General features: G+C 39.6%; 5 protein-coding genes and 2 long non-coding RNA genes across 8 annotated transcripts; 5 read left to right on the top strand and 2 right to left on the bottom strand.

Moving 5' to 3' along the window:
* The first annotated feature begins 17,122 nt into the window (after nt 1–17,122).
* On the top strand, nt 17,123–18,309 carry LOC110878381 (prohibitin-3, mitochondrial). The gene has a single exon (XM_022126676.2). It carries the CDS (start codon nt 17,208–17,210, stop codon nt 18,048–18,050), a length of 843 nt encoding a protein of 280 aa, XP_021982368.1. The 5' UTR covers nt 17,123–17,207; the 3' UTR covers nt 18,051–18,309.
* A 2,023-nt stretch (nt 18,310–20,332) lies between these two features.
* Nucleotides 20,333–20,944, top strand: LOC110874594 (lipid transfer-like protein VAS). The gene has a single exon (XM_022123150.2). The coding sequence runs from the start codon at nt 20,381–20,383 to the stop codon at nt 20,828–20,830; it is 450 nt and encodes a 149-aa protein (XP_021978842.1). The 5' UTR covers nt 20,333–20,380; the 3' UTR covers nt 20,831–20,944.
* Nucleotides 20,945–22,519: 1,575 nt separating this feature from the next.
* LOC110874595 lies at nt 22,520–24,373 on the bottom strand. Its single transcript, XR_002556073.2, has 3 exons — nt 24,253–24,373; nt 23,676–23,742; nt 22,520–22,716 (listed from the first exon to the last, which is right to left on the bottom strand). It is a non-coding gene; the product is annotated as an uncharacterized LOC110874595 (long non-coding RNA).
* A 5,585-nt stretch (nt 24,374–29,958) lies between these two features.
* LOC110876213 lies at nt 29,959–32,865 on the top strand. Its single transcript, XM_022124390.1, has one exon. It carries the CDS (start codon nt 29,959–29,961, stop codon nt 32,863–32,865), a length of 2,907 nt encoding a protein of 968 aa, XP_021980082.1.
* A 5,754-nt stretch (nt 32,866–38,619) lies between these two features.
* On the top strand, nt 38,620–40,182 carry LOC110874596. The gene is made up of 3 exons (XR_002556074.1): nt 38,620–38,692; nt 38,789–39,011; nt 39,954–40,182. It is a non-coding gene; the product is annotated as an uncharacterized LOC110874596 (long non-coding RNA).
* A 19,080-nt stretch (nt 40,183–59,262) lies between these two features.
* Nucleotides 59,263–62,028, top strand: LOC110878382 (probable carboxylesterase 16). The gene is made up of 2 exons (XM_022126677.2): nt 59,263–60,345; nt 61,239–62,028. Exons 1-2 carry the CDS (start codon nt 59,519–59,521, stop codon nt 61,777–61,779), a joined length of 1,368 nt encoding a protein of 455 aa, XP_021982369.1. The 5' UTR covers nt 59,263–59,518; the 3' UTR covers nt 61,780–62,028.
* A 744-nt stretch (nt 62,029–62,772) lies between these two features.
* Nucleotides 62,773–64,606, bottom strand: LOC110878384 (E3 ubiquitin-protein ligase RNF168). 2 transcript variants are annotated; one of them, XM_022126678.2, is made up of 6 exons: nt 64,303–64,606; nt 64,135–64,214; nt 63,906–64,042; nt 63,771–63,820; nt 63,613–63,687; nt 62,773–63,514 (listed from the first exon to the last, which is right to left on the bottom strand). In XM_022126678.2, exons 1-6 carry the CDS (start codon nt 64,527–64,529, stop codon nt 62,986–62,988), a joined length of 1,098 nt encoding a protein of 365 aa, XP_021982370.1. In that variant the 5' UTR covers nt 64,530–64,606; the 3' UTR covers nt 62,773–62,985. The 2 variants fall into 2 exon arrangements, with proteins under 2 accessions (XP_021982370.1, XP_021982371.1); XM_022126679.2 differs by having other exon boundaries at nt 64,135–64,205.
* Between the last annotated feature and the right edge of the window lie 7,483 nt (nt 64,607–72,089).

Raw genomic sequence — 72,089 nt, 5'->3', positions numbered from 1 at the left:
TGATGATTTAACCCATGATTTATCATATCATTAATTTGGGCTTTGGAATCCTTTAAAGGATTCTTGTGTAAGAATGACGTGTGCGATTTTAACGAATCACATCTGTCATGAATGTTAGCATGGTTACCGAGGTTAACAGGGAATCTGAATCTTTTGATTAGGTCTTACCATCTTGGCCGGATCTTAAAAGACACCTGGCTAGGTTTCACTCTTAAGATTCTTTATTTAGGCAGATCAAATTAAAAGGAATGATTTTGATTTATTTCATATATATAGTAATAACAAAATGAAATTCATAACATAACATTCCAAAACTTCCATACGATTACACACTGCCCTAAACGGGTCTTTTAACAAGTACATACTTACATAGAGGTTAATAAAAAGACAAGTCCACGCAGGGACTAATACTAGATAGGTGTCCGCATAGGGACTGAAAGATAAGTCCACGTAGGGACTGAAATACGATAAATGTCCACGTAGGGACTAAAGTGTAAGTACAACAATCCATAAGGAGACTAAGGTCTCGTTTCTTTTTCTTGCCCTTCAGTAGGTTTGCCAAGCCCTTGAGGAATCCTCGGTGGCTCTTACGTTCTTCCTCGAAGTCTCTTTCCACACGGCTCAAACGGTGGAGTATTTCTTCTTGTTCAGGTGGGAAAAAACGTGGTTGTGGCGCCGGTTGCGGAACTGGAGGTCTAGGAGGTGCTGGATACCCATGAGCTGAGTAGTCCGGTATTCCCATGTTTCCATATGCTCCGTCTGGATAGCGGGCATTATACCTAGCCCCTACCACATATAGTTGTAATTGTAATGAGCTTGCGACGATGGTTCGAACGGGTTGTATGCCGTTGGGCCCATGTACGCAGGTATTGGGTGGTCATACCCAAACGGTGGCGAAGATGGTGCAACTGGTGCGGAGTTCGCCTCCTGTACTGGACTTGCAGGTCCTTCTTCTGGTACTGGCGGGTAGTGGCTACTACTAGAGTGTCGAGGGGTGCTGAAGTGGAAATCCCCTCCTCCTCGTGTGGACATACGGGCATTTGTCCTCCTACGCCTTGGCGGATCAGGCATTACTGGCTGTACCGGTGGCGGAGGTGGTGGTGTAACTGCCACGAAACGTGGATCCTCGGAGGGATCTCGCGGATGTTGCGGCTGTTGTGATGTCTGTGGCGTGTGGTACCACTCGTGTTGATTAAACAACGCCATGAAGCTATCTGGTCCCTGATAGGGTGTACCATGAAAGGATGACCAATCAGAGATTTCTATTGGATGCGTGGGCGTACCACGAGCAGGTTCTGTCGGATCAGTATCCTCGTCCATATGATCTTCGGAGAAGTGATCTTGTGGTCCTAACGGAACGAAGCCTGAAGGTTCCTGGATGTAGTCAGCTGGGTTAAACTGACCTATGACGTATGGAGTAGGGTCGTCAAAATTTCGGTGCGATACCGAACGCTGTAGAGGTATGTAGGAGGGTTGCGGGTTGTTGGGATCATTTTCGGAATTTGGCCCGAATGAGTGCCGGTATGATGGCGTCGAGCTATGCGAGGTGGAATGCCTCGCAGGTTCATAAAGGTCTCTTCGCCTTTGCGGTTCTTCACTCCTTGTGGTCGAAGGAGCTCGCGTATTTGAAGGTCCAGCTTCGTGATCGTTGTGAGTAACGATCTCTCCTCTGCCTCTTCTTCCCCTTCCTCTTCCTCGGAAAATTACAGGCGGCATATTTCCTGCTTTTTAAAACTTTAAATACCATAATAAAAGAAAAAGACAAACTTGGAATAACAATTCGAATTTGTCCTAAGTTCTTGTCTAGACTCAAGTATGTGCAATTGTGTCACTGAGATTAAACACATTAGGATAGTGTTTAATTCACTCAATGTTGGCTCTGATACCAACCTGTCACACCCCGATTTCCACGTGTATCACCGGTGGGCCCGGTGGGGGATTATCGTGACGTAGTTGGCAACAATATAGTCAAACCACAATATATAAATGCACAGCGGAAGCAAAAAGATAAATATTATCCAACCATTTATTGTAATATCGATTGTATCACATATAGTTGAATAGTATCCACAGGAGGGATCAAAATAAATAAAAATGTTGTTCAACAGATAAGACATCAAGCTTGCGAGACTTCTTAAGATGCTAAGGAGCTATTGCCAGCCGATTACGTGTAGTACCTGCACTTAATCTTTTTGGGGAAAATACGTCAGTTTACACTGGTAAATACATTCAACCGACACTTTTGTAAAATGTTTATTAAAATTGATTTGAATGCACGAGGCACAAATTCTTTTATAACTTGGGAGAATTATTTAAAATTATAATCTTGTGAACGAATTACATGTTCCTTCTTTGCGTTCAGTAGCCCGGATCTAGTCCGGGTTAAAGATCAATAGACACACCACATTGCGTAAAACCGAGGTGGGTAAACCATCGGCTACGTCTTTTAATAATATAGACATAATACCGGGTGTACGCCTACACCCGACTATCAAGGTCGTGGCCATTTCTTCGAATGATGCCAAGGATATCCGGGACATGGTCATTAACCCCCCAAAGGCTTTTAAGTAACAAGACTGTTTAAATGAGCCGATCAAATTATTCAATTAACCACCTAAGCGATGGAAGATTTGATGCTCAATCAAGCGGTATTTTATATACCGTAACCCAAGCCCGTATAAGGGAAAATAAGTTAAAAGTATTTACCTTTGCAAGTATTGTCCTTAATCGGTTAAATCACAGATATCTTTTACTGGGGCTCCTATTCTAGAACGAAGGTTTTAAAATAACCTATTAGAATCCTAACGGGTCTTTATATTAGCCGTAGCCTAGACCGGTCAGTTTCGAGGGATAGATACGGTTTAATCGCGTGAAAGGCGAAAACCGAGAATGGAATGTGATTCTGACCCAACAAGTTCGGAGACTTGTTTTATATGGGTTTAATATTCACACTCTGGATCTTGGGGTCAAAATAATATGGTTTGACCCGTATCGGCCAATTTATGTAAACTAGTTACATAAGCCGAACCGTGCGCGCAACAGGCGACGGGTAACCGTAGGAGTCCTACACTGTTTTCCTAAGTCAATATACTTTAAAGAGGTTGTGGTATTGGTAGGATACCTTCCATAATGCCCGTAACGAGTTTTAGTTCATTATATGCCCCGTAGGGGTTTTCCGGTCATTTTAAAGACTTTTAAAAGGGCTTTCTGAGTTCTACAGGAAACCTGAGTTTCCCGATCAGTTTAATAAGTGTAAAATACTTTATTTATTAATTAAAATCAGTAGCAACTAGAATCGGGTCAAAAGACCTTGTAGAACTCAAGTTTTGGCCGAAAAGGGCATATTCGGTATTTACCGAACCGTAGCCATAACCGCAGGTTATGAGCAGGTTAAAATTAATTAAAAAATCTTTAAAAATCCCAAAATATTATTTTACTATAGTGAGTAAAAGTTTTGGTGATGAAATCTTGATTTAGGTAGGCGTTATGCTAATTGCGCCGTTTATTACAAAAGTTTCTTATAAATGCGCTATTTAGCATAATTCGCATTCTAGACCTCGGATTGGCGTGAAACTTTAGGGACATGCTTAGAATTTAGTAAGCAAGGTTATGGTCCCTTCACGTGTCCGAAATACTCGTTTTATTTTAAAAAGGGCGTTACGGTCAACTTTTAAGTAATTAACGGAAATGCGTAAAAGACTCGGACAAACAATGAACCGGTCACAGAGGGTGATACCATCACGTGACTGGTCCTAAGAGAGTCCTAAGGCATATCTACATGCACTAAAACGGGTCAGAACTGAAGTCAAAGCAAAAGTCAAACTTTTGCGACATTCGGCTCCGAACCGGGTCAATATGGCAAATGGCCGAATCAAACGAGTTTAGACAAGTTTATATACTTAATATCATGTTTTATGAGTGTTCAAACAGGTTTCATATCATCTATATTACAGATTATGCAAGAATCGCAAAAATGACTTTCTGTTGACTTTTTAAGTATACGTTTGACTCGACATTTGAACTAGTTAGAGTGGTGATCAGGGGGAACCCTTTTAGAGGTTTATTACCCACATAAATACCAACACATAACTACTTTTGATTCGAGAATTCACTGGACCATTCGTGAGTTATTGCAAAGTCAATCGTTAGTTACGACGGATTGACTTTTAGGCTAAACTAAGCAAAAACAAAGCCATATAAGGTTTGGCATACTTACAGAGACTTGATGTAAGACTTAGAACTAGAGAAGAACACTTGGGAGCTTCAGAAATGATCAGAGAATGTGTTTTGAGGTGTGTTTCAATTGTGAACCACGTATGCCTATTTATAGTGCAAGAATTGCTTTAAGATCCTTACAACTCAGCCTACAAGTGAGTATGGATGATGGGCAGGTGGCCTAGAGTGCTATGGGTCGAGTAGGGGGCACCCATGCTTCATTGATTGTTCACAATTTCGTTTTGAAGCCAAATCATTGAATCTGCCCATACATTCTGCATCCGTGTGTCCCACGCGGCCCGCGTTAAGGTTTCATGTATCTTGGTCGCGGGTCGCCTGAGTTCTAATATCAGGACGCGTATAAACAGATGGCTTGCGGCCCGCGTTAACTTAACCATATCTCTTACGCGGCCCGCGTTAGGTTAAATTTTCAAGATTTCTAAATCTTTTATAATCATTGCGAAATCTTTGCAATTAATAACGAAATCTTTGGTAATTAATAACCTGACCTTTCGGGTTTGAAGGGGTAACTTTGCGATTTGGCCCTTGATTATTTACAACTAAGGGCCTCGTGTTATTTACCCGCATTGTTAAGTCCCCGGTTATCTTGTTAATTATTCGGAAAGCCTTGACTTTCATTGTTGACGCTTTTAACCCTTCTCGTACGAATTTGATCATATCTTTCTCGTTTTAAAACGGAATTTCGCGGAATTTATATAGTACATTCTAGTGAGCGTATTTTACTGTTACAAAGCCTCGGGTACGTCAAAGGGTCACTCAGAGGTATAATTAAACATGTTGACACAGTTAACCCCCGTAGCTTGAAATCTCTCACTTTCTTCCGCGTTTCGCTTCCGTACGATCCATGATTTATTCGTTTGAAGGTACAAGCATCGTTTAGGGTTACTAAACAGTATACTTACCCTTGTTTGACATTTATAACCCTCGCATTTACATACTTTCAAGGTTTGTCAATTTTAGTCCTTTATTTAATATTAAATGCCACGTGTCAACTCAAGACACGTGTCAATACATTATTGGACACAAAATTTCGAGGTGTTACAGTTATAATCTAATCAAATATTGGAGGCATGGTGGGTGATTTGGTGGGTCCATGAGGGACCGAAATCGGTTCTAGGGGGGTTGGGTGTAACTTTTGTAACTAAAATGTAAAAGATAGTTAAAATCCAAGTAACTTGATGATATATGTTAGTTTGATGATTTTTAGTGGGTGTTATGATAAACGGGGATCATGACTAGCCAAAAATAGTAAAACAGTGTAAATGACAAAAATTTAATGTCTCGGGTAATGTCCGGTTATACGGTTAGATACTGTCCCGTTAAAGTGCTTAATTAGTCCAAATAATGTCTTTTATATATATTTTGTAACACAAATTATTCCCGGCACTTAGGAAAGTATACAGGACCATTCTGCCATATTTTTGCACTCTACTAGCATTTTACAATACTGAATTTTAATAATAAATGCAGAATTCTGCATTTATAGTGTGTCTTAGGCACTTCCCGGTACTATAATTATCACCTAGTGACGCAGTTTTATGGTCCTCACTTCCCTACGCTCCATACTAGTGTAGTACCCTGTCCCTGGCTCATACTGGCCATAATAACATTGTCTGCCTATGTGCTGGCATTGTCAGCATTATTTCTGAATCAGCCGTTCAGTGTGCTAACTGTGTTGTGTGCATCAAGTATGTCACTGATGTTTGTGTGAAATAAATGGAGTGACTGTATGAAATATGATGCACATGTATGTATGATACAAAAATCATAAAGCAGTTTAAAGTGTCAGTTGTAATCAAGCACAGTCATTAAGCCCATAATTAAAATTAATTAATTGTACAGTACCTGTAATTGTGAGGGTTGTCACATTCTCCCCCCGTTAAGAAAATTTTGTCCCGAAATTTTAAGTTCTGCTTCTAGTTGCAAGGGTCTTGGGGAATAAATGCGGGTACTTGGCCTTCATACGATCCTCACGTTCCCACGTGAATTCTGGGCCATGTCGCGCATTCCATCGAACCTTGACGAGCTTGACACTACTCTTGCGTGTTTTGTTAACTTTCGAAATCCATACCAATAAAGTGGAGAGTGTCGTCAACATGAACCTCGTCGGCAGGAATGACAACGGTATTAATTTGCTTGCTGTTAAAACACATTGTCAAGAAAACGGAGATGATACGAACAATATTTGAATGATGATGATGAACTCGGAGATGGTGGAGATGGAGAAGTGTTTAATTTAATCCGGTGCTCTCCATCCTTTCTAAAGTTATCTTCTTCCATGATTGTAGTTATTTTTGGTAGGGATTGGGGTTTTGAAGATGGGTTTGGAGAGAGAGAGAGGGGGAAAATCGCGTGAAATTAGGGACTCGGTTTGACTGACGGTTATCTAATTGATTTAAAACACGATATATTGACAAAATTGCCCCTACTCTTTTAAAACAATAAATTAAATAAACTAAAAAATTACAAGATTGTCATTGACTTCATGTTAACCATTAAACACACCCATTGGATGGCCCAGATCGCTTCCTAGACTTTCTAGGAAAAACACACTTTCCGCAGGATCCCTACTCTTAAATAATATATAACCAATAACCATAATAATAAAAGACCGTATGTCCTCGGAACTAAAGTGTTTCCTAAGCACATAGATGCACAAATAAAATAGAGACGTCATGGTTTAATCACACCGTCTCAAAATGTGCCAAGTAATTGATCGTAACAAACAAATCAAATTAGATTATACATTTTTACGATTTTACTACAAAATATATTAAATTAATTGTAGTTATTTTTAAACAGTTTTTCTCGATTATGCTACATATCTTGATATATTAATTTAACTAATTTTCAGATATTATATTCGTGTGTTTTCAAGATTGCTATGGATTTCAATAGATACTTATTATATCATTTGTTTCATTATTTAATTTATATTTTAAAGAGTTTTTATATATTCATAATATTAGTCAGATATTTATCTAGTATTATTTAGTAATATTATTAATAAATAAAAAAGGGAGCAGATGTTTTCTGACTTTTTTAATTTATATTTATAAATAAAAAATAAAAAAATAAATAGATTTTATGTTAATTAAGAGATATAATAAAAAGATGAAAATAAAAAAAAATTGATTTTGTAAAATTGATTTAAACTTAAATAAAATTAGGTGTTAGTACCCAAAGGTGTTACATTGATAAAATTAAAAAGAATGGAAGGGTATTTTAGTCATTTTATTGATAATTTTGGTGTTAGTACCCAAAGGTGTTACAAAATTGAAACCATAAAACCTAAACTTGTTAAAAAAAAATCAGTACCCAAAGGTGAAACTAGCTATAAACTACAGGGTCCATTTATGTAATTAACTCGATTTATATTAATATAATATTTATATTAACATTCTTAAACTACTGTCCATCCACACTTTATATTTATATTAATATGTATAATATGTATAATTCTTTTAAAAGCCGATGTTATAGTTACAAAGTTTGTCATAATTCAATATCTAACTTTTACAAATCTAGTGTGTGAACGCTTGTCTTAATGACTCGTCCTTATCTCTAGACTTTGCTAAGTGTGAACATTATCTTTTTTTCATTTTTGAATCAATCAGTAACTGTAACAAATTGTTGTTAAAAAAAACAAATGAAATATGATATAATGTCGTAGTTACATGTGTTCAAAAATCAATTTTGGTTTACGGAGCTTTAGCTAGATAATTTAGAAATTGGGTCGTAAACTTATTTAGTTACGGGTCTTTGCGAAACCTTCATCAAGATTGTATAGACTGTAAACGTTTTGTCATTGGAGAGCTCTGTACTTTGTGGGGTTTTCATTTTGACGAAAATGGATATTTAATTTATATATTTTCTAATTTTAGATAAAATCAAAGGTTCTGATTCATATGTTTTTAGATTTATTATTTGTGCTTTTCTGGTTGTTATTATCTCTCTGTTTTTAAGTTGTTTATAAGATTTGACCTGTAAAATAATATTAAATAAACCCATAACTATGGTAGAAGTCATATCAAAGTTACTATAAATAGTTTTAGACTTGGGGGCAGTTTGAGTGCTGAATGGTTAATTGCTAAACTACTAAGAGGTCTGAACTATTAAGTGCTAAACTAGTAAGACGTTTAAACCATTAAAAGACAGTATAATACTTAACCATTCAGACTCAGTATAATGCTTAACAATTCAGAGGCAAATGTATGAACCATTCAGACATTTGTTCACAAAACAAACAGTCTGAACCATAAATAAGTGCTGAACCAGTAAAAGGTCTGAACCATTTAGAACCTCATTAAGAGGTAAACAAACAACCCCTTATTTTAAGAAAACAAGTCATAAACAAAACAAAGAGTAAAAAATAACTATTCTTTAAAGGTCAATAAATAAAAAAGTAGTTTATGAAATACTCTTGAGGTCACTTCCTATGAGACTATACGATGTGGGGTAGCGTCCTGTGCCATGTGTGTATGATGGCGTCTCCAGCACCAACACGGCAACACCGTTCCGCCTCAACCAAATGGAGCGCCATTGATGACCTCACCCAAAGCAATGACGAACATGAAAGGAAGGAGAGGATGGGTCCCGCATGGTTTAGCCAAACAAAATCCTTTTTATATTATGATTTCTTTTTTTTTTTTTAATAGTTAAAGTGACGTTATCCCACACCATGTAAGTTAACGATAAAGCCTTTTGCTTACGTGACATATACGTGACGCGATAAAGCACTAGGGGCTTTTTCCCATTCCATATAGGCTAAAATAATTTGAAAGTTATAGAATTGTGTACATCTGAATTGAACTTAATTTTTTTTAATAGTTTAAAGGACATCATCTCATCAGGGGCGGATTTAGAGCCTTTTTACGGGTTCCCAGGAACCCAGTCGATTTGGAAAAAAACGTTTTTTTTTGTAGTGTAAACCTTGTATGATTTGGAGAAAAACGTTTTTTTGTAGTGTAAACTTGTATGATTTGGAAAAAGGAACCCAGTGAAAAAACTGGCTGGATCCGCCATTGCATCTCATGTCGTGCAAATTAACGATAAAACTCATAGGAGTTGTATCCCACACCATATAGCCTAATATAATTTGAAATAAAGTTATAGATCTATGTGTATCTGAATTGAACTTAAATATAAAATTCAGATTGAAAATCAGATCTAGAAATTATATGTTTTTTTTCATCGGTAAACACACATCTTTTAAAATTTACTTCTAAAATTTACGTATCGGAAACACTTCATGCTACTAAGGGGGTGTTTGGGGTTGAGTTTTGAAAATAGATTATGCGTTTTGAATAATCATAATCAGATAATTAGCTTTAGCTGTAACAAAACGTGCTGCAGAAAGATAGTGTTTGGATTTGATTATGTTGTTTAATATCACAATAATCAGATAATCAACATTGTTTGGATTTGATTATGTTGTTTGATATCACAATAATCAGATAATCAACTATTTGAGTGTTTGGCAAGTATATATATTTTAAAAAAATAAATAAGTGAAAACGTAAAAGATCAGTTTTTGGATTATCACGTTTTCCTGCAGCAAGGGGTGACCTACTTATGGATTATCACGTTTTGAACTCCACAAAACGTAAAAAATCACTTTTTATTAATTTTTTACCAAACACTCAAAATAGATTTTTTTGCGATTTCAAAACACAATAATTAAATAATCAGGTTGAAAACGCAATCCCAAACACCCCTAAGTTAAGAAGCCACTAACTAGAAATTATTTGATTATAAATGTAAATATGTAAGTCATTAAAATGTTTCAAGTAGTAAGTAAGATCATTCCATCATCCCATGTGTGTTGGTTTAGGTGAGAGGGGGCATATGTATGTGGTTGACACTATCTAGACCTCATTGATGTCTATATTTTTGCCTAATGGCCCCATCTTTAACAATCATTTTTACCGAACCAACTTTATGACTATATACCATCTTTGTAGTTCATACTAATCATGTTGAAGATTCTAGCATTATCTTTTAGTATTAATTTATTTTCTTCAAGTATCTTAATTAAACCCATTTAATTATAAAAGCTACTTATATTTTAATATTATTGTAGCATTATGAAATTCTTCACATTTGTCTAAACCTGAATGACTAAATTAAATTGTTGTGAATAGTGACGGATCCAGAAAATTTAATCAAAAGTGGCAAAAATGCATCATGTTAATATGTTATAAATTGTTGGGTTAAATAGAATGAAGACCGCAACTGTCTAATTTCATGTTAAGCGCCTTAGTAATCAAATGATTGTACGAATGTCCTAAATCCTATTGATTCAAAGAGTGGTTCATATTTTGAAAACCTATAAACTAAATTAAAATATATGTTTTTATTCTAACCCCAAACTCCCAAGAATAATCTATCTAACATCTTTTCTTAAACCAAAATTGGAGATTAGGCTTAGAAATTTAGAATCTAAGACAAACTTAGAAAAAAAGCTAAAGAAAATTAACTAAAGTTGAAGTTCCAAATTATGAACTATGAAGTATGAAAGATTAATATGGGCCATAAAACTAAATTTATTTGAAAATATGTAGTGGGCCAGAAGAATTCATTAGGGGGGCCATAAACTAATTTTTTAGAAATTGGATCCGTCGGTGTTATGAAAATTATATAATATTTAAAGATTATTTTTACCAATTTGTTATTAAATTAAACTAGTTGGTTTTCCCCCGCGCTATGCGGCGGGAACTCATTTAGTATCAGTTTGGTTAAGTTCGTTTCGATACCGATACTCGCTATAGTAATTGAAAGAGAAAACTAAAGAAATAAAGTCGTGATATTATCGCATCTTTTACATCAATCAAAAACCTTAAAACGAATACCGGTTTTTGACATTGTCGATATCGCCATATCGGTACCGTAATCGATTAGATTCGTTACATATCGAGACTCGTATAGTTTACAATGTTAGTTGGTCGAAATCGATTAGATTCGTCACATATCGAGACACATATAGTTTACAATAAAAAATACATTTTTTTAATATTGTTATCGACACTCGTATAATATACAATACAAAAAGATACGTTGTTTTGAATAAAATATGTAAATACTATACATCGTTGGTTCCGGTTCTATTTGGTATGATAGCGGCACAATATCCATTTTCATGAAAATTTATATCACAATGTTTAAAAAGTATAGTTACAGAGTTAGATTAAAAAAAACCAACATGAGCAAGTTACTGAAAAATAAACTAAAGGATAAATAATCTTTTATTAAAAAACTTATAAACAATATTTAAAAAATTAAAAACACTATTCATCGCGAATTCAAATTAATATATATATATATATATATATATATATATAATATAATAATGTATTATTAAAATTAAAGTCAATAATTATTAAATTCAACTAAATAATAAATAGTAAATTCAAATAAATAATAAATAATAAATATTAAATATTACGTGAGATGTTGCGCGACCCGGCTTGATACGTATTATTTAAAAATGAAATGAATAAAATGAATTTAAAATTAAAATATTAGATTCAACTAGTTAATATATATTTTTTATTATTATGTGATCCAAGCCAGTTTAGCTGAAGAGGCTCCACTGTATATAGATGCCTTAGACCGCCCGTAGTGGGGCGTTTTTTTTAAAAAATTGCCCGAAAACGCCCGAAAACGCCCAACCCCCCATTACAGGGGGCGTTTACCGGCGTTATTTTTTGAAAATTTGGACGAGGGCGTTTAAATTAAAACGCTGAGAGAGATGGGGGATCATGCTTGTGTCCAATGAGATATTTGCATGTGGACATGGGACTGACATGGGACTCTTTGCTTTTTTGACCAACCACTCATCATCCACTTGTTTTTTTTTTTTTTTTTTTTTTTTTTTTTTTTTTTGTTAATGATTGAATGGGGCATTATGGGGCATTACACCCACTACACCACTTTTGCTATAATGCCACTTTGCTGACTAGGACGCCACGTGTCGTATAATGCCCCATGGTGGGGGCATTATAACCTTCTACCACTACGCATGGTCTTAGACATCTCAGGTAACAGACTACCCTTCTCTCACTCACACTTACACTCATCACACTCTCTCAATTCTGATTACTCATGAGAATATTTAACTTATTCTCTTGTCAGAGTTCAAATGCCGGAGACCTCCTCATGCGTTAAAACTAACAGTTTGTTGTTTTGCAAAACCCTTTAAGCCTTGGAGCCTAGGAGACGTCTATACCATCCCCGTCGGTTATTTGTCGTTTCAAAGTTACCTTATTAAAGGTGCCTACATTTAAGCAAAACATTTTTCCCATATTTGAACCAACATCTTTCACACTAAGTGAGACTTCCATGTCATCTTTTGGTGATCTTGACAGATGACTCCATTGACACTTTTGTATCAGGAGAAAGATATCAAATACAACAAATGAAGAAAAGCTTGATTGTGCCTGCTATAATATTCTTTCAAACATTCACGTTGTAAGTTCATGTGAGTGATAATCCGTACAAGGATTAGGGAGAAACTAATGGTAATTTCTACCCATTAGAGAAAAGTTGTTAAAAGGATATCTGTGTTAAATAGAGAGAAGATGGATGGTCCTAATCGAAGTTAGGAAAAAAAAAATGGAAAGGTGATATCTAACAGGGCCGTCTTCAAGAATCCTTAAAACATTCTGGACTCGCAGCAAATAAAAAAAACAGGGCCCTGTAATATAAACTAAATAATCATATAAAAAAACCATAACACAACAAAATAGTTATTATGAAATTTTAATGGGTTTTAATTATTGGACTTTTTTTATTTACTTGTTTAACAATTTAAATGGATTAGTTAACATTCACCCTTAGCATTATAAATTGTTGTTCTTATACGATGACACCTTTTTATCCTTAAACCTACTAAAAGTATACAAGTTTTCATAAGAAATATTTTGTTAACAAATCAGAAAGTTTTTTTAAGTGATCAAAAAATTAAATTAAGTTATTGGGCAAATAGCACAAAAAACCAACACACTTTCTGTTTTTTTTTCAAAAAAGTCCTTCCACTTTTTTTGTACTTAAAAAACCAATATACTTTCTTTTTTGTTTCATAAAAATCCATCCACTTTTTTTTTTCACATAAACCAACATACTTTATTTTTTGTCTCATAAAATTCCCTTAACTATTTTTTATACATAAAAAACAATATACTTTCTACTCTTGTATCATACAAGTCTGTTAAAATGTTAAACTTCAACAACAAAAAAAATCTCTTAATTATGATCGGATGAAATCAAGAAAACATTATTAGACAAATTATGTTATATTTTTTAATGATTTTAAATTTATACATACCATTTTATATATTTGTTTTTAATGTGCAAAAAAAATGTAAAGACTTTTATAAGAAAAAATAAAAAGTATGTTAGTTTTTTATAACATTTGCCCTTTAAGTTATTAACCTTATAGGTTCTTACAGCTTCTAACTTCTTAAAGCTAACATTTAAAGTAATCAACTTTGAAAGGAGGGTATAATGGTTTAACCGTTATGTCTAAATGTCCCAATCTTGGAAACCATGGTTCTCCCTAGGGATGAGCATGTTCATCCTTAGTTCTCCCACACAATCCATGTATTATGGTTATGGGTTCAAGATATCAGGCATGATGGGTTAACCGTTATGCTTAGCGGTATGGGGAACGTCCCCCTGGTTCGTCTCACCCGGCGCCGACCCAAAACCCATCCCCCCCCCCGGCGGTCCTCGTCGTCTCCGTCGAGTAGGAGACGAAGCACTAGAAGACAAAAATATTTGTCTTTCCCATGCTATTTTACCGTTTAAAAAAATAATAATAATAATTTCCAATTTCAAATACAAACGGCTATATTTATAAAATCTACCAAAATTTATATATATTCACCACTTTTACACCACTTTTCACTCACTACAACCTCATCTCTCTCTCTAATTTTTTAAACCTTCTTCCCTTTTTATAAAACATTATTCTACCATGGATCCCTTCAACCTGAACAACCCGAACGTCCCCAATAACCCGAACACCCCAACAACCTGAACCCCCCAAACAACCCGAATGTATTTTCGGTGCCGGGGTACTATCCCACGATGGAACCGAACCCATTCGGTCAATTTTCCGCAAACGCTTTTGCCGCTTTCCAAAACTCACCGAATGTTTTTGCGAACACGCAACAAAGTCAAGCCATACAACACTTGATGATGCGTAATCCTTTTAATATGCAACCCGTGCAACCCGTTCAACCCGAACAACCATCGCAACCCATTCGAACCGAACCCGACGAAGATGTTGTTGAAATTGTTCCCGAGACCCAACCGCAAACAAACAAAAGAAAAAAAAGGCAAGCACGTTGCGGGTGAGCAAAGCCAACCGTCCAAACCGAAGCCGAAACAATGGACGCAACTCGAGGAAGAAGTCTTAGCGAAGGCTTATATAGGCTCGTCCACACACCCCATTAAAGGTATGTAAATATAACTTGTATTTTTTTTAAGTATATACTTTGTAGTATTAATTTTTTAATTTTTTGTAACATATATTTTTGTCGAATATAGGTAATAATCAAACGGGTGAGGGGTTTTAGAAATCGGTTTTGGCGAAGTTTCTTGAGCTAATGGAACAAGGACCGTATCGAGATGTCGACTCGGTATCTTCTAAGTGACGAAAGATGAGCGGGTTCGTCAACAAGTTTTCGGAAGAATATAATAGAATATATTCAAATGGTCGTCGTAATGGGATGAGCGATGAAGATGTCTTCAAAAAGGCATTGGAAAATTACAAGTCGAACCATAATACCACGTTCGCTTACGTTCGGGCGTGGGAAGTTATGCGAACCGCCCCAAAGTGGACGGCGGTTCCGAACGAGGTGGAGATGGCAAAACGTCAAAGAACCTTGGAGACCGGTAGTTATAGCGCCGACGGCTCGGACGCGAGATGTCACATAAATTTAAACGACGACGCCGAGTTCGATGAAGAAGAGTACGCCGTAAGGGAAGTGGAACGTCCCCCGGGCCGGGACAAATCAAAGAAGGAGGCGGTCTCAAAGAAAGAAAAGCAAAAGGTCGATCCGAAGATGGAGGAGTTTATGACGCAATTTAAAACATACACCGAGGTCACGACCCAAAAGGCGAGGGCGAAGGAACGGGCGATCAAAGAAAAGTCACGCGTGGCGGGAGAAAAGTTATGATTGGCCGATGATAAGGTTCGGCTCAAAGAGTGGGATATATTGACGATGGATGTTGATAGTTATCCCGAACCAAAACGCTTGACTTTAAAAAAATTGCAAGAAGACATCATCAAGAAGCATCAAAGTGGATGATTTTTTTAAGTTTATGTTTTTTTTTTAAGTTATTAGGATTTTCTTTAAGTTTATGTATTTTTTTTAATATTAATGAAAGTATTTTCCTATTTTATTTGTTAAATATTAAAAAAATGGAAGATTTAAAAAAAAAAAATAAACTAGTGGGGTAGGATCATCCTCCCATTTCATTGTTTTTGTGGGATGGACCATCCTCAAGAGGATTATGATGTGACGCTTAGGTGGCGGATTATCCTCCAAGGGAGGATGGTCACCATATCATGTAGCCTTATGCCTAAATGTCACAATCTTGAGGCTAATATGTTTGAACCGTTCATTTAAGAAAAGGTTTGAGGAGAGACTTATTATTTTCTTGAGGCAAATGTGAAACTCAAATATCTGAGGTGGGGTTCATGTGTCCAAGACTCCAACTTTCAAACAATATGGTTTGAGGAGACTTGTTATTTTCATTTGATTGTTCTGCTCCATCCTCTCTCTTATTTGGTATGAGATAATAACGAAGGGTATTTCTTTATGATTTAACATTTAAAAGCACATAACTTATTGGTATTATCTTTTATCCAAATCCACTTATTAGGCTATGAACTCTCATCTTATTAGGTCTTTTGTTTTATCCAACTCATTTTTCATTTCGCAATGATTAACAAGAAAACAAGTAGAGATGTACAAAGATATCACTTTGGATATCCAAACCGGTTCCTAACTATTTGAATGTCTCAAAATTGTGCGTACATAATCTTTGATACAATTTTTTTTACCAGTACAATATTGATACTTTACTAAACGACACATATCAACTGTTCACATAATATTCCTAGTCTAATACTAACACAACCCGATATCACACTTGAAACCAGTTTGACCGAAACCAATCCCAACCCGACCCAAACCTCTCAGTTTATATATCGATTCCTACTTTCATTACTAAAAACGCTTTGGCCTGAACTGATTTGTAAAACCCGGTTCAACCCGACCCAAACCAATTTGTGTAATAGGGTTCAAATATTTTCCTCCATAACCAGTTTCGACTCAAACTGGTTTTCACCAAAGTTAACCAAACTGATTTGCTCTACAACCCAAACCAGTTTCACAAAAAAAACCCCGAAACATACACCTCTATAATAGAGGTGCACAAACCGGTTAATTTCAATAACCAGTTCGGTTAATCGGTTATACCAGTTAATGTGACTTTTTGACTTTATCATGTTTTTTTTTAACTGGTCCGGTTAATTACTTTAACTGATTCGGTTAATTAACCGGCTATTTCAGTTAATAACTGTTTTTTTTTTTTTGCTTTTTTTAAACTTTTCAGTTTTTATTTCGGTTAACCAGCCTACCAGTTAATAACCGATTCCTATACTAAATACTTATAACCGATTAGTAACTGGCGTTTAAAATTAAACATTAACCGGTTAATAACATGTTCCGGTTTCGATTAATAACTGGTTCTGGTTAACTAACCGGTTTTTTTGCCCACATGAGTCTAAAACAACAAACAAGTCTCACTATTTGGGCTCAATTGGGCCAAAGCAAACCATCAATCAAACATCCATGATTCAAACAAGGGTTTTACTTTTACCAATCTTGACTTGGACAACAAACCAAGTCCATGTCTAAAACCCTCCTTCCACAACCTTCTATCACTCTTAACCGACAATGGGTAGCAACCAACCAGCCATTTCCTTCTTAACCAACCTAGCACGCGCCGCCTTAGGCCTCGGCGCGTCCGCCACCTTCCTCAACTCCGCCCTCTACACCGTCGACGGCGGCCAACGCGCCGTCCTCTTCGACCGTTTCCGCGGCGTCATCGACGATACTATCGGTGAAGGTACTCACTTCCTCATCCCATGGCTCCAAAAACCCTACATATTCGACATCCGTACAAGACCACACACTTTCTCTTCAATCTCCGGCACTAAAGATCTTCAAATGGTTAACCTAACTCTTAGGGTTTTATCTCGCCCTGAAGTCAACAAATTGCCCTCCATTTTCAAAACCCTAGGGTTAGAATATGATGAGAAGGTGCTTCCGTCTATTGGAAATGAGGTTTTGAAAGCTGTTGTTGCTCAGTTTAATGCTGATCAATTGTTGACGGAGAGGCCGCATGTGTCTGCTTTGGTTAGGGATAGTTTGATTCGTAGAGCTAAGGATTTTAATATTGTGCTTGATGATGTGGCGATTACGCATTTGTCGTATGGGGCGGAGTTTTCAAAGGCGGTAGAGCAGAAGCAAGTGGCGCAGCAGGAGGCGGAGAGGTCGAAATTTGTTGTGGCGAAGGCGGAGCAGGAGCGGAGAGCCGCGATTATTAGGGCGGAAGGGGAGAGTGAGAGTGCGAAGCTGATTTCGGATGCGACTGCTGCGGCGGGTATGGGGTTGATTGAGCTTAGGAGGATTGAGGCGTCCAGGGAGATTTCGTCGACTTTGGCGAGGAGTGGGAATGTTATGTATTTGCCTGGGGGTGATAGTCAGATGCTTCTTGGGCTTAATCCGTCTCGCTGATTCGGTAACAGATTTGGTAATGTTGGTTCTGTTTTGCTTAATGGTTTATGAGTTGGAACAATTCGAGATATCGTTTTATAACTGTTTGATTAAGTTGTAATTGAACTGTTTTGTTGGCTTTTGATTACACTCTTTCATCATGCCTTGTCCAATGTTTGGGTTCTTTTACTTGATTTATTTGTAAAAGGATTTGAGCATGAGAAAAGGCGGTCACAATAAGGTGTTGTGTGTGAAATTGTTGATAGATTATCTCATTGAACATCACATTATTAGGTTAGTGTTTTGTTGGTGTGATGATAGTTTAGTAAGTGTTTAAAACATGCCTGTAATCTCATTTTTTGTTGTACTATGAGACCACCTTCACGAAGTAGTAGTTCGATGCAATGCCAGCGTTAGCCCCTAAACTTGTCGACTATGATTGATGATCCATTATGCATCTGTCGGTAGAAGCTACTTGATTAACCGAGAATAAAATTCCCAAATGTAAAATTCAGATCTGAAAGCGATGATAGTAAGAATGCTGATGATTTGTTATCCAGTTTCAAATGATGGCCTTGTACCAATGGAGGAGATTTTCAATGCATCGATCAAACAGAGAATCCATTAAAGAGCATCAATATCATTGAAACAATCGCGAATTCAGCAATTGGCAATGGATTACAGACCAACCATTCATTCATCATCAACAATGTTTTTTTAATAAACAGGAATGACTGAGTTTAAAACCACTTCTGGAACAAAAACGCGCAAAGTTGAATAATCTTATTCTAAACTTATTGGAATAGCGAAGCATGAGTCCATTCTGCTGTTGATGCATAATCTCTAACTTTGACATCATGAAGTAGTATCTAACTTATGCCATCAGCACCGCTACATAAAAAAAGTCAGCGAAATTTGGTGGTTTTTTGTTATAGTTTTACTAAGTTTGTTACCTTATGCAAATAGCCAGTTTCAGTTATATTTATGATCACCAGGTTCTGCACCAACCCCTTTCCCAAAGTAATGATCGATAGGTAGATATGTGACTTATTAAACCTTTATCCTATGTGTGCTCAATGCTTTAGATCATCATATGAATTCAGATGTTTCATCACCTAGTGACAGGGTCGGAAACGAACTATACGTTCAATTAACAATTCATGAACCATTAGGCGGGAAGTTTGTTTGTGTTCGTTCATTTTCATGAATCATTAGGCGGGAAGTTCGTTTGTGTTTGTTCAATAAATGAACGAACACGAATAAGAAATTTCGGTCATTTAGTTAAAGGAACGGACATGAACAAAGGCCGTGCTCGTTTGTGTTCAATAGTTCATTAGGGTTTTTAATTTTTATATTTTTTAAATACTTTAAAATTCCCACTAGTGTTCGTTTGTGTTCAATAGTTCGTTATGGTTTTTAATATTTATATTTTATTTAAATACTTCAAAATCCCCATTAATAAAATATTTAATTGTATTGTATGTTAAACACCTTTTAACAATTTAGGGCTCACAACCTTTGCAAATTTCTCGTCACCTACATTGGCGATGTCATCTTCTCGAGGACCACCAGCTTCGTCTTCTGGCCACTTATATGTTCGTTTGTGTTTATGAACGCTTGTTTGTGTTGTGTTCATGAGCGTTCGTTTGTGTTCATGAACGTTAGTTTGTATTCAGTTGTGTTTGTTTGTGTTCGTCACTTAAAATTAACGAGCTAACACAAATTAACACGAACACATTCATTTCCATTTCCTAACACGAACCTGGTCTCTAAATAATAATGAAAGCAATGAGAATTTCTTTCCACCTTAAACTCTGCTATTCTATCTCAAAAATAAAATAAAAACTCTCTGCTTATCTCAAAACCTATCCGCCTTAAAATAAACAACTTTCAACAAATACAGAACTCTCTCGTAATGTACCGGAGACCTCCAAGCAACCACCAGCAACCCTTGATAAAGACTAAAGTAAATTCCGAAAACCATTTTCTTTTTATCGTTTTAAATAATACTAATGGTAATTAATAGTGAAAGTAATGATGATAGTTCATAAACTTGTACTAAAATATAATTAATATCTTTTCATCTTTTGTCACTAAACTGATAAACTAAGATTTAGAATGATGTATTCGATTAATAGCAATACTTTTCCTTTAAGGGTTTTGGTAGTTCAACCTCTTCCAGCTTGACTATTTATCAAAAAGTCAACATGCTAGCTAGCTCTTAGTTTGATCAACTACACCCACCAACCAAAACCATGCATCAAAGACTACTTATATCCCCCCAGTATTACATGTAAATCATCCAAACCATTCAAAGAAACATCTAAGACAAAGGAAACACAAAGATCAAAATGAAGATGTTGAACTGCATGCATGCAATGATACTGATGATAACAATGTCAGGGGCATTTTGGGCAAATGCACAGGTACAAGGGAACAATGGTGGTGGATCAACATGTGTCAATCAGCTTGTTCCATGCCTTAGTTACCTAAACAACCAGCAACAGGGTCGGGATCCACCGGACAGCTGTTGTGATCCTCTAAAATCGGTGATTAAGTCTAACCCAGAGTGCTTATGCAGTATGATAAGTAATCAAGGTACTAAAAATGCTGAGAGGGCTGGTATCAATGTCACTCAGGCCCAAGAGTTACCAGCCAGATGTGGTCAACGGGTCAACCCTATCTCGTGTGTGACCACCACATCTAAGAATACTCCAGGTTCAAGTGACTCGCAACAAATGAGATGTTTTAATATCTACTTATTCATGCTGGTTGCAGCTCTATACTGTTGGTTCATGTGAGTTCATGAATCATCATCTTTTCTTGCAAGTTTTCTTCTTTGTTGTATCTTGATTTTTATTGTTATTATTAATATTAATATTAATTATTAATGAAACACCGTTTTGTGCTATCTATGTACCTTCTTTTTGTGTACATGTTTTGGTTTGGGTTGTTTGGTTGGGTCACATATATAATGATAACTTGTCGTTGTAAACAATAAGGTTTTTCAGGTAATTATGACTGGGAAAAGGTAATACATCATTCCAATCTTATGATCCTGTAAAAAAAAACATTATTCGTGAGAAGTGTGAAAAAGCATAAAAATTAATATGTAGACATTATGTTTTGGAATTGGGCATAATGTTTTGTGTTGTTTTGGCAAGAAAACATCAAACATAACAATTTAAGACACAATGAAGTGAATTCTAGGCTTAAAACTTAAAATACTATGTCAAGAACGTTAAGTAGTGTTTTTAAGTGTTAAGTAGTGTGTTTTAAATTTCACGCCCATAATACGTTGCATTGTGTTTTAAATTGTTATGTTTGGTGTTTTTCTTGCCAAAACAACCCAAAACATCATGCCTAAGTTCAAAACATGATGCCTACATATCAATTTCTATGCATTCTCACACTTCTTATAAGAAATGTCCTTTTTACAGGAACCTCAGCCGTTCCATGTATTAACAATGTATAGGAACGGCAATGGGCCGGTTTTGGGCCGGGTATTGGTAATCCTAGGCCCGTACCCCCGGTTGTAATTCTTTTTCCCATACCCGGCCCGTTACCCGTTGGATATTTGCCGGGTAATTACCCGTCGGGTATCAGGCATACCCGCGGGTATCAACCGTTAATTTCTTAAAAATACCCGTTGAGACAAATGTGCAATTTTACTTTGATGTTTATATAATTTACAATTTTAATAACTATAACAAATGAAGATATGATTAATAACTTAGATATTATATTCAGACCACATATACCAAACTAATTAAAACGATTATTTAATTAATTAATTGTATCAAGACCACCTAATTGCATAAACATCCACGTAATAAAGGGTGCTAGCTTTCATATCCAATATAAATGCTCAAAAATAAGTTATTTGTTTACTGAGCAACTTTCAAATACATATCCACGTACGAAGTACTTCTTAAGGATCTGGTGGTGGCCCACGGAGTGGTGGCCTGGAGAGAGCCATTCGTGAACAACAAGGTTAGAGTGGTGGCCGGGAAAGAGCCAACCATGACCAATGAGGACGTTGACCCTTAAGAAGGTTCGATTGTTATGGACTGAAGCCATTGCAAGATATGAGATTTGTCCCATATCGGTTGTATGAGCAACCAATGTTAGGTTTATATACCAAATGAGCTCTCTCACTCACTAGACTAGTCTTCTAGGTTGAGTTCTCTTGGGTGATATGTAACATACTACTAGAAAATACATTCCTTTTGACACGCGCATATTTTATGACATTCAAAAGCGTATGTCAAGAAAAAATGTCATGATTTACAAAATTTAATAAATCTATGACATTCTTTTTTGTGTGTCATGTTTTTAGCGTCATAAAAAAACAAAATTTATCTTGACACGGAAACAATGACACACGCCCATTTTATAACATTCGAAAGTGCCTGTCAAGAAAAAAATGCCATGACTTTTGTAAGACCCGTTTTAATTTAACACAAATATAACATTAAGATACACATTTTATATTAAAATGCGACTTTACAAAAACTTTGTCGTGCCAACATTCCTACGTTTTTAAAACATTAAAAATATAGTACCAAGTGTTTACATAGTTCACTTATAACAAAAACAAAATAAGATCAACGCGAAAGCTTTATTCGGACATGTGTTCGGTTCTTGTTCATTGCTTGATCTTCATCCAGAGGCTTACTATGTTCACCTATAATAAAAACCGACATAAAAGTTAGTTTTGATAGCTTAATAACAAGTTTAAACAAGTTCCATCATTAATTCAACAACAAATAAAAATTTTTGGCTGTTTTTATGTCTCTCGCGTGCTGCGAGAGACTCAACAGAATTTGTCGCGAGTCGCAACGTACCTCGCGTGGCGCGCCCGGACCATCATACTCCCTCGCGTGGCGTGAGGGTTATCTTTTTCCAGCAGGTCCGTTTATGGGACCTGCATTCTGCCCAGCTATGGTTTTAATCAAAAATCCCAACTTCAAAGTGGCATAACTTTTGATCTACTTATCCAAATTGCGTGATTCTTTTTCCTATGCGACCGTAATTAAATTACGAATCCGTATATCATCTTTGTTCGCATCGAAATCTGATTTATAAGCTAATGTCTTATAAATCCCTTCTACGATTATGCGACCCGTTTAGTTTTAAGTTACACTACATGTTTGTTATCAATGATTGTTTCTAAACATTTTTACCCAGTCCCGGGCTTATCAAACATTAGCATTTCGCTCCCATCACATGGTTTGCGCACGCAATAGCGTCATGCTTGTTGTAAATGATTAAAGCATGCACATTTAAGCAAAATCGACAAAATCATGTTTCTAAGTTTTTGACCCAAATCCAAGGGTACATTAAATCAAGTTTGGCGTGTCCGTTTCTCGGCATACGCACTCATTATATCAATTCATCGTGTGACATTCAAGTCACTTCAAACACTATCGCTTTAAACATCAATTGACCCATTTGGTTGTCGAGTGAAAGCCATCACTTCAATGACATACCATACATGTTCTAACCATTATTTTGACCCGTTTGGTTGTCGAGTGAGCTTCGTCACTTCAATGACGTACCAAACTCATATATTACACTACAACATCATTAACATAACTACGAACAATGTTTATGCATAATGTAACGAAACTACAAGTTACGTACCTTTAAAGCTTCTCCTTCAAGCGCGCGTCCGCTCCGACTTGTCTGCTTGAAGATTCAATCCCCTTGCCTATAGAGTTCAACCAACGACATGTTTAGAACTCATATCATTTTATATTTCGCATAATTCGCCATATTATTCAAATATGCGTTTTACTCGAAATTTTAACATATTAGCTTTCGTTTAGGCATTTTAACAAACACCTTGTGGGCATAATTTTCATACATCTACAATCAAGTTCATGACTAGTTATTTAGCCAAGATTAAACATCATTCACAAGTTCATATGTCTAGCATGCATAACAACACCTAGACTTACTTCATGGGAATAAAATAACACCAAATTAATGATCATAATTCTAGTGTTCTTCATCATCCTACAATACCCATTTAGCACCTAAGTGGGTGATTATCAATTTCATAATTATCATCACAAATTCATCAAACTATTGACTAGGGTTTGCTCCTAGACATGAATTCATCATGATTTCACTCAAACATTAATCATTCAAGCAAAATTTTCGATTTCAAGTTTTCATCAAGAATTCAAGATGCAATCAAAAGATAATTTCGACATACCTTGTGATCCCTTCACTTGGGTGATCACTAAATTCAGCTTGGTTTAAGTTAAATGTTTGATCTTTGCCTTGAAATTGACTGATTTGTGTGAATTAGGGCTAGCTTGAAGGAGCCCTTTTTGTCACACCCCAACCGATGGCGGAATCATCGGGCATGGCACTGAGCGAAACAGATTGTCCAGAAGTTTCCATATCAATTATTATCACTATTCAGTTTAAATAACATGTCCCATATCGTGTCCCAAATAACAAACAAATTATTACAGATAACAACTAGTCAAATATTCTGTTCCGACAACTCAGATTTAAATAAGACAAATAAATATTGTTCAAATGCTCCTAAAGACCCACCCTGACAAGATCTACAGACAACTAATAGTTGCTCTTTCCTGACAGACAACTATTTGTTGGGGGCCTCTAGAGCTTTATTCTAGTCTCGCTTTCCTAGCAAGCAAACATCTTAAACACCTGTCACATACATTAAGATAAAGTCAATACATATAATGTAAAGGTGAGCATACAAGTTTGATAATAGCATATAGAGTTCGAATAGTTTACGCATAACCAGCACGTACACAGAGGAAAACGAAGCATGTTAATTATCGACATGGATCTATCGATACCAATGATTGCGGGTTGACCGTCCGAGACGGTTCGCAATACATGATTACCACCGTAATCCATGCAAGTAATTGTCCTTAACAACCCCCGTGTGAACGGGTGCTGAGTCCAAACTATAGTACTACGTCGTTAAGGCAGGTAGACATCATTCCCCGTGTAAACACAATCAACAAGCATTCATTTAGTCACGTAATACATGCATATTGGTTAGCGTTCAAGTAATTGAGTAGTGTGTTCGATAGTGATTTTGATAAGTAACGTATGTAACACCCAAAAGTGCTAAAAGCAAAAAGGGATCGAGTATACTCACAGCGTTTGATTTGGTGGATTGAAGGGAGCGCTTGAGAGTGGGGTTAGCCTGAACAGTTCGATAGCACAACGATGAAGAACACGTAGAATGGAAACAAGTGTAAGTGGGTCGAACAGCCTGGTCGATCGAACAGTTGGTTCGATCGAGTGGGTTGTTCGTTCGGCTAGACAATCCGTTCGGACAGTGCGTTCGATCGACCGGTAGGCTCGATCGGCTGGACTATTCGAGTGGATTGTTTCTTCCTTTGAGTAAAATGTGTTTGTGTGTGAGGATTTGAACTTTTGAAGTTTTCGTTGTAGTATTTGAGAACACTGAAATGTTCTTACCTTTCAGGTCGATCGATCGAACGGTCCGTTCGATCGGTTGTCATAACCGATCGGTTAGGAACTTCGGTAGTAGTTCTCATCAGGATGTCACTCAATCGAACAGCCTACTCGATCGAATAGCATGCTCGATCGGGTGGCATTCCTATACGACAACGAATTGAAAATCGACTAAGTGTTGAAGCATAGTATCTCATGATCCGAGGAGTAATGTTGACGAACAGCTGTTCGATCGAACAGTACCTCGTTCAATACTATACTTCATGAAATTGTTAAGTGTGGGGCCATATGCTAGCCGATCGGCTGGCCTGGTCGATCGGCTGGCATGTCCGATCGGTTGGGCTGTTTGTTCGAACAGCCTAACCGTTCCGCCAGCATTCTGACCTGGTCGGCCTGTTCGTCTAACACTTGGCTGTTCTGATTATCTGGCGTTATATTGAGGTAGTTTGACAATGAGTTGAACCAGGGGACCTTCGTCGTTACTTGTCTCTCCTGCTCGGACAGGAATCACCCAGTCCGGCCGGTGAACGATTCGGGATGGCAGTTTGACGTTTAACCCGTAGTCAGTGAACCTCGTAGATAGAACCCGAATCTTGAACCACTCATCCACTAGAATGTTTTGGTGAGTTGACTCAAGCTCCGTTTCTACCGGTTTGAATGCATTGAGTGTAGAAGAGTTGAAAGAAAGTTGGAATTCCTTCTTTCAATCCTTCACATCATGTAAATGTTTAGATCTTTGATAGATCTTAGCTTGTTTATGTGGAAATCGGTTAGATCCGAGCTATTCATGGTGGATTGAAGCCAAAACATGATGTTCTTGAAGAACACCATGATGACATCATCCAAGAATGCTTAGATCTTGGTGATTTCACGGTTAGAAATCAAGATTCAAAAGATAGAAAGGTGTAGGAGCATGTTTTGATCAAGAAAGTACAAGATTTAGGACGAAAACTTACCAGAATCGGAAGAAATCTGAGAAAGGAAGAGGAGCACGAGCTGGTCGGTCAGAGCTTTCCAAAAGTGGTAAAGAGTGACAATGACAGCCCTATTTATAGGCTCCAAAAGAGGAAAGGGCTGGCCGATCGGCCAGGCTTCCCCGATCGGACAGCCTGCTCGATCGAACAGTCTGTTCGATCAGCGGGGCTGTTCGATCGGCTGACAGCCTGATTGATTAACAGCCTGGTTCGAGGGTTCGGTGCGACGATTTTCGATATTTCGATTTCGATTGAAGATGATACGAGTACGATAGAGTTTTCTATTCACATTACTTTCAGTCCCAACTACTATATCTAACATACAATCATCTATATTTCATCCTATCCTTACGTTACCTTTCGTCATAATTCGATTTTGGTTGCATTCGATTTGAGCTTCGAGTTTCGATTGATCACCACACAAAACATAAAGTAAACACGCACATGTAACACATAAGGCACACACACACGTATAGCAACAACCAAAGTTCGTGTAATTCGAGATTCGAGTTCGATGATAGTTAGATCGGTTTGATTACTGATTAGTTAACTTTATCGCATTGTTACTTCCTACTATTCACAGTCGTAAGCCGGTTCGCGTCGATTACACATTCGATTACTTCGATTCTTCCTTGATTACAACACTTACTCCACATAATACAAATAAAACATAAAATAGACTAGTTATAGTCAAAGAAAGTCAAAGTTGACTTGGACTTTGACTTTGACTTTGACATTCGAAAACACGGGGTGTTACACTTTTTGCTCCTTTGATTCTCACGACCAGAACACACACTAGAGTTTCTGTTTTGGTGTTTTGTTTAAATAAAGTAAAAACCATTATTGCTTTTGTTATTATACATATATCTAGGGCAAATTAGTAATTTGATAGTAAAATTTTTAAACAATTAAAAGCATGACACGCGTAAATGAATCTCATACGTATATGTCATAAATGTTTGTCATGAATGTGTGTCATTAAAAAGTGTCATAAAATGAGTGTCATGAATGTGTGTCATAAAATGAGTGTCATGAATGCGTGTGATAAATGCTTGTCATGAACGTATGTCATTAAATGTGTGTCATAAAAACATGACACACAAATGCATGTCATGTTAATTTTATGACTTCTCAATCAACAACACACTTTTGCGTGTCATAATTACTGTTTTATGACGCACAATGTGTGTTAAGAAATGTGTATTTTCTAGTAGGATTAACCCTTTTGACTTTACACGGATTCACTCATGTTGGTGTTGCAAGTATTTTCACAAGCACAATGTTCTAGCGTACACGACATGCGCGATACTTATGCAGAAACAGAGAGCAACTTCGTGCAAAACTCCAATCTACAACGAAGGCCGATCCAAACCCGTTTGGGCGCACGTAACATGAATACGGAATGGGAGGAAGAAGAAGACGACCCAACTTACAAGGAGGAATCCACAGTGTTCAGCAGACTCCATCCGGAGCACGAAGCATACAAACCAACCAAGCGCGCGGGGTACAACCCCAAAGCAGAGCATGATTACACCTTGAGCTATCGTCCTGAGGACATGGCAGAAAATTCAAAATTTATCCGAGAAATTGCATGCGCGGCCATCGACAAAACGAAATTACCACACAACGTGGGTAAATACAACGGGTTGACAGACCCAGATGATCACCTCCAGGTGTTTAAGGGCGCAGGGGCAACAGACGGATGGAACTTACCAACATGGTGCCACCTGTTTGCTCAGACATTCGTCGGCGCGGCGCGCATTTGGTTCGATAACTTACCAGCAGGCAAAATCAAATCATGGGTCGACTTCCGAGAGAAGTTCCTAGCACATTTCTCTCAGCAGAGAAGACAAGCCAGAGACCCGGTGACTGTTTAAACATATGGAGAAAAGACTACGAGAGCGTAGAGGATTTCATCACAAGATACAACAAAGAATGTTTAGAGATCGGCGACATACCAGAAAAGATGATGCGTGCACACTTCATGAGGGCGGTCAAGTGTGACGACTTGGTTAAAAGAATCAAAGGGCGAGACGGAGGACCCAAAGATTGGGAAACCTTCATAGAAGCAGCCAAAACCATTGCACAGACAGACAGGCAGTTGACCGGTGACGACCACCGTCAGCGCGCGCACAACCATAACGATCGACACAACAGAAGGGGCAGAAATCAACCCTGGAAGGCTTCTGGGCACAGAGAAAGAAGCCCCCCACGGGACGATGCACGCCATACGATCAACCAGATAGCCCATCGAAAGGAAGTGAAACGCGAAAACAGAGAAAAGCAGTGAACTCCACTGACCAAAACACCTTCTGAAGTCTTGGCCACAGAACCATCAGTTCAAACCACCCTTGCAAATGCGCAACAAGAGAGGCCAAGACCCAAATCTATTCTGTGAATTCCACAAAGATACGAGCCACTTAACCGACGACTGTTTCAGTCTAAAGCAAGAAATCGAGAGAGCCCTGCGAGATGGAAAGCTCACTCATTTGGTCAAAGGCGGAAAACGCGACTACCGCCAAATACAAAGAAGAGATGAGGGACCAGATAACAAAAAGCTCAGAAAGCTAGAAACCCACATGGTGCAGGGAGGTCCACGAAGACCAAGGAAAAACTACAACAAGCGCGCGCAAGATGATTCATGGCGCGAAAGGCAAGTTATTTTTCCAGTTGTTAGAGGGGGTCCAAGAGAAAAGCGACCAATAATCATTCCGGGTGTGGTTGGCCACTACCAGACAGATTACATCTTCATTGATCCCGGGAGCACCGCGGATATTATATATGAACAGTGCTTCAATCAATTTGATCAAGAGGACAAGGCGCGCCTAGAGCCAGTCGATTATCCACTAACTGGTTTCTGCAACGAAGCCGTCTTTCCCCTAGGACAAATATCATTCCCGGTGTTGCTTTCAGACAGGAGAAATTCAAGAACTGAAGAAGTCACATTCATGGTATTGCCGGCGCACTCAAGACATGACATCCTCCTGGGAAGAGAATCCCAAGGAGACTTCAGTATGATCTGCTCTGCACCACATTCCGCTGTTGGATTCCCCACCGAAACAGGCATTGCGCTGATATATGCAAGTAAGGAAGTTTTAGCAACAGACGAAATCAGACCAGCCAAAGCAAGCAAGCCAGCACCGCGCATAGAGGCAGAAAAATGGGTATTGAACAGCGCATACCCAGAACAAACAGTCACTCTGGGGCCCGCCATGTCCGACCTGACGCGCGCGGCGCTTAAAAAATTACTACACGAAAACATGGATGTGTTCGCCTGGACACCGGCTGATATGGTTGGTGTTCCACGGCACATAGCAGAACACCGTGTAAATGTCTCAGAGGATGCAAAGCCAGTGGTGCACGCCAAACGCCACCTGGGCGACATCAAACACGATGCCATGAAAGAATAAGTGCTAGAGTTGCTGAACGCAGGAATCATCAGAGAAGTCAGGTACCAAACATGGGTAGCAAGCCCAGTAATGGTAAAGAAATCAAATGGCAGCTGGAGAATGTGTGTCGACTATAAAGATCTGAACAAGGCATGTCCCCGTGACTGCTACGCTTTACCAGACATAGACGAGAAAATCGATTCTTTGGCAACATTCCGGTGGAAATGTTTTCTGGATTGCTACAAAGGGTACCATCAAGTTCAAATGGCCGTTCAAGACGAAGATAAAACCGCATTTCGCACTCCAACAGGGTTGTATTGCTACACCAAGATGCCGTTCGGCTTAAAAAATGCAGGCGCAACATACCAAAGGCTGATGAACGAAACATTCAGTGACGCCATCGGCAAGTACATAGAAGTGTACATGGATGATCTGGTAATCATGAGCAAAGAGGAGAGCGCGATGCTGGCAAATATCCAGAAGACATTCAACACGCTACGAAGCGTAAGTATCAAGCTGAACCCAGCGAAGTGCTCATTCGGAATGGAAAAGGGGAAGTTCTTGGGCTTCATAGTCACAAAAGATGGTTTTAAGGTAAATCCAGAGAAGGTCCAAGCCATAGAAAGGATGCCTTCACCAGCAAACATCAAAGACATGCAGAAACTAGCAGGACGATTAGCAGCACTCAATCGTTTTCTAGCCAACCACGCCGCAAAATCCTTCCCATTCATCAAAACCTTGCGCAACTGCATGAAGAAAAGCCAGTTTCAGTGGACTCCGGAAGCAGAAGGTGCGTTCCGCGAGATGAAAGATTGCCTCATAAAACTGCCAACATTAACCGCACCAAACAAGGGAGAACCTTTGGTACTTTACCTGTCAGCTTCAGACAAGGCAGTCGGGGCTGTACTACTCGTCGATCGTCAAGGTGTTCAAACACCAGTATACTATGTGTCGCGAACCTTGACCGATCCAGAGACCCGGTATGCAATCATGGAGAAGCTAGTCCTTGCACTGATCCACGCTTCAAGGCGCCTGCGCAGGTATTTTGCCAACCACGTTATCCACGTGCTAACAAACTACAACATTGGAAATATCCTTGCAAGGCCAGAAGTATCAGGAAGGTTAGCCAAGTGGGCAATAGAACTGGAAGGTCATAACGTGGTTTTCAGACCAAGACCATCAATCAAAGGCCAGGTCTTAGCAGATTTTATGACGGAAGTCCCAGATGACAAGGACAGAGAATGTAAGGCGATGGAGAAAGCCGAGAAAAAGCAAACAGAAGAGCCATGGCTGTTGTACACAGATGGTGCATCTAACGAAGACGGAGCAGGCGCAGGGCTAAGGTTAGTCAGCCCAGACAAACACGAGTTCACATACGCCATACACCTGGACTTCAAGAGCACAAACAACGAAGCTGAGTACGAAGCTTTCCTGGCTGGCCTGCGATTGGCGATCAAAATGGGGGTCCGACACATCGAAGCGCATGTGGACTCCATGTTAGTAGCAGGCCAAATCAACGGCCAATATGAAGCAAAGGGCGATATAATGGCACTCTATCTCAACCAAGCGAAAACATTGCTACAAACCTTCTATTCCTACAAGGTGCACCACATAAATCGAAGCGAAAACAAGCCGGCTGATGCTTTAAGCAAGCTGGCATCAACAAGTTTCCAGCACCTAGCAAAAGATGTGCGCATAGAGGTCTTGAGCAATCCATCCGTTCCACTGAGAGAAGTAAGCGTCATCCAGACAGGAACAACATCCTGGATGACGCCGATAATCATGTACTTGCAGTCAGGGATACTTCCAGAGAACAAAGCTGAAGCACGAAAGATTCAATACAAATCAGAACACTATCAAATGGCAGACGGGATACTATACCGAAAATCATATCTTGGCCCACTGCTTCGATGTGTTGACGCCGACGATGCGAACTATCTAATCCGGGAAGTGCATGAAGGAATCTGTGGTATCCATGCCGGGCCTCGAATGGTAGTGGCAAAAGTGATGAATGCCGGATACTACTGGCCCGGAATGCATCTCGATGCTGTGAAAGAATTGAGAAAGTGCAGTGGCTGTCAGAGGCACGCGCCAAAGACCATGCGTCCCAAGAATGAACTAGTGCCCGTAACAACCGCATGGCCTTTTCAACAATGGGGCATAGACATGGTAGGCCCTTTCCCAGAAGCTCCGGGGGCAGTCAAGTTCATAATAGTCGCGGTTGATTACTTCACCAAGTGGGTAGAAGCAAAGGCACTCGCATCAACCACATCGGCAGTCGTCAAACGATTCATATGGGAACAAATCATATGCCGGTTCGGCCTACCTCTCCGAATCATCACCGATAATGGAACTAACTTTGCAGCAGACGACCTCGAACGATGGTTCAATGAACTCCACATCGAGCATACCTTCTCTTCGGTTGCGCACCCGCAAGGGAATGGTCAAGTAGAAGCAGTCAACAAAAGCATCGTCGATGGCATAAAGGCAAGGCTCGTTGAGAAACGACGAGGGTGGGTCGACGAACTACCCAGCATACTATGGGCCCATAGAACAATGCCAAAAACAAGCAATGGTGAAACGCCTTTCAGCTTGGTCTATGGGTCTGAAGCAGTGATCCCAACAGAAATCGGGCTGCCATCTCCGAGAATGCTCTCCATGAATCTAATCAACAACGATGAAGAACGGAGGATCGACCTGGACCTCCTAGAAGAACGGAGGGAGATGGCAGCAATCAACGAAGCCAAGTACAAGTCGAAGCTGGAAAAGTATTACAACTCCAGAGTCCGAATCTGCAGCTTCAATCCGGGAGATTATGTCCTAAGAGACAACGAAGCGTCCAACGCAGAAAAGCCCGGAAAACTGGCTCCCAAATGGGAAGGCCCATACATAGTCGATGCAGTACTCGGCAAAGGAGCCTACAAACTACGCACCATCAATGACAAAGAGGTTCCACGAACCTGGAATGCCCAGCAACTCCGAAAGTGCTACATGTAACACAACCATGTAATCGTAAAGGGCGTACAACCAACACATTTACTTTAATACAAGAAGTGTTTGGCTACTTTTATTTCATGCAAATTTCTTGTCACAACTGCATTTATTACTTTGGGCGTACACGAAAACATCAATGGCTCGACCATAGGAAACGTTGTAGACCTCCAAGGCTCGTCACAACTAAGTGAACAGCCGGGTCAGAAACACAACCAAAGCCTACAAAACGCCAAAACATAACTTCGTGCCCACATAAACACGAAAACATCGATAGCAAGGTAACTAAACATTGTAATGCTCCCAAGGCTGATTACAGCTGAGCTCACACAATAACCTGCAACTCGATCACTTCGTATGTCACATACAAGCACACATACTTAAACGACAGAATAAAAACGTTGTAGTAACACAACATCACCTGTCAGCGCCATCATTCATTCGGGACACCTGATCAAAGTAATTAAACATGCACATATTATGACGATAACAAAATTCGCATAACCATAGAAAAAAGCGATAAAATATTCACAGGAATCCCAGGTACATACGCCCACAGGTAAACAAAATTTAAATTGTCTTAAAACAACCGCCATTACAAGCCTATTCACGGCTATACACGGCGCACAGGCCAGAATCCGTCAATCAAGTTTGACTAGGTCCAACACCTCCTGATGCATCCCCATCCTCTCCTAACGCTTTCTTCAACAATGCTACTCCATCCACTTTACGAGCCAACTTCTCAGCAGCTCGAACAACAGCAAACTCAAGCGTGGAAAATTCCCCCCGTTTGGCAGTAAAAGCACCTTCACAATCTTCCTTGTACAGCTCAAAATGATAATCCTTCTCTTTGTTTATGACTGCTGTTTTACCTTCAGCATAACCAAACTTTCGGCCACTATTGTAAGCTGCCCTACCCAACTCAAACATATAAGTGGCAAGCTCAGGAGAATGCAGGATGCGATCGGCAAGCTGCATAAAAAGGAAGCTCGAATACGAATAGAGGAAACAAATATAAAAAGGCAAAAGCAAAAAGAAAAGAGAAAATAAGGCAAACAAAGAACATTACCAAAGGCACACCACGAGAAAGCAACCACCTGCTGTCAGCAGAGGCCTCCTCAGCAAGAAGCTCGGAAGCTTGGCACTCAGCCGTCTTCTCAGCAAGCAGGCGCTGAGCAGTCTCACACTCAGTAGCTTTCTCCTGAGCAAGAACCTCCAGCTTGTCAATCCGAGCAACATATTCTTTTTCTTTTTTCTCAGCAGCAAGGCGCGCCTGATTCGCCTCCTCAGCAAGATTGGTCTTTTCACCCGACAAGCGAACAATCGCATCTCGCTGAGACTGCAACTCAACATTTGTACGCTCACATGCAGCTTCCCAATCCTTCTGCTTCTGAGCATTCAACTGTTTCTGCTCTTCAAGCTTTTGCTCAGCATCCGACACCCTCCACTGCAACCCCTTCTTCTCCGCATTGAATTTTTCCCTCTCCTCAACAAACGACTTCTTTGACTGCTCAAACTCAAGGGTCTCTTCCCCCATCGACCGCCATTCCCGAAGAATTTCTTGAGAAGTAGCAAGGAAATTAACCCCAGCACGAACATGATCGTCCAAAAGGTCAAAACGATTGCGGTTCTTCTGAAACATCCTCTCGGCAGGAGGAAGAGACAGAGCAAAAAACTCATGGCAATTGTCAACATCACTCATCCTCGAGCCCTGAGTAAGTCTGCAGCACGGGGCGTGAGGCAGGTCGTCACAAGCTGGGTTACCCCAAGAATCAGCAGGATTACGCTCAAAGTGCGGGCTGCGCACGACGCCGGAAGTAGCCCCACCTCCAGCAGGGGGACGCTTAGTGTAGATGGTTTGTTGCGGAGTGGTCTCACTAGACTCCATCTCCACTTCAATACCTTTGCCCCTATCAGCACCACCACCTCCGGCAGCATCACCTCCTCCGCCATCACCTCCTTCAACAACACCTTCAGTAAACCCTTCACCACCCCTCGCGCCAACATCATCATCATCACGGGGAGGGGTCAAACCAACTGTTCGCGATGGAGGAGAAGTAGGTGGAGTGATTTGATAAATATCCACCACCCGAGGCTTCTTACCAATCTTGACTGCTATCATGAAACATGAATCAAGAACAACTCCGAGGAAACAACAAAAAAAAAATGTAAATTACCAGGAGGAGCAGATGCAACAAATATCTCCTCCAAAAGGTTCCCACGACCCCCACTAAACACACCCAAATCAATCTCAGACTCCGAGGGTGCTGGGGGGGCCTCCTTTTGAAGCTTCGCCTTCTTGGCAGCAAAAACAGCAGCAGCTTGCTCATCAAGTCGACGTTTGTGATCATCAAGAGCTTTTTTCTTCATGTGCTCAGATAAGGTAGCACTGTCATCAGGATCCGACTGTTGACTCTTTTCACCAACCCCTAAGCCAGACAACGTATCAGAAACCACCACATAACCTAGACAAGGATGAGTAGAGGGTCGCTTACGAGAAGAACCAACAACTTTACTCTCAGGCTTCCCCTCTCTCCTCCCAGACCTATCAGTTCTCGCTTTTTTCCTCGACTCCAACTGAGTAGAAGGATCAACCGGCACCTCTACATCATCGTCGTCACCAACAACCTCGTGCACAGGTTCAGCAACATCGCCCTGCGCGGTACCTGCACGCGCGCAACGAGAGGTTAGATCTTCAAAGTTTTGATCAGAACTTTCACTTGAAAGAACAATGACTTCTTCGCGACCCGGCTCGACAGGGTCATTCAAAACATCTTCACCTAGAACTTCGGCGACATATCTATTCAAGCTCTCATCTGTTGGATGCAAAAAACGACCCCGAATCTGGTCTAACCACGTCGGGTTCCCATCCGCTTGAATAGCCTCAACCATGGTACCCGCTGTCTTCGGATCCAAGACGTTTATCAAGCTGTAACCAACTGCAAAGGAGCAACAAGATAAGGGAACACATCAAAATATACTAAACCTAAAGGAAAACAAATAAAAAATAAACTCAAGGAAGAAACATAAATTTACCCTGATGGCTGTACACAGGTTGACCCAGGGGATGTTTGGGCACCCACAACAAACTCATCCCAGCCCCAACTAAAGCCATCTCATCCAGCTGAGAAATGGCAGTCGCCTTAGAAGTTATCTTCTTATACCAGTCCTGAGCAGCATAGTCTTGCATAACATCCACCTTCGGAATCCCTTGACTCACATGCCTGTACGACATCTCTATTGGAATTACACCACGACGGATGTAAAAGAACTTCTGTTTCCAGTCATGAAGGCTCTTTAACGGCACAGAGCACACCGGAGCAACACCTGTTCTCGCTTGAAAAGAATAAAAACCGCTGGTGTATGTAACGCTGTAAAAAACGTTAAACATTTCAAAAGTAGGCTCAATACGATAAGCCCTACAAACATATTCAAAATGGGTAATGCGTGGAAGCCCAATCGCATTTATCTGAGAGATATGAAGTCCATAACCCCTTAGCACAACAGCAGTAAACTTCGTTATCGGTAACCGGAAACTACCCTCCCGGAAAAACGCTACATATAAGGTGATATAGCCTGGAGGAGCATCCAAAGCAGTAGATCCGGGAGCAGGGTACTGAGCCCCCCACTCAGGACGGAAGTTCATCCCCCTCACCAGATTCTGAAACTCCTCCTCCTTCCAACCAATAACAGCCTGGTCCGGACCAGGAGGGGCTTTACCTCTGTGTTTTCTTTTCTTTTGGGTGGGATTCTTCTCAGACATGGTAAGTATAAAGAAGTAGAAGATCCGAACTCAAGAAAATAGAGAAAAACGGAGAAGAAGAGGAGAAGATAGGAAGAAAATCAGACTTGAGATTTGAAAATGTAAAGGAGAAGGGTTAACCGCCTCCTATTTATACCCATCGCATTTAATGCGATGGGTAGTGGAACGGCAGGGCACAGAAAAAGCACCCAATAGATGATTGCCACGTCAGAAGAGAGAGAAGACGTCGTCTCTTTTTTCGGGAAGCATGGGCGACAAGGTCGGCTGACGTGACAGAAAGTCACTAAAAAAGCAACTGTTCACCTCCGATAAGACAGGGATGTCAGACGGTCACACCAAACACTTCCCCATAACCACCAAACTTCCACCAGAAGGAAACATCAAAAGCCAAAAACCCATGCGTCATGCGTCCATTTGGCTCACTTTTTTCAAAGGGCCAAAACCCATGCGCCATGCGTCCACTTGGCTCACTTCTTTCAAAGGGCCAAAACCCATGCGCCATGCGTCCATTTGGCTCACTTTTTTCAAAGGGCCAAAACCCATGCGCCATGCGTCCATTTGGCTCACTTTTTTCAAAGAGCCAAAACCCATGCGCCATGCGTCCATTTGGCTCACTTTTTTCAAAGGGGCAAAACCCATGCGCCATGCGTCCATTTGGCTCACTTTTTTCAAAGGGCCAAAACCCATGCGCCATGCGTCCATTTGGCTCACTTTTTTCAAAGGGCCAAAACCCATGCGCCATGCGTCCATTTGGCTCACTTTTTTCAAAGGGCCAAAACTCATGCGCCATGCGTTCATTTGGCTCACTTTTTTCAAAAGGCCAAAACCCACGCGCAGTGCGTCCATTTAGCCCACCAGATACAAAAGACAAAATACACATGCAATGCGCCCATTTCGGTTCATTTTACATGTACCAAACTCTACGCGATGCACAGAAACCACAACTCTCATAAGTCCAGAATCCCTCCTAGACGATCAACTCAACTAGAAGGCACACTGGACTGGTGGGACTTGAAGAGGTATGGTCCCATTCCCCTGCCTACATGGCAGGGACCACACCACTTTTGTACACACAAGGCATCCACGTCAACGAAACACTCCAGAAGCTTCTAGAAACTTCTGGATGATTCACAGTTGGCACCAAAGATGCTCTATCCGACATAAAGGACAACACGTGTCACCACTAGCAGAATGCCACATAGGCCTGCGACAATTCAGGGAGCAGCACCGACAATACCGGTACGAGGTATCCAGCGCAGGCGAATGCAAGGACGCCACGTGTACCACTACACCTGCCATAACAGAGCAGACAAAGAGGATATTCCCCTTAGTCGGACAGCTGGCACGCGCTCACAGCTGGCACAGCTCCTCCTTCCTTCTTCACCCTCCGGCTATAAATAGGACCCTTCATCATTCAGGTTCAGATCCTTTTACTCTCCTTACTCACTCTATACACACACTGTTTATTTCCTCTCAGAACAGTACTTATTCTCACGCCGGAGCCTGGTTAAGAGGGAAAACCCCCTTCCCCCCTCTTAACGAGACTAACGGTGTTTACTGTTTTGCAGATCTCGAGCCATCAATACGAGTAGAAGAAGAGGTTGAACCCATTAGACGAAACAACCTCACTGATTGCCCTTGTGTCAACCAGTGTTTCAACAAAAGTGGAGTTTGGAAATTGCATGTATATAAATGTACGTATATTTAAACATAGCCATTCAACTATTGTAAAACCAATAAATTCAGTATTTTCGAATTTAAAGTGTCATGAAGAAATTAACATTTGAAACTGTAAATATATATTTTCTTGATCTTGCACAGTAATTAGAAATTATATTCAATTAATAGCAACTATTGTAAAACCAATAAATTCAGTATTCTCTCATTAAAGTTTTTATTTCCAAAATCGTTAATAAAACATATCTAATCAATTTTACAGGTCTACACATATATGTATATAAAGAACTGAAAATTTCAGAACTGTTTCATAGAATCATGACAAGAGTAACCTTCTCATTATGCTTTATAGCTTTCTTTCTATGTTCCATTGTCTGCCCCAATTACGCACAGGTCAAATATTTATCAAACAACGAAAATAGATATACGTTACATGATGATTTTAACATGGTTTCCTGCTTTTTTTTTCTTGTTAAAATGTATGTATAGGAGAAAAACTGGTGTATAGCTCAAAGCCATCTTTCAGAGTCAAAGTTGCAAGAAGTTCTTGACTATATGTGCGGGATAGTCGACTGCAAGGAGATCCAACCCGGGGAGTCATGCTTTGAACCTGATACTCGGCAAAATCATGCGTCTTATGCTATCGATCTTAACTATCGTATAACCGGTGTTTGTGATTTTAGTTATGCTACTACTATTATAACAGATCCTTGTAAGTTGCTTTAGCTCACTAGCTTATTTCATATGTTGTTATTGGTTTGTGATCAAACATATATTGTAAAGCAATGCTGACCCAATATCTTTAAAAAAACCATTTTCTTTTAAAAAAAAAGTCTCTTTTGAGAAGAGTAAAATGCTAAAATGGTTCCTTGAGTCTAGGCCATTTTTATCACTTTGGTCTAAAAATGAAACATTTTGTATCTGGGTCCTTAAGGTTTTATTTTTGTTGCCATTTCATCAAATTGGCAAACTGGGTTAGAATTTTCTGTTAACTTCTCCTCATTTTGTCTTTTTCCTCTTTAAATGAAGGGTATAATCGTCATTTTATGACATAATATATTTTAATTAAATTAGAAAAAAAGACAAAAAGGGATAAGTTAATAGAAAATTCTAAACAGTTTGCGAATTGGATGAAAATAACAACAAAAATGAAACCTTAGAGACCTAGATACAAAACATTTCATTTTTGGACTGAAGTGGCAAAAATGTCATAAACTCAAGTACCATTTTGATCTTTTACTCTTTTATGTCATAAATAGTTTTTTCTTTTACCCAAATTTGTTACTTCACCGACGTTGGAAGGATGAACATTTTCTTTAACACAATTTTTATTTTCTTCCTCTTAATGTGAGATAGAATATATATTTTTTTAACTTTTTTGAAGTTCATCATTGTTTTCTTAATTTTTAAACTTTTTTGAAGTTCATCATTGTTTTCTTATTAACAAATGTAGGATAACAAGTTATAGATTTACTATAAGAAATTGATAACAAAATTTATCTATAATAAATTTCATTTATTTATTTTTGTTTAAAAATTAATTAAAAAATAAATGAGTTGACTCGTGCGTCATCAGTACATGTGTCTGTTCTTCGTTTGGAAATTAATTTTTAACCTTTGCATCAAACTGATTTCCTGTTCTTCGTTACTGCAGCGCGCAGGACATGTGTCTACCCATAAGCTTGCTCATCGGGGTCAAGTGTTGAAATGAATAAAATTGCTATCTGATTTTACAAGGGAAGAAAGATTGTAGGATGCAAACATAATTTTGTTTGGACTTATGTTTCATGTTTGATATGTTCGGTGTGTTCAAGTTGAGAATAATAAAAGATGTTCACAAAACATTTGCTCTTTAAGAATAAGATAAGATGTCAGTTGCACTTTCTTTAGAGAGCACATTGTAACACAGTTAGGTGCTGTTTGTTTTTTCTGTAGAAAAAGGTCTGCAGTCTGCGGACCACATCTGCAAGCATCTGCAGGAGAAGAGGTGGACCAAATGTCTGCAGTCTGCAAGGAGAAGAGGGTTTGTTTTTTTTTTTATATAAAACCTCTTCTAGGTTTAAAACACACACACAACACACAGTATCTCTCTCTACTCTCTCTCTACTCTCTCTCTACAATCTGCACCACCGCCATCATCACCACCGCCACCACTTCACCACCGCCACCACTTCACCACCGCCATCATCACCACCACCGTCACCACCTCCGCCTTCACACCTCCACTTCTCCAGCGACCACCACTTCACCACCGCCACCACTTCACCACCGTCACCACCGCCACCACTTCACCAACGCCACCACCTTCACCACTACACCACAGCCACCACCGTCACCACTACACCACAGATCGATGATGATGATGCAGATCGATGATGATGATGATGATGTAACAGATCGATGATGATGATGATGTAACAGATCGATGACGATTTGGGGGTTTTGTTTCTGATTGATTTGGGGTGTTTTGTTTGCCATCGATTTAGGGTTTCGGTTGTGGAGGTCGATGGGTGTCGGCGGAGGTGGGGGTTTCGGAGGTGGAGGTGGAGGTGGAGGTGGTGGCGGAGCAGGGGTGTCGGAGGTGGAGGTGGTGATGATGGCGTCGGAGCAGGGGTGTCGGAGGTGGAGGTGGTGGCGGAGCAGGGGTGTCGGAGGTGGAGGTGGTGGCGGAGTGGAGGTGGTGGCGGAGCAGTGGTGTCGGAGGTGCAGGTGGTGCCAAGAAGAGGTAAACGTCTGCGAGGAGAAGACTTGGGTCCATGTCTGCTCCAAGAAGAGGTCTCGCAAACCTTTTTTAATGAAAGGTCTGCGAGAAAACAAACAAGCTGCATACATCAAACGTCTGCGCGCGTCTGCGTCGCGCAGACATAAGTGGCCAGAAGTACTTCTGGCCAAAAAACAAACAGAACCTTAATGTCTAAGAGCTGAAATGATAAAAATATAAATAACAGAAACAAAAATATTAGGAATTAAAACCGAAATTTTGGTCAAAATAACACAGACAAAAGTAGTAATTTATTACTGTTTATATATTGGTTATTCACTAATATGCAGGATTACTAATAATTATTTTGATATGAAAGTTATAAAAGGGGATTGTGATTAATCTATTGGTTTTAAATCTCATAATCATATTTTATGAATTTAAAAAATGATATTATATTTGTATCTTTTGTTAATCACAATTACACAACCAATATACAATTTCAAAGATTTGATGTCTATCTTTAGACTAAGTGTTATGGTCTAACATCCCGTGTGAAGTAGCAGCATCGATGTAACTCAGGTGTGACACACCGTCCCAGGGGCATGGAAGGCGTGATTCCTTCATGCCAGTGAGATGAGAGAGATATATGGGACCCACTTCCTTTTTAAATATTATTTTACTAGCTTACAATCCCGTGTATTACACGGGTTAAATGATGAAAAAATGTAAATTATAAACTTGTATATAATCCTTATCAATGAAATGACTTATTTAGATAAAATAGTAAAACAAATGAATAGTCAATTTTCGCTATTCAAAATAATTTTCTAAGTTTTCACTTTTCTTTTGAGATACTACAATCCATTTTATTATGTCTTAAAAAGAAGTAACACTAAAAAATAAAAAAAATAATGATCATAAAATTGTAAGTATTTTAAAAATAGTTATAAGTTATGAGGTTATGGTAAATGAATTGTAATTAAATTCTACTATGTATATTAATGATATAATAAATACTTTGATATAAATACTATTTTTAGATATATGGATCATGAGACAAGATACGAATATCATCATTGTATAGAAAATATTACTTATTAAGAAAATCATACTAAAAATAAAGTATACGTTTAAAAAAATAAGACTAAAGTTTTTTAAACTATAAATTTGAGCGTCTACAACAACTTTCTAATTAGTAGTTGACATTTAAATATTCAAATTAAAATTTTTATAATATTATATAATGTCTTTATTTAGCATGATGATAATGTCTTTAGTTGCATAATATGATTGAAATTAAGTTTAATATATTTAAAACTCAATGTTATTAGGAAGTTGGGCCATTTTTTAAGATGAAAACATATTGATAGTAACATAAATTTAAAATTGGAAGAAAATATTGAACACGTGTATTATACGGCTTAAGTAAAACATAATGTTATATACTTAATATCAAAAAATAAATATGTCTTTTAAAAACCATTTAGTGTTCGCTTTAAAGATAATTTGGTACTTTATTTAGATAATCCGCTTGTAATTTTAGTTTTCTAAATTATATACTATAAGTACCTGTACATGTGATTTGATACTTTATTAGTAATTATTGTTTGTATCCAAATAATATATTTTATCTTAACAAATATATATGGTTAGGGTAAAATGAAAATTTCTACAAGTTGTGAGAACTTAGAGAACTTGGCTTTACAAAAGGTTTTTTGAATTTTTTACAGGGGGTGTGAATGAGCGGTTAGAGACTCATGACGTTAAACTTTTTGATTTTGGATTCAAGTAGTTAAAACCACTAAAACATAAGGACTCAAAAAGTAATTTACTATTAATTAAATTTTGAAATTATACATTTGATCTCTAACTATATTAAATAATATTATGCTTATTATATTATTTGATACATTTATATTTATTATAGATAATTGTTAATTAAATTTGAATTTATACGTTTATCTCTAACTATATTTTTTAATATTATATTATATTTTGTGTATAAAAATTAATATGTAATATTATTATTAAAAGGGATGAGGCATCAGAGAGTGATACGTGTACAAAAAGATTTTTGTTTATTAGTGTCACACCCTGGCTTTGCGGAAGCGTGGTTAATTTGGTGTGACTCTTAATACCATAGCTTAACCATAACAAGCTATATGAATTTAAAATCATGCAAAGTCATCCATTGAAAATAAAATTGTCAAACATTGTCTAAATGGGTAAACACCCAACAACCATTACTCGTCTTAACAGTACAACCACTACCATAGTGCAAACATAAATAAACATGGTTCAGGGGCTATGGCCTGTCCAGGAAAGAGCCATAAGCCTTGAACCCGGATGACTCTGAATCTAAATGCAGCGGGAAATCCTGCTAAACCGTGCCAGATCCTTAATTCCCTGAAATACATGTAAGTTGAAAAATCAACAATAATGTTGAGCGAGTTCATGCGAAAATGAGTAAATAAACCTTTATCTTTATCAAAAACCCTGGTATGTAGCAAATAAGGAAAAAGAGATCACCAATGGTTTGCAAGGCCATTGATATGTGTAAATGCAAGTAGGAAGGCTCAAACCTAGCAAATTTATGCGTCGGGAACAAAGTCATCCCAAGGTCCGTTCTGCTGGACCTGGGACTGGGCTCGCTACACCCAAATAGATCTACCGCTCCTGCCCCTCGGTCCTACCCTGAGGATTAATGACCTCAAGTTTCCGCCTACCCATTCACATGATCTAAGTAACCCTCCTTACGCTAACCATACCATGTATAACATATCCATAATCATTGTAACATGTATTTCACCCCCGCAGTTTATAAAACTGAAAACAGTTAAGAGAAAAGGGGGACATGAACTCACAGTGAACGCGTCACAAAATCAAGCAATCCAATATCCAGGTGCTGTGCAACGACCTACATGTGCTAATTCTATTAGACGGATGGCCGTGCTTTAGCTTCATAGTTTACATTTTTGGGAAACAGTTAGTCAACCGTTTCGTATATATATTTGATACGCATTCTCCTTCCCAAGGATGGGGGAATTAAATACATGTATACTTATATTATTTTATTAAGTCCCACTTAATATATTTTATTTCTTATTTCAAAATATATTTATTTTTCTCAAAAATAATATATTTCCTTTTTCTCATAATATTTTCCCAAAATAATATATTGACAACACACGCGCTTATGAATACTTCTGAATAAAGCGTAAGTTACGTTTTGGTGATTAAGTGGTAATGATAATTACCGTTGTAACTTATATTCTTGACGTATAAGCGTTTGTATTATTTCGGGCTTGACAAGGTTAGTAAATATTATTTTTACTCTAAAAATAATATTTATATATCTTCACAAAATAATCATAAACAGTGAGGTGACAAAATGTATTTACCGAATATATACTTATCACGTTTACTTTTGTGAAAATCCCACCTCCGATTATTTGTAAATAAGCTTGTGGCGCAATATATTTTGAAAACATGTCAAAGTAGTCTAACACTTGTAAATAATTCTAAGTGTTAGATTTTTAGAAAATTTCGCCAGAGTTTCCCCTGTAACTGGAGGTGGCCACGCTTTCAAGCGTATCATTTTCTTTTACAAAATCATCTCAACAATTTGTCAATTCAACCGAGTCATTTTCCACTCTTCAAATAGAAGACTAGTATGTAAAACCGCGTCGTTTCATGAACTTGTAGTTTTTACAAAAACTACGGTGTAGATTTCGTTATTTTTAGTGGATCTATTCATAACATAGCTTAGTCTTGCAAAAACCTCGTTTTTGGAACAAATCACTTCTTACAACTTCCCGACAATTTTTGTAAACATTGTTATTTTGTCGGATCTTTTATTCTACAAGTGTTTCTACACTTGTAGTTTATAGAAATCGTATTTGTTAACACTTTATCCACTTTTATAAAAACATGATTTTCTCGACACCCGGTCCTACGAATATACCACTTGTACATACGTAGATCGGCTTGTTTTAAATACTATTTTTCATGTTAAAACACTTTTATACAAGTTCATGTTTCTCGTGTGGTGGAGTTTCACCTTTTAACCCTTGAACCGCTGGCATCTAGTGTATGCCAAAATTCGAGATCTTAACAAAGTCGGGTTAAACGATGATAAGAGCCACCACATCATAGATCGGGCCATTTTAATCAACATGTTCAAATACTACGACATTTACACGCGTTTTGAGCTTTTATCCAACGATATACACGTTTTAGTAAACTTTAAAGTTCCATTAAGCGGGTTACCGACATTCAACCGACAAATATCCTTTTAACCACTTTAGACATGACCAAAAATGAGTTTTAAACGTTATACCTCTAGCTCGGGGCTAGGGAAGAAACTAGTCGAAAACTGCGTGGATAATAGCAAACGGTAGAGGTCCTTCGCGTTCCGTTTGTTCCGAGCTCCGTTGTACGTAACCACCAACACTTGAGTATACTTGGAACTTGCAAGACTTGAACCGACAATGGATGTGGGGGTGGGGTGGCTCACGGCCGAGAGGGGCAAGGGGAGAGGGAGAGAGAGTGAGGTGAAGTGTGTGTGTGTTTGTGTGTGAGAGGTGAGGGTTTTTATAGAAAAAAGTGCCTCGTTCTTCGCGTAATCTAATTTAATATTATAAAGGACGTACTCTCCCGGGGCCCACTAGTTGGCCGATCCCATTGGGATGTAATGGTACTCGGTTCGTTTCCAATCGTTCAGTTACGGTTCAGTTTGGTTAAGTGCGTTAAGTGCGAGGTCTAACCCCGTTAGTTGTTTAATGCATTATAAAGCGGTTGTTAGGGTAATCAGGGACCCTAACTGGCTCAGAAAAGTACTAATATTAATTTTGGCAATATTTTTATGTTCCGGGTATTGTCCGGTTGTTCGGTCGGATAGTAATCCGTTAAAGTGCTTAAGATATCCGTTAAGCGTCATAAATAATATTTTTAGCGACACAATTTATTCTGCAAAGTGTCGGGAATAATTCCTCATATTTTGGCACTTTATTAATTAGCTAGAAGCTAGTGTGTTGATAAAAGTGCTGTGTTCCGTGCTTAAAGTATGTTTTAGGCACATCCAAATCTCTATATCTTATTCCTAGAGACGTAATCATACAACCCTTGTATCCCTACACACACTATGGGTGTAGTAAAATAATTCTGGCTCATTCAGGCCTTTAGAGGCAGTGTTTGCCTGATGCTGGCTATATCAACATGTTCACTGTGTATCCGTTTAGTGCTACTGTGCTTTTGTGCATCATGTTTGTCACTAAGGTTCAGCAATTAAGTAGTGTAGTGACAGGAATATCAAAGTATGATGCAGATATGTACAAGTACCAAAAATCAAGTAGCAGTTTATCAGCAAACTCAGTAAAGCCCAGTAATTAGGCAATAATTAATAATTAATTAAGTCGTACGGATACCTGGTTTTGAGAGGGTTGTCACATTCTCCCCCCGTTAAATAAATTTCGTCCCGAAATTTAGGTTCTGCTTGAAGAAGCAGGGTTCTTAGGAAACAGGTGGGGGTATTTCTCTTTCATTCGGTCTTCACGCTCCCAGGTGAATTCAGGACCATGTCTAGCATTCCAGCGAACTTTGACGAGCTTGACACTGCTCCGGCGGGTCTTGTTAACTTTCCAATCAGTGACCTCAACAGGTTCTTCAACGAAGTGGAGCGTGTCATCAATATGAATCTCGTCGGTAGGAATGGCAACGTTAACTTGAGTTGGACTCCTCTTTAGATTGGATACATGAAATGTATCGTGAACGTTATTCAGCTCGGCAGGTAGATCCAACTTGTATGCTACTGTTCCAATTCTTTCCAAAACCTTGAAAGGACCAATGTAGCGCGGATTCAACTTCCCACGCTTCCCAAAGCGTGCTACACCCTTCCAGGGTGATACCTTCAACAAAACCATATCCCCAACCTCAAACTCTTGAGGTTTCCTTTTCAGATCTGCATAGGTCTTCTGGCGATCACGAGCCGCGCTAATGCGATCTCGGATTTGCGCGATCTTATCTGTAGTTTCCTGAACTACATCGGGACCTACCAATTGTCTATCACCTGCGTCAGACCAACAGAGCGGCGACCTGCACTTGCGCCCATATAAAGCTTCGAATGGCGCGGCACCAATACTGGTGTGGTAGCTGTTGTTGTATGAAAACTCAACCAGGGGTAAATGCTTATCCCAGCTACCGCCTAAATCCATCACACATGCTCTCAGCATGTCTTCCAATGTCTGAATCGTCCGCTCACTTTGGCCGTCGGTCTGCGGGTGAAACGCGGTGCTCATATTCAGCTTCGAGCCAAAAGCTTCCTGGAAGGATTGCCATATCCTCGATACGAACCTTCCATCTCTATCGGATATAATCGAGAGAGGTACTCCATGGCGAGTGACAATTTCTCTCATGTAAATTTCCGCCAATTTGCTTGTATGATCCTTTTCGCGGATAGGCAAGAAGTGTGCTGACTTCGTCAAGCGATCCACTATCACCCAGATAGTGTCATGGCCCTTAGGCGTTCTTGGCAACTTCGTAATGAAATCCATGGATATTTCTTCCCACTTCCATTGGGGAATTTTTGGTTGCTGCAGAAGTCCCGAAGGCTTCTGGTATTCTGCCTTAACCTTAGCGCAAGTCAAACATTGGCTCACGTAGATAGCAACATCGCCTTTCATCCTAGGCCACCAATAATAATCCTTAAGATCTTGGTACATCTTATCCGCTCCCGGGTGGATAGAGTACCGTGATTTGTGAGCTTCATCAAAAATAACCTCTCTTAAATCACCAAACAAAGGAACCCAAATCCTTTTCTCAAAACATAACGTTCCTTCCTTGTTTGGAACCAATATCTTCTCCATCCCACGGAGATATTCTTTCTCAAGGTTCTCCTCCTTGAGAGCTTCTTTTTGCGCTGCTCGAATGCGCGAGGAAAGATCGGTTTGGATAATCATTTCCATAGCCCTAACCCTTATGGGCTTGATTCTCTCCTTGCGACTTAGGGCATCGGCGACCACATTCGCCTTCCCCGGATGATACTTGATCTCGCAGTCGTAATCGTTCAGCAACTCAACCCATCGCCTTTGCCTCATATTCAACTCCTTCTGGTTGAATATATGCTGGAGGCTTTTGTGATCTGTAAAGATCGTACACTTCGTGCCGTAAAGGTAGTGTCTCCAAATCTTCAAAGCAAAAACCACTGCGCCTAGCTCCAAATCATGCGTGGTATAGTTCTTTTCGTGCACCTTCAGTTGGCGTGATGCGTAGGCGATAACCTTTTGACGTTGCATCAACACACAACCCAATCCTTGACGCGAAGCGTCGCAGTATACCACAAAATCGTCGGTACCTTCCGGTAGAGCTAAGATTGGCGCGTTACAAAGCTTATCCTTTAACAACTGAAATGCTTCATCCTGTTTGATTCCCCAATCAAACTTTTTATCCTTTTGCGTGAGGAGCGTCAATGGCTGAGCGATCTTTGAAAAATCCTCAATAAATCTTCGATAATAGCCAGCCAAACCCAAGAATTGCCGGATCTCGGTTGGCGTCTTTGGCGCTTCCCAATTCTTGATCGCCTCGATCTTGGTTGGATCCACATGAATTCCACTTTCATTTACCACGTGTCCAAGGAATTGCACGTCTCTCAGCCAAAACTCACACTTAGAAAATTTGGCATACAACTGCTCCTTCTTCAGTAGCTCTAAGATAGCTCTGAGGTGATGCTCGTGCTCTGCCTTCGACCTTGAGTAGATCAAGATGTCGTCGATGAACACAATCACGAACTTATCCAGGTACGGCTTACAAACTCGGTTCATCAAATCCATGAACACTGCAGGTGCGTTTGTTAAACCAAACGGCATGACAAGGAACTCGTAGTGCCCATAACGAGTTCTGAAGGCTGTCTTCGGGATACTTTCTTCCTGTATCCGGAGCTGGTGATATCCAGATCGAAGATCGATCTTTGAGTAGAAACTTGAACCTTGAAGTTGGTCGAACAGATCATCAATCCTTGGCAAAGGATACCTATTCTTGATCGTCAGCTTGTTCAATTCTCTGTAGTCAATGCACATACGGAAACTACCATCCTTCTTCTTGACAAACAAAACTGGAGCTCCCCAAGGCGAGAAGCTTGGTCGAATAAAACCCTTATCCAACAACTCTTGAAGTTGCGTTGATAGCTCTTGCATCTCAGACGGGGCAAGTCTATAAGGTGCCTTAGCCACAGGCGCGGCGCCTGGAACTAAGTCGATGCGAAATTCCACTTGCCTCTGAGGCGGCAAGCCAGGCAAGTCTTCTGGAAAGACTTCCGGATACTCCCTTACGACAGGGATGTCTTCGATCTTCGGCTCAGCAGCCTTTTTATCCACAATGTGTGCTAGAAAAGCAACACACCCTTTCTTTAAACACTTCCTTGCTTTCAGACAGCTAATAATCCGCAACGGCGTCTCACGCTTCTCTCCATGAACAACAATGGTCTCACCATCGTCGGTCGGAATACGGATAATCTTCTCGCGACAAACAATCTCTGCTTTGTTACTTGCTAACCAATCCATCCCTACTACCACGTCGAAGCTTCCCAACTGGACTGGTAGTAGATCGAGAGCAAACTCACGCTCTCCTAACTCGATTACGCAACCTCTAATCACTTCATTGGCTTCTACTAACTTCCCATTTGCTAGCTCGATCGAATAAGGAATATCTAACTTACTAGCGGCTAAACCAAGCATGTTCTTAAATTCTAGCGATACGAAGCTATAATCGGCACCAGTATCAAACAAAACAGACGCATAGCGTTGGTTTACAGGGAACGTACCAGTAACAACATTGGGATCCTGGCGCGCTTCCCTGGCCTCCATGTTGAAAACTCTTCCACGAGCTTGGTTTAATTCCGGGCAGTTCCTCTTGAAGTGCCCTTGATCTCCACAATTAAAACATCCGGGCCTCTGCCCGTTTCCACCATTGTTCCCAGCTTGGTGGTTTCCCTGGTTTCGGTTCACGGTGCCTGCTTGGTTAACACGGTTCCCATCTCCTCCCTGATTTCCTTGTGGGCGGTTCCCATTACCACCACGGGTATTTCTATTCCCATTTCCTCCCTGACCTCCCCGGCCAGCATTTGCCCAACAAGTCTCCTTCAGGTGGCCAACCTTTCCACATGCTTCACAAACTTTCAACCCACAACGACCGGAGTGATGTTTTTGACATGAGTTGCACTTGGGCTGTGCACCCATGTATCCCCTGCTCTTCTTTCTACCACCAACTGAATCTTGAGTTGGTGCATTCGATTCTCCCTTCTTAACCACCGTCCCGGTGCTTTGCTTGAAACTCGAAAACTTCCGCTTGCTACCACCAGAGGACTCCACATGAGTCTCCTTTCTCCTGGGTTCAATCTCATCGAACTTGTTTAACCGAATCGCTTCTTCAGTGAGAGCCACACTGAGATCAATGGCCTCTGTGATGGTTGCGGGTTTGGAAGAAGTCACCATACTGATTATCTGAGGAGCCAATCCCCAGATGAAGCGCTCAACCCTTTTAAACTCGGGCGTAACCATATAAGGTACCACGTGAGACAGATCGTGGAATCTCTGAACATATTCCGCTATCTTCGACCCTTCCATCTTTAAGTGCCAAAACTCGGTCTCAAGCTTTTGAATCTCCGCGCGAGAGCAGTACTTCTTCCGCATAAGCTCTTTCAATTCGGCCCAAGACAGGGCGTAGGCGGCAGCTTCGCCTAGAGTTTGCACTTGAAGGTTCCACCAAGATAGGGCTCCATCTAGAAACAGCCCTGAAATGTAAGTGACCTGCTGGTCGATCGCACATTTGCTCATACGGATGGTGGAATCAGTCTTCTCTGCCCAACGAACGAAGGCAACAGCACCACCCGTGCCGTCGAAGTTTGTGGGCTTACAATCCAGAAACTGCTTGAAGGTGCACCCTGCACATTCGTTTCAATATAGGAACTACATTAGCAATTGCTACAGGAATCCAATTAGACCATGGTACGTCTTAAAGACTTAGGGTTACCATGAGGGGGATTCTGGTTGCCATTGCCGTTGGAGCTACTCCGGCTGGGTCCTCCCTGCGATGCAGCATACTGAGCAATCGCGGCAGCAATGACTTCTTGCAGTTCTTCTTGAGTCGTGGGCATCGGCTGCGGTTGACGTCTTGGTGCCATTTTCTAAAGATGCGTACGTCGATTAGGCCATAGAAATCATACGTATATAGTAATAGTAATAGCATATAACATCTCATGTTATCAATATATCACACACAACATCCCATGTCCAACATCCCATGTCCAACATCCCATGTCCCAATACAAAAATAATCAATCAAGTGAATCAGATATGGTGAGAATACGGCGATTGCATATATATCAAGACCATAAGCATAGTAAGTGTGTTAGTACATTCATCAATCACATAGGGGTTACATCACCCCTGTACAAAATACATCATATCAGTGTCACATACAATCAATACATCACATGTATCAACAAAAATCTGTGCAGTCAAATGGTCTTCAAAAGCTGTGCATAACAATCGCGGCCGTCTCACCGGTGTCTACCCTGGTAACGTCGATGAGCTCTAGACGGGTGGTGGTGGTGGAGGAGGGGGAAAAAGAGGATAATGCAAGCGGCGAAAGAGAAGCCAGTCCTCCTCCAGGGCCTGCTGGGTGCGGATCACGGATGCAATCTGCTGCTCTAGGATCGAAAGTCGAGCAGCAATGTCAGGAAGAAAAGACCGAAATGGCTGAGCAGATGAGGATGACGGACCATGACATGAACAAGGAGGCATCTGAGCTCTCTCGAGCTCCTGCAAACGCTGAGAATGGGAATCATGCTGAAGAACAAATGACATCAATAGGTCCTCTAGGGTATGCCCCATATGAGGTGGATCAACGGGTGGCATAACGGGTAGCGAAGACCAGAAAGAAGGCTCGCTGACAGTGCCAAAAGGCATAACAGGAAAAGATGAAGTGGATGCTGAAGCAGGAGATATCTGAGGCATGACAGGTAATGGCATCGGTACATGGCCAAATGGATGGGCGGAAGAGCCCTCTCCAGGCCCCGCTGGAGGTGCGAAAGATGGAATCTGAAATGAGAACTCAGGATGGTGAGCATCAATGCGGTGAGGAGGAAGCGGCGGAACATCCTCGTCAGCCGGTATCCAACCGTGCTGAGCCTCCTCGTCAGGGGGATCCATGTGCTCTGCAAACAGAGCATGCTCGGGCTCAATAGGCAAGGGATCAACAGGAGCTAAAACAGGATCAACGTGGGCATCAACATGATCAACAAGATCGACATGAGGGTCAACTGGGACGTCAGCGATCGGAGGGTCAACAAGAGGATCAACAACATGGTCAGCATCTAACAAGGGAAAATCATCAGCAGGAAGATCGCCAAGTGGCTGACCCGCCAAAATAGGATCAACAGGAACATCAGCATGCGCCAAACCATGCTCATGTGCGGGATCGAAAGCAGCGGCCTGCTCTGGAGCTACTGCAGGCTCGGGATCGACAAACGCCATATCGAAGTCAAAGTCCGGATCGATAGGATCAAAAGGGTCGGCGGGGTCAACGGGGTCCTCTACAGGCTGGTCCATATGAACGAACTCAATATCACGGTCTGGATCAAATCCAGGAGGAAATACAGGGTCAGAATCCTCGAAATCGTCATGCTCAAAAACAAAGCTCGGCATAGGGGCGGCAGATGACGCCTGGTCAGGATCCGAGTCATGAACGAAAAACTGCGTGTTCGCCACATGCGATGGAACAGATGCCACAGACTCGAAGGAGTCTGGGGCTGGAGAATGAACAGGCGAGTCTCCGACAGGAGCACCGGCGATCATCAAAAGACCGCCAGCGGGCAAAAGAGCTGGGTCAGGAACCTCGTCCTCGTATAGCTCATCATCGAAAAGATCAATATCGCCACCAGCCTCGGCATCAAGCATAAGCTCATAAGCTGGGTAGGATGCAAGAGGAATCGGGGCGGGAATCACAGCGAGAGGAAGATCCGCAGCAGGACCACCAACGATGGGCTCATCAACGCCGTCAGGTAGTGCGAACGGCTGAAAGTCGTCGTCGTCTGTACTAGTATAATCCGAGGTATGCACCTCGTGCTCTGATGACATAATCTCGTCTGACTCCATGGGTCGGGGTCCAGTAGTGTCCGAGTCTCCAGTATCTGAGGTGTCCATGAGTCTGTAATACAATCACAAGTATGCACAAATATCAGCAAATCAGGTAATCACACAAGTTACCACATAATAATCACATATTCCTCCTAGTCCCACTAGCCTCCCAGCCTCCCAGACTGTTCTTCCTAGTCCCACTAGCCAACTTTTCCCAGCCTCCCAGACTGACTCCCCAGTCCCACTAGCAAACATTTCCCAGCCTCCCAGACTGACTCCCTAGTCCCACTAGACAACTACCTCGATCCGTTAGATCGAGCCTCGGCCTCCCAGACCGAGCCTCAGTCTCTCAGACCGAGCCTCAGCCTCCCAGACTGAGCCTAAAAATAATAAAATATGCTCAACATTTGTTTATAAAAAGTTTTGGATCTGGACTTAAGTGGTATGCAGAAAAACATTTTCGTGAGAGCCCTAGTGATCATAGTCTAGACTCAAAATGAACCCTAGTTCGCTATGATCAGAGCTCTGATACCAAGCTGTCACACCCTGGCTTTGCGGAAGCGTGGTTAATTTGGTGTGACTCTTAATACCATAGCTTAACCATAACAAGCTATATGAATTTAAAATCATGCAAAGTCATCCATTGAAAATAAAATTGTCAAACATTGTCTAAATGGGTAAACACCCAACAACCATTACTCGTCTTAACAGTACAACCACTACCATAGTGCAAACATAAATAAACATGGTTCAGGGGCTATGGCCTGTCCAGGAAAGAGCCATAAGCCTTGAACCCGGATGACTCTGAATCTAAATGCAGCGGGAAATCCTGCTAAACCGTGCCAGATCCTTAATTCCCTGAAATACATGTAAGTTGAAAAATCAACAATAATGTTGAGCGAGTTCATGCGAAAATGAGTAAATAAACCTTTATCTTTATCAAAAACCCTGGTATGTAGCAAATAAGGAAAAAGAGATCACCAATGGTTTGCAAGGCCATTGATATGTGTAAATGCAAGTAGGAAGGCTCAAACCTAGCAAATTTATGCGTCGGGAACAAAGTCATCCCAAGGTCCGTTCTGCTGGACCTGGGACTGGGCTCGCTACACCCAAATAGATCTACCGCTCCTGCCCCTCGGTCCTACCCTGAGGATTAATGACCTCAAGTTTCCGCCTACCCATTCACATGATCTAAGTAACCCTCCTTACGCTAACCATACCATGTATAACATATCCATAATCATTGTAACATGTATTTCACCCCCGCAGTTTATAAAACTGAAAACAGTTAAGAGAAAAGGGGGACATGAACTCACAGTGAACGCGTCACAAAATCAAGCAATCCAATATCCAGGTGCTGTGCAACGACCTACATGTGCTAATTCTATTAGACGGATGGCCGTGCTTTAGCTTCATAGTTTACATTTTTGGGAAACAGTTAGTCAACCGTTTCGTATATATATTTGATACGCATTCTCCTTCCCAAGGATGGGGGAATTAAATACATGTATACTTATATTATTTTATTAAGTCCCACTTAATATATTTTATTTCTTATTTCAAAATATATTTATTTTTCTCAAAAATAATATATTTCCTTTTTCTCATAATATTTTCCCAAAATAATATATTGACAACACACGCGCTTATGAATACTTCTGAATAAAGCGTAAGTTACGTTTTGGTGATTAAGTGGTAATGATAATTACCGTTGTAACTTATATTCTTGACGTATAAGCGTTTGTATTATTTCGGGCTTGACAAGGTTAGTAAATATTATTTTTACTCTAAAAATAATATTTATATATCTTCACAAAATAATCATAAACAGTGAGGTGACAAAATGTATTTACCGAATATATACTTATCACGTTTACTTTTGTGAAAATCCCACCTCCGATTATTTGTAAATAAGGTTGTGGCGCAATATATTTTGAAAACATGTCAAAGTAGTCTAACACTTGTAAATAATTCTAAGTGTTAGATTTTTAGAAAATTTCGCCAGAGTTTCCCCTGTAACTGGAGGTGGCCACGCTTTCAAGCGTATCATTTTCTTTTACAAAATCATCTCAACAATTTGTCAATTCAACCGAGTCATTTTCCACTCTTCAAATAGAAGACTAGTATGTAAAACCGCGTCGTTTCATGAACTTGTAGTTTTTACAAAAACTACGGTGTAGATTTCGTTATTTTTAGTGGATCTATTCATAACATAGCTTAGTCTTGCAAAAACCTCGTTTTTGGAACAAATCACTTCTTACAACTTCCCGACAATTTTTGTAAACATTGTTATTTTGTCGGATCTTTTATTCTACAAGTGTTTCTACACTTGTAGTTTATAGAAATCGTATTTGTTAACACTTTATCCACTTTTATAAAAACATGATTTTCTCGACACCCGGTCCTACGAATATACCACTTGTACATACGTAGATCGGCTTGTTTTAAATACTATTTTTCATGTTAAAACACTTTTATACAAGTTCATGTTTCTCGTGTGGTGGAGTTTCACCTTTTAACCCTTGAACCGCTGGCATCTAGTGTATGCCAAAATTCGAGATCTTAACAAAGTCGGGTTAAACGATGATAAGAGCCACCACATCATAGATCGGGCCATTTTAATCAACATGTTCAAATACTACGACATTTACACGCGTTTTGAGCTTTTATCCAACGATATACACGTTTTAGTAAACTTTAAAGTTCCATTAAGCGGGTTACCGACATTCAACCGACAAATATCCTTTTAACCACTTTAGACATGACCAAAAATGAGTTTTAAACGTTATACCTCTAGCTCGGGGCTAGGGAAGAAACTAGTCGAAAACTGCGTGGATAATAGCAAACGGTAGAGGTCCTTCGCGTTCCGTTTGTTCCGAGCTCCGTTGTACGTAACCACCAACACTTGAGTATACTTGGAACTTGCAAGACTTGAACCGACAATGGATGTGGGGGTGGGGTGGCTCACGGCCGAGAGGGGCAAGGGGAGAGGGAGAGAGAGTGAGGTGAAGTGTGTGTGTGTTTGTGTGTGAGAGGTGAGGGTTTTTATAGAAAAAAGTGCCTCGTTCTTCGCGTAATCTAATTTAATATTATAAAGGACGTACTCTCCCGGGGCCCACTAGTTGGCCGATCCCATTGGGATGTAATGGTACTCGGTTCGTTTCCAATCGTTCAGTTACGGTTCAGTTTGGTTAAGTGCGTTAAGTGCGAGGTCTAACCCCGTTAGTTGTTTAATGCATTATAAAGCGGTTGTTAGGGTAATCAGGGACCCTAACTGGCTCAGAAAAGTACTAATATTAATTTTGGCAATATTTTTATGTTCCGGGTATTGTCCGGTTGTTCGGTCGGATAGTAATCCGTTAAAGTGCTTAAGATATCCGTTAAGCGTCATAAATAATATTTTTAGCGACACAATTTATTCTGCAAAGTGTCGGGAATAATTCCTCATATTTTGGCACTTTATTAATTAGCTAGAAGCTAGTGTGTTGATAAAAGTGCTGTGTTCCGTGCTTAAAGTATGTTTTAGGCACATCCAAATCTCTATATCTTATTCCTAGAGACGTAATCATACAACCCTTGTATCCCTACACACACTATGGGTGTAGTAAAATAATTCTGGCTCATTCAGGCCTTTAGAGGCAGTGTTTGCCTGATGCTGGCTATATCAGCATGTTCACTGTGTATCCGTTTAGTGCTACTGTGCTTTTGTGCATCATGTTTGTCACTAAGGTTCAGCAATTAAGTAGTGTAGTGACAGGAATATCAAAGTATGATGCAGATATGTACAAGTACCAAAAATCAAGTAGCAGTTTATCAGCAAACTCAGTAAAGCCCAGTAATTAGGCAATAATTAATAATTAATTAAGTCGTACGGATACCTGGTTTTGAGAGGGTTGTCACAATTAGTATATAGGAAGATAGGAAGATTTGGTGAGGATAGTGAAATCATTACACGAACTAAAGAAAAAAAAAGTGAAAGTCCCTTGATGATATGTCAGTTACTTTTTGACGTAGCAGTGAAAAAATAGAAACATAACACATCCTTATGGATGTACCTAATATGGTTCCCGTTGAGGGAAGACCGTCACGGAGCACTAGATCAATCGGGCAGCGTATCTAATACGTAACCAGGGGTTATGATACTTACATCGAGACAGAGCTTCGTTATTTTAGTGGGTATAATACCCGGGTATAATTTTAGCTTTAGAGAATTTAGAGATTGAGAGAGAATTCGATATTTTTGAACGATTTCAAATGAGAGCCGAAGCTCTCTATTTATAGTGCTGATCGGACACTCTCTCGCGCCCCGCGAGAGAGTTAACTACGGCCTTCGCGGCCCACGAGCTAGACTAGGTAGGCTCTAGCCTTGACCAATCATCAGGTAGGTTCGACACGAGTGGGGACACGTGGCGGCTCAGGGGGCGGCCTGGTGGCTAGGTGCTCGCGCCCCGCGACGGACCTTTTGGTCTGTGTCGCGCCCCGCCAGAGACCATAAATTTTTGTTTTTATTTAATTAAAGGTATTTTGGGCCGTTTCTCGTATACGGGGTGTATTTTAGGACGTATAGGGACATTCTAAATATTTTAGAAGGGTTGTTATATTGACCGACCGATCCAGTCAAGACATGAAAGCATTACTCATATTATTATATGATAGTATATATTTTGATTGAGTATAAGATACGTAACTGATCCCTTTTGTGGTATGCGCATATAATGTATGTATGTGTGGGCCCTTGGAGGAAAAGTGAAAGTGCACTAATTTTAACGTTATTTTACTAATTTTGTGAAAATAACGTTGAAATGCAAATGAACGGTTATTCATGCATCATGTGGTGGTGTTGATGACCGAAAGACAGGGGGTACATGCACTAATCGACTTTTGTCCCAATTGTTAGGTGTTATGCACCTTATGTCCAAGGCTTAATGCAAAACTACCATCGAGCCAGGGGTCTCACCAGAAGTAGCCTCTCTATTTCTATGGGGGTAGAGATAAGGCTGTCTACATCTTACCCTCCTCAAACCATACCTTAGTTTTTCTATTAGTGAGATTTAGTGAGTATGATGATTACAATGTAACTGACAATCTCAGACAACCGAGGTACAGTTTCATGAAACATTGCAATTGGATTATTAAACTTGAAAAGATTGTTACTCCCTCTTTATTTTTTATGGTAAATATAGAAAATTCATAATCCAGACTACCATAAATTTAAATATTTCTAAATAAGTAAATAATTGTTTCATTTAAGTTTCATGAGAATCTCTCTTTCTAAACATTAATCAGTGTAGATGGTAAATGTTTGGGTTATCATCTCATAATTCATGGAAAGATTGGTGTACATTGGAATTCGTTTTTTAGTTTAGTTTGGGGTTTGTATCTTTTGGTCTACCTTCTTGCTAGATTTGTGTTAATGAAATCTTATCGTTCTAAAACAAAATGAAAATCTTATACGGCCCAAATCAGAAAGTTCATCGACTGAAAGATAAGTTTCCATCTCACAAGTTAACCCTTTTGAGTTACATTGTAAGTTTGTAACTCAAATCCCTTGATCCATTTTAACATCAAAGGATGATTTATGTTTCTGTTTTTGACTAACAAATACAAAATTAAATACTTATATTTTAATACTTATCGTTGATTGAAATTGAAAAAGGCTTGTACAAATTGTACAACACGTAAAGCGCGAACCATCATACCAAGCAAGACGTGCGACGTATTGTATCATTACCTTCCACTAGCAGCATCACATTATCCCATCTTAATTCAAATAAACAAAAATAAAAGTAATTCCTGAAAAAGTCTATAATAGTTATTCACTTGATTTTTCTCTCTGGTGGTGACTATGAAGTTTAAAACTAGGCTTCTCTAAAGGTTCGTCAGTTTAAAATCGAGCCGAATCGGGTTTTACCGAGGTGGGCCTTCGGACAGGTGGGTTTTCCCTAGAACTGGTGGCTTGAATTTGCATCCAACTCTGACCGTTATAGATGAGGGGATATATTTGCTCGATTGAGGGCATCCCAGATTTACAGGATACTTATCTTTATCTGGTGATTTGGTTAAAGTGATTTAGTTGGTCCTTAAAAAAATAATTAAAAAAAATAACAGTCCCCAAAAATGCCAAAACACAACACAGCGCAAATGTATGTGTGCTCACCTGGCACCATCATTTGCACCTTTCATCCTCTCTCTCTACCTACATTCTCTCTCTACATCCGCCATTGAAGAACCTCCATTATTTCTCACAACCTTCATCACTCAACAACCAGTAAATATCATCACTTCCACGTAATCAATCTCTCCACATTGTTTCATTTCTCATGAATTGATCTCAAAACACGTAACTGTAAACTCTGTGCAGTTAGGGTTTCTCCAAATAAGGAAATGCCTAGTGTTTCCGTCAAATTATACAGTCTATTCTTCAAATTAATATTAAAGCGACGGTTACAGAACCGAATCCAGAACCCTAATTTAACCGATGATATGACCACCTCATTCGGCGTCACGTCACGTCCCGAAGAAACCATTGCCGCCGCTAATCCGTCGTTCACCGACGGCGTTGCCACCAAAGACATTCACATAGATCCTGCTTCATGCCTCTCAATTCGAATATTCCTTCCTGACACGTGTCTCGCATCGCCAGATTCCGTTGCCGCTAGGGTTAGAACTGTTGGAACGAAGAGATCTGAACTTGGATCTAGATCGTTTCATAGGCGTAACAGTTACGGCTCACCGGAAACGTGTAATGTTGTTGGAAGTGAGAGTAATCGGAGGAGTAGTTATAGTAATGGTTTTAGTACGGGTGATTTGAGTGTGGAATTGGAGAATTGTGCGTATAGAGGTTATTCGCCGATTAGTAAGAGGTGTAGGAAGCTGCCTGTGATGGTGCAGTTTCATGGAGGAGGATTTGTGGCAGGGAGTTGTGACTCGGTGGCGAATGATTTGTTTTGTCGGAGGATTGTGAAAGTGTGTGATGTGATTGTGGTGGCGGTTGGGTACAGGCTGGCGCCTGAGAGTCGGTATCCGGCTGCGTTTGAGGATGGGGTGAAAGTGCTGCATTGGCTGGCGAAACAGGCGAATTTGGCGGAGTGTGGGAAGTCATTGGGGAGGAAGGTGGATTCGAGGAAGGCAGATGTGCAAGGGCATATTGCGGATGCGTTTGGGGCTTCGTTGGTTGAGCCTTGGCTGGCTGTGCATGGAGATCTGTCCAGGTAGCTTTTTGTTGGTTTCTTGTAGTTATATTTTGAATTTGAAGTTACTGATATTGCTTGATGTTGAAGAGTGACTTGAATGATAGCAGAAATTATTATAGGAACACAAATTATGCGTAGGACGTAGAGTTTTTTTTATTAGGGAGTGTAGATGGTGTGCAGCTAGTAAATCGAAAACGAATTGTTGGCGTAGCTTTTATTTCTGTTAATGTGGTGATAGTGAAAATGATGTTATCATGTTAAAAGTTCAATTATGGTAATAAACAGTGCTAATGAAGTGAATATAAACAATGATTCTAAATTTGCAATTTCAGTTATTAGAAATAACTTAAATCTGATATTATCAACCCACGTCCAAGTCCGGCGATTAAACGATGGTCAACTGAATCAACCACATCGGCGAGTCGAATGGTTATGAAACTATAATAACCGAATTGAAACACCTCACTCTTACTACATTGTCACCCATTGGTGATTATGCACTTTTAAATAGTCAAATACCAGTATTAGCTTTTCTTGTCTATTTTTCAAGCCTCGTTTTAGTCAAGGAATACAACCCTCACAAAGATAACCTTTGTAAAACGAAGGGGCGTTGGTGACCTTAAGATATGCACTTAGTATACGAAAAGCGGATTGTTGGTCTAGTTTTGCATATCTGTTACTGGATGTGGTGATACTGAAAATGTATTAATAGTTTCAGTTAATATTCTTCACAACAAGCAATGATAATGAAGTGATTGTAAGCCATAATTCTAAATTTGATCCTTCTTATATAAGAAATCATATGAAATGATACTACCAAGTTTGTTTTTTCTACGTGACCAATGAAGTTTTTAAATCAAGATCTTTCATTGCTGATTGTGATTTCAATTTTTGATGAACATTGTATGCAGATGCGTTCTTCTTGGGGTGAGTTGTGGTGCAAACATTGCTGACTATGTGGCTCGAAAAGCAGTTGAATCTGGTACCCTACTGAACCCACTTAAAGTGGTGGCTCAAGTGTTGATGTATCCATTCTTCATTGGAAATGCTCCCACACGCTCTGAGATAAAACTATCAAACTCGTATTTCTTTGACAAGTCAATGGGCATACTAGCATGGAGACTCTTCCTCCCAGAAGATGAGTTTAACCTGGACCATCCTGCAGCCAATCCCCTGATTCCCAACAGAGGTGGGCCCCCTTTGAAGCAAATGCCCCCTACATTGACCGTTGTGGCAGAACATGATTGGATGAGGGACCGTGCCATTGCGTACGCGCAGGAGCTAAAGAAGGTGAATGTAGATGCACCAGTTCTGGATTACAAGGACTGTGTTCATGAATTTGCTACTCTTGACATGCTTCTTAGGACACCGGAAGCTCAGGCGTGTGCAGAAGATATTGCCATATGGGTCAAGAAATACATCTCGCTTAGAGGTCATGAGTTCTCATATTAAGCAAACGAATTTTTTGAAGGAAGGATACAGAGGGATTGAGTATAAACTGAAAGACATCCTTCGGGTTTTGTTCTGCTTTTTGTACAATACACGGTTATGTTAGAATATAGTTGAGTTATGAGAGATATCCACCCCCATGTTGATTGATCCCCCTGTGGACATATTTGTTCTTTCCCTTGTAACAACAATATTGTAACATTTGTACTGATGGATTTATATTCAATGAATCTCTCAACTTGTATTGATGTATTTGTTTATCTTTTAAATGGTAACGCCATCGAGTTTTATACTTTTATGTTACCTTTCAGTATATGAATATTGATGGTGCACAAAATCATATAACATCTGACCCATTATACTAATAATGTCCGCTTAAAAGATTGCTTATGGTTTGTTTTTGACCCACTCTTTCTGAGATTGATTTCACCTAGGGGTGTAAACGAGCCGGGCCGAGCCCAAGCTCGACCAGGCTCGAGCTCGGCTCGTTAGGTTTTTATGAAGCTCGAGCTCGGCTCGGTTCGAGCCTAATTCTTTAAGCTCAAGCTCGGCTCGCGAGTAAAACCCAAAGCTCGAGCTCGGCTCGAACTATTTTGAGAACAACCTTAAACGAGCTAAAAGCTCGGCTCGAGCTCACTTCAACATCGCTTAAACGAGCCAAAGCTCGGCTCATCAATGTTATCATCATTATTAATATATTATATATATGGGCTCGTTTAGGCTCGCGAGCCTAAACAAGCTTTGTATCTCAGGCTTGAGCTCGGGCTCGATAGCAAAACGAGCTCTACTTCAGGCTTGAGCTCGGGCTCGGGCTCGTTAAGGCTCGGCTCGTTCGAGCTTTTAACCGAGCCGATCACGAGTAGCTCTCGAGCCTCGGGGCTTGTTTACACCCCTAATTTCACCCAAACACGTTTAACTATGAACTTCTCATTTCATCAGCGGCTAATGCACCTACAAACGCATCCACTGAGGGCGGTATGATATTCGATTTGCTTATGATGTGATAAATCTTAAATATTAATGGAATTTCAGCAAAAATAAGAACATAATAAGTCAACATACCAACCAAAAATCCTAAAGATGGTGATTCAATCATCAACAGTTTTTAGTATGCTTGACTCATTACGGTTAATATCATAAACTAACAGCATAAACTCCAAATGAAATTATCACAGAAATTGTGACCAAACCAACTAGTGAGTCTTAAGTTCAGCGGCCACGAAGATTACGAAGATTAATAGCTCGAGATGCCATTGCCCTCAGATTACTAGAGGCTGTTGCCACAGAGCCTCTTCTCTGTTGCTCTCGCGGTTGTTCTTCAGGCCCTCCAAACGCTCCCATAAATTCCTCTCGCTGCAATCTCAGAGCCAAAGTAACATCGTCATCTTGCACTTGTGGCGGCCTCCTCCTCCTCCTGCTCACGCTATTATCTCCGGCTTCTCTGCTGTTCAGTAACACAACAGAAGCCGGACGGAAACTTTGGTGTCTCAAATTGTGGTTGTGGTTGTTACTGGTCCTCCGCCTCCTTTCCAAGCTTAGCTGTTCTCCTTCAGGACTATTTAACGCTTGAATTACGCTCCGGTATTGGTTCCTCCGCCTTGATGGTGGGCTTAGGAGATCAACGGATTCCGAGGCGTTTGAACCTCCTGCCGACACCTTTCTTGCCTCTATCTCTTGTGGAAACAAAAGCTGTATCGTGTTCCATAGAACTGTATTGACGGTGCAAGATCTTCCATTGCTGAAACAATTCACCAAACCAAAGATTTACCATTAATTCGTTATGAACATTTTAAACGATTTAATCATCTACTGCATAAACAAGGTTTACAGTAGTACCTGATGAGCTGCCTGCATTTCGGGCAACGCTTACCACACTTATCAGCAGCAGATCTCAGACATTTCTTACAAAAACTACACAATTTCAAAGTCAAATTAAAACCCTAACATAAATCGGGTCAATTTTTTCAAGCCACAAAGCAGATTATGAACTGTACCTGTGCCCACAGGAAGTCGTACTCGGTTCAAAACAAATATCCAAACAAATCTGCAAAAACAACAAACACAAACCAGTTAAACCATATAGAAAACCAAATTGCTTCTTTTCATTAAAGAAACCGAATCGCACTTACCGCACAAGAGAGTTCTTCACGAAGCCGATCCATACAAGGAATCAAAGCGTTTCCAGAACTCGATTCATTCGATTTCTCAACCTTTTTACCACTAACAACCGCATCAATCTTCTCTTCTTTCTTCTCTTCTAAACTTTCTGTCACCACATTGCACCAAATTAGGGTTCAATTCTGTAAAAAAAATACCAAATAAATGCAAAAAATAATAATAATAATAATAATAACCTACCTTTTTTAGAACCTTCCTCTTCAAGATCAAGAACAGCCACGAAACTCGAAACCGGACTCTTCCTCTGATCTCTACGCTTCCTAAATTTTTATAAATTATATTAATTATTCAACACTTTAAAAACATATATAAGTTATAACAACTAATTGAGAAATTAGGGTTTGGTACCTTCTGGAATGAGTAGGTGGAGTTTTGAACATCGGATCGGTTCGTCTCTTCTGTTTGGAATCACGAACAGGTGTATCTTCGACGATAAGCGAAGCCATCAGCAGTGCTTCTTCGTCCCAACCGGCCATCGCTGCCGCAGATCTAAACCCGGGGCTGAATACACAACTCGCATTCCCTCCGGTTTCGGGTTGTTTCGGAGGGCTTCGTTTTGGTTCTTCTTCCACCATTTTCACAAACCCTTGAATTGTCTGTGAGAGAGAGGGGGGGGGGGGGGTTAGAGAGAGAAGAGGGGAATTGATGGCATAACGGCTGGATTTTTGAATTTGATTGTTGGCTCTTATTACACTGTTTTCAAGAGGGCTCAAACGGCTACTATTTAGGGTTTTGATTCTGTGTAGCACGTGTTGGAGGACTTATGGTGAACCTGCATCCACGACCGTTGACTTTATTGGGCTGCAATATGGGCTTGCCCAATGCGTAGAATTCAGGCTGTGAGGCTGATAGCGTTCGTAGACTAGGTTTCAGAAAAATTAAGCCTAACCATCATTTTCATCCATAAACAACTTTTTTTTTTTTTTTTTTTTTTTTTTTTTTTTATCATATAGTCGTTTATTTTTTGGATTTTTTGTCATTTTCATTTAAACGTCTGACTTTTTTTTGCCAAAATCGTCCCTAAGATTTGGGATTTTTTTGTCATTTTCATCCAAATGTTTGATAGAAAAAATAAAGCATATTAGATTTTTGGATGAAAATGACAAAAAATCCCAAAAGTGAAGTAATATATTATACAAAAAAATTGTTTTAGATGAAAACGACAAACATGTCCAAAACTCAGGGACGATTTTGACAATTTACTCTTAAACAAATTTTCTATATTTTTAAATTTTGAAAATAATAACTTATATTTCGAAGGAGTTTTATTATAACCTTTTTATAACAACATGTTACGTTTTTATGTGGAGAGTCGAGATGACTTCCCATTAAAACAACTTTGGCTCTGAGGAATGTTTAGTCGGTCCGTAGAGGTGTGTTTTGTGATTTAGAGGATGAGTCGACCGATCATCTATTTATATCTTGTGTTGGTGGCTTTGGTGGTGTGGCAAATAGGCAAAGGTTAGTTCTTGGTGTGGTATTCTGAATGTTTGTTCTTTTTTTGTTTAGAGACCTTTTGGAAATTCATAAATCCATTAGGATAGAGAAGATGTATAGAGATGTTATTCATGGGATTGATTATTATTGTTGCTTGTTGATGCATTTGGAAAACTAACAATGAGATGGTTTTTTCGAACAAAGTGGTGAAGATTAAGTGTTAGATCGTTTGTTTTTTTTTTTTTAATGGTTTAGGAGTTTATCTAAGTTTAAGTCCATTCAATAGGAAAAGTGATGTAATTTGATTTGATTTTATGTAGGTTGTTTTTGTTGCCTTGCTTGTTTAGGAGAGATGTTTGTTGAATGAAGTTAGTATTTAAAAAAAAACTTATTTCACCTTTACAAATTAAAATGATTGTTAATATTTATTTGACAAATATATTAGGTTTTGTTAAGTGAAATTTGTTTAAATTCATTCATAAACGTGAAAAGTTTGGTTAGTTGAATTAACCAAGCCTTTATTTTTCAAATAGCTGATTTAACCAAACCATTATCTTATTTGAAGTGCTTATAAACGAAACTCGTCGATTATTGAAATTTATAAACCAAAATGTTGTTTATAAACTCATCGATTATTAAAATTTATAAACCAAAATGTTGTTTATAAGTTGGGTTTTAATTCATAACTTAACCAAATCAAACAATGTCACTTAGTAGTAATTTTACAACGTAAGCATAATAGCAGTAGCTGTTCATATCACAACATTATAAGTTGAACACAGAGATAAACAAGTTTATTTTAACCGATGATATAGAGAAGACTATATATATTTAGTTTTACATAAACTGTGATATGACTATATTTAGTTATACATGACATGTGATAATTATAAAAATAAGTAGGAAATATAAGTTTTTTTTACCTTTCAAAAAAAGGAAATATAAATTTTACATGCTTTGCCTAATATTTTCGCTTAATGGTTTTTAAGCTTTACCTAATATTTAATTACAATATCTTATTTTCGCTTAATGGTTTTTAACTAGGAAAACAGCAAAATGAAATTCTTGATAATCTTTCTTACCAAAATCAACATTGATTAACTCTATAACATTTATGAAATTTAGTGAACAATAGTTCACTAAATTAAATTAAGATTTTGTCCCTGCTTTAAATTTACAATTTTGCTATCAGTTTAAAATTACGTTTTTACCTCGAGTTCAAAATAAAATTATGTTTTTGCCCCAGTTAAAAATTACAAGAGTAAATTACAAGTTTTGTCCTTTATGTTTACACCAAATCGCAGGCGCTGTCTTTTAGCGCAAAAGTTGACGAGTTTTGTACTTTATGTTTCAAAATCTTGTATGGTTTGTCCTTTGAGCCTAACTCAGTTAGATTTTTTGGTTAAGTATTGTCATGTGCCTTGCACATGAGGGCACACTTGTCATTTCACCTTCCCAGTGGTTATTTTGTAAACACTTATTATTGAGGGATTGTATCTATAAAATTGAAAAAAAAATCTAAACTCTTTCTTCCTCTTTCACTGTAATCTCAACCCACCACCATAACCCAATCTCTCTCTAATCAAATAGAGACCAATTTTGGCTAGAAAACCCCCTACCACCGCCCCCACCCAATCCGCAACCTGAAAACCCTAACTTGCGTAATGGTCTCCTTTTTCCCGCCAAATTTGTTGCCGGTGGTGCTACTAGACTTCTTTCGTCTATTTGGAACCCTAAAAGTTGGGGCACGCGTTCGTCTTCCTCAGAGATTGGTGATTCTAATTCAGGTTTTGTAATTTGTTTGAAATTGAAATTAGGGCTTTTTTGATGTAAATGTTTGTTTGTTATTGATTATTTGTGGTTTAATTGTTTGATTATTGTATTATTTTGGAATTTAATTGTGTTTGTTACAGAATTTGCAAAATTAGGGTACGAAATTTATAAAATTCTAACTTGTTAAGAGTTTTGGATATTGTTGATAATATGTGGTTTAATTGTTTAATTAGTGTGCTTTTTTGGATTTTCATTGTGTTTATCATGGAAGTTTGTAAATTTAGGGTTTATTACAGTGGTGGTGGTGGTGGTGGTGGTGGTGGTGGTGGTGGTGGTGGTGGTGGTGGTGGTGGTGGTGGTGGTGGTGGTGGTGGTGGTGGTGGTGGTGGTGAGAGAGATTAGAGAGAGATTGAGTTATGGTGGCTGGTTGAGATTACAGAGAAAGAGAAAGAAAGAGTTTAGATTTTTTTTTTCAATTTTTTAGATACAATCCCTCAATAATAAGTGTTTACAAAATAACCCTTGAGAAGGTGAAATAACAAGTATGTCCTCATGTACAAGGCACATGACCATACTTAACCAAAAAATCTGACTGAGTTAGGCTCAAAGGACAAACCATGCAAGATTTTGAAACATAAATTACAAAACTTGTCAACTTTTACGCTAAAGGACAGCGCCTGCAATTTGGTGTAAACATAAAGGACAAAACTTGTAATTTACTCAAATAACAATTTTGCCCTCGGTTCAAAATTACGATTTTGCCCTGTTTAAATTTACACTTTCGCCATTAGTTTTGTTTTGTTCCTCCCAGCTAACTTACGATTTTGCCCTCAATTTAAATTTACATTTTTGTCATCGTTTTTGTTTGCTTTCCCAGTAAAATTACGATTTTACCCCCCAGTGTATAACTACAGCCACAAGATGGGGGAATAGTGCCAGGAAGCTGCCTGGTACTCCCCCATTGATCCAACCAATTTACGATTTTATGCCCGCTTTAAAATTATGATTTTGCCTTCGGTTCAAAATTACGTTTTTACCCCAAGTTCAAAATAAAATTATGATTTTGCCCCCAACTAAAATTACCGTTTTGCCCTCGAATCAAAATTACGATTTTAACTCGTTTAAATTTACAGTTTTGCCATTTGTTTTGTATTTTCCCCACCCAGCCAAATTACAATTTTGCCCTCAATCTAAATTTACATTTTTGCCATCGTTTTCCTTTGCTTTTCTAGTCAAATTACGATTTTTCCCCCAGTGTAAAATTACAGTTATGCCATCGTTTTTGTCACACCCCCAAAAATACCACAAGCGGAAACCCCCGCGGGGCGTGCGAAGTACCAGGATCTAGCCAGCAATCACATTGAACTCATACATGATTTTAAATAAAACTTTCATTCATTAACATAAAGAGTTACAGGACAGTAATTGCAAAACATCTTATTCAGCGGAAGCATAAATCCTTAGTCATGTGTATCATAAACCATACGTATGATAACCATTAAATTCGTCTCGTTATTCCATGCATCTTGACCCATGACCACTCCAGCATCCCAGACAGCAAGTTCCACATACACACGTATCAATAACCTGCGAGCATGCACACACATGTATCAGACAACGCTGGTGAGTTCATAGTTTTATGAAAACGTTAGTTACCAAGTGTTTAGTTAATCCATTGAATTTAATTCGCAAGTAATGTTGATAATATCTCGATACTGAACAAGACGGCTCCTGATGTATGTTTTGCCCGTTCCCCAGTGCTCCTATCAAAACACTGGGCCCGACTGGGTCATTAGTTCACACCCGCCCTCTCTCAGGAACGGGGTGAGGGTGCCAAACCTAAGTAGCACTACCAACTAATACCCCGCTACCTCCCCGGTAACAAAAGATGGGACTTAAGAATGATAGAATGAGAAAATTATCCAATATATACCAGTTTTTACCCAAAAGACTTATCCCTCCCCAGGATACCCACCGACTGTCCCAAACCACCGGGACGCATGCTCAAAAGTAATGAACTCACCTTAAACTGCTCGGTATGTCACATCACTTTACCCATTCCAAGTTGGTCAACCAAACCCTACCGTGGTTACCAAAGACAATCAGTTAACATGCAAAACAATTACATATTCCGCATTCACATTGCACAAATAGCATACACACCTCATCATATGAGTTATATCAGCCGTTCATGAAATCCAACAGTAATATATGTCTTGCTATCACATAATAATCATATTACACATATCAAATTCTAGCAAGTCTTAGCAGTTAATTACCCCACATTCAGTAATTACCCCACATTCAGTTTACCAACACCTAACATGACTTTCTGTTCACAATGTACGGCCCAAGAATCCTAGATTTTCACTTAGGGAGGTGTGCTACTCATTTTCTGGGTACAGTCCATGATCAGCTTGTGGCCTAGTCACTCAGGCCCAATTAACAGTGTACATTAGATGGGTTGGTCCCCTAACTATGCTCGGCCCAAACGTAAAGCATGCATGTGTCTCAACTATTACCATATCTAGCTCATCCAAAGCCTGGCCGAGACATAACATGTGCGGCCCAACTTGTTGTGGCCCGAGTGAAACTGAATGGGCTTTCAGCTCGTGAACCCGGTTACTCAATATGGTCCAGTTAATGCAGTATGGACCATCTCGTTCACTAACTGATACACATGAGAGCCCGCATGGTTACTTAAGTTTATGCATAATTCATCAACGACCCAAACTCGGAGATTAGTCTTTTACGAGTCCCTATCCTTATAGCTTCGGTTCATTTAACCAACTCCCATTAACTCGACAAGACTAATGTACAATCGTGCTCATTCAATAAGTGTTAACCTATCCCATTAATCAACATGTGTAACTATAAATCAAGGCACTAATATGCAAATATTCATGAATAGATTCAAATCACACGTCTGTTATCAAGCAATCAAACATCATTCAGGCGTTACACATGATTATACATATTAATCATCGGATCTCTAATAATTGATGACAAGCGTTCAAGTTTGCATAACACCCTAATCATTCATCATGCAATTCCACATGTACACAAACTTCAAACAAAACATCATGGCATTAATAAGTACACCTATACTCTTGGTTGTCACGACAACATCATTAGAATACTCACTTGGCTTTTGATTAGATTTAAGCTCACATGGGCTGCCACTTTTAGTCTAGGTTATCAATTTTAATAGACCACTTTCCCTCAATTGTATTGGACCATCAAGGCTACTACATACTAGCAATCGGTTATAGGAATATTTATGAATTTTAGTGGGCACTTTTAGTCTAACTTTACTTTTGTAGATTAGTCAATTCAATAGTAATGTGGGACATCCATCACGTCATTATAATTTCTACCATGTTAATCACCCACACAATCTATTATTACATCAACAAAGGAAATCAATCATTAATATCAGTTTCATCATGCATATGAACATAAATCAATCATCAAATAAATAAATCATGGACATTACACAAATAGATAAATCAAGAAGTTATAACCAGCAAGTTAACAATTTAAAACTAACATAAATTAACTAACCAAGAGGGCTCGAATAAGGATGATGATGCTTCGAACAGTCCTTCTGCCGTCGCTAGTTTTTAGGTGGGTATAGGGTTTACAAGTGATTTAGAAATCTAATACATGTTGTACGTAAATTAAGGGGCTTGGATTGGGCTCTTCCTGGGCTGCGGATCAAGGTGCAAGTAGTTAGGGGTATATATGTGGGCCGAGAACTTGATGTGTGGCCCCAACGTAAAATAATGTGGTATCCGGCCCACATTTTTGAGTGTGTGTATGCTAAACGGTTGGCCTAATTACACGGAACACCAAGACGGCCCAATCACAAGGATGGCCCAGTAACACACTCAAGCGTAACCCGACACGGTTACGTTAAATAATTAATCGTAGCAAAAAGTGAAGGGGAAATAACGAGGGATCAAGATTGCAAGACTAACCTTGGAAGTTCGGGTTGTCACATCATCCCCAACTTGAAAGAAATTTCGTCCCGAAATTTGACAAGTAAGTACAGAGAGGTGAAGTGATAAATTAAGACTTTTGCAGGTTTTCCTCAGGTGCCACATCATCCCCAACTTGAAGAGGAATTTCGTCCCGAAATTCACCAGTTTCACCAGCATTAGATTGGTCATTAGGAAAGAGTTGAGGATACTTGAGCTTCATCTGATCCTCGCGTTCCCACGTGAACTCCGGTCCACGTCTTGAGTCCCAACGAATTCTCACGATCGGGATACGTCTAAGTTAACGAACCTTGACTTCCTGGTCCGTGTGTTCGATGAATTCCTCTAGTAAAGGTATCGCACGTGTTTCATCAGACAACCACTGCCTTAGATCCGAAACATAAATGACATCAGGTACGTTACCCGATTCGTCGGGTAACTCGAGTTTGTAGGTTACGCTACCGATTCTTCCCAGACTGTTGAATGGTCCATCGTGATGTCAGTTAAGCTCGCCATGTTTCCCAAGCATTCCACACCCTTCCAGGGTGAGACTTTCAACACGATACGATCGCCTACAGCGATCTTCCAGTGTTTCCCAAGTTTATCAGCTCTCCTGACGGTCATGCATTGCCGCCAATCGACTCCCGATCCAAACAACCTTCCCAAGAGTTTCAAGTACCAGTCCTGGGCCAGTAATTAAGTTGTCAACCATCTCAGTCTAACAAGATGGTTGGCACTATTGTCTATGAAATGCCTCAGCAGAGCTGTCCTTGATGAACCTTCTGTAGTAGCCTGCCAGACCCAAGAATTGGCGAATTTCTGTTGGTGTACGCGGTGCAGGCCAGTTCTTAATCGAGTCTACCTTGGATGGGCCACATTAATCCCGTCCTTGTTTACCACGTGGCCTAGAAAGTGGACTTCACGAAGCCAGAAGTCGCATTTCGA

The sequence above is a fragment of the Helianthus annuus genome, chromosome 9 (genome assembly GCF_002127325.2).
Source record: "Helianthus annuus cultivar XRQ/B chromosome 9, HanXRQr2.0-SUNRISE, whole genome shotgun sequence".
Classification (NCBI taxonomy): Eukaryota; Viridiplantae; Streptophyta; class Magnoliopsida; order Asterales; family Asteraceae; genus Helianthus; species Helianthus annuus.
This window is presented reverse-complemented; position numbering and strand designations above follow the sequence as displayed.

What these genes read in the sequence shown, in the direction of transcription:
- LOC110878381 (XM_022126676.2), top strand. Translation starts at nt 17,208, where the DNA reads ATGGGTAGCAACCAACCAGCCATTTCCTTCTTAACCAACCTAGCACGC.
- LOC110874594 (XM_022123150.2), top strand. Translation starts at nt 20,381, where the DNA reads ATGAAGATGTTGAACTGCATGCATGCAATGATACTGATGATAACAATG.
- LOC110876213 (XM_022124390.1), top strand. Translation starts at nt 29,959, where the DNA reads ATGGTAAAGAAATCAAATGGCAGCTGGAGAATGTGTGTCGACTATAAA.
- LOC110878382 (XM_022126677.2), top strand. Translation starts at nt 59,519, where the DNA reads ATGCCTAGTGTTTCCGTCAAATTATACAGTCTATTCTTCAAATTAATA. An exon ending in GTGCATGGAGATCTGTCCAG is followed by an intron (nt 60,346 to 61,238) that starts GTAGCTTTTTGT and finishes CATTGTATGCAG; the next exon opens with ATGCGTTCTTCTTGGGGTGA.
- LOC110878384 (XM_022126678.2), bottom strand. Translation starts at nt 64,529, where the DNA reads ATGGTGGAAGAAGAACCAAAACGAAGCCCTCCGAAACAACCCGAAACC. An exon ending in GTGAAGAACTCTCTTGTGCG is followed by an intron (nt 63,821 to 63,905) that starts GTAAGTGCGATT and finishes TTGTTTTTGCAG; the next exon opens with ATTTGTTTGGATATTTGTTT. An exon ending in AAATGCAGGCAGCTCATCAG is followed by an intron (nt 63,515 to 63,612) that starts GTACTACTGTAA and finishes GAATTGTTTCAG; the next exon opens with CAATGGAAGATCTTGCACCG.